Source organism: Nicotiana tomentosiformis, chromosome 1 (genome assembly GCF_000390325.3).
Source record: "Nicotiana tomentosiformis chromosome 1, ASM39032v3, whole genome shotgun sequence".
NCBI classification, from domain to species: domain Eukaryota; kingdom Viridiplantae; phylum Streptophyta; class Magnoliopsida; order Solanales; family Solanaceae; genus Nicotiana; species Nicotiana tomentosiformis.
In genome coordinates this window covers 122,555,350-122,616,297 of record NC_090812.1, presented here as the reverse complement: position 1 = coordinate 122,616,297, position 60,948 = coordinate 122,555,350, and the positions used below count along the sequence as shown (strand labels likewise).

Sequence of the window (60,948 nt, the reverse complement as noted above, 5' to 3'; positions counted from 1 at the left end):
ATCTATTTGAATGTGCATGTTATATTTTAGAGTTGAAGATAGAGACATGTTTAATTTATGAATTTGAGTTAGTATTTTGATAATTGGTTGATGATAATTAATGTTGTTTGATTAGTTGGGTGGATTGTTATAAATATTTGTGTTCGATTTGTAGTAAATATTAAATTTAGTTTGTTATACTAAATGGTGTGTTGATATTAGGTGTTTGGTTGGCTGTTTTATTTGGTAGGTGGTGTAATTAAAAATACAGCAGAATTCTGCTAAAATATTTTTAGATTTGGAGCTGATTTACGACTTAAATTAATTTATTCTCAATATGTACGACTGTTTCGGTCGAAAAATTTAATTAAATATTAATTTTATTATTTAATTTTTTTACCGAATCGGTCGGAAAATAAATCGGTGAAAAATCGAGTTTTTCCGACAGATTACCGACCGAAAAAGGTCGGTCAAAAAATATGTGATCGCAAACTCTACCTCTTTCTACGAGAAAGGTTGTTGCATGTCATTGCTAACCCCTTTTCATTCGTTATTTCAGCTACTCGGTGGACACCACCAAGGGTTAAAGGCTTAGATCGATGGGTTTAGAATATTCTGGACATCACTACGCCAGATACCCGTCGGTGGAATGAGTTGATCCCCAAATACGAGTGGAGGGCCAAGAATCACGGTAAACTGACTCTTCCTTCATTCCACCTTTGTACATAAGAAAACCTGCTTACCCTACCTTTTTGTTTAATTCAGGTCTCCTGCAGGGTTCCGTTTCCTGCCCTGAGGAGGATGCTTTGGTCAATCTTGCAGAGACTGCGAGGTTGTTGCAGGAGGCTCTCACCCGGACCGGTGCCCTTAGGTTTGCTTCTGGTGTAGGTGCTTCTTCTCGGAGTCCCCAGCCAAAGAACAAAAAAACAAAAAGGCAGCGTTCTTCCTTAGCCAGGGGTAAAAATAAGAAAGTAAAGAAAACCACACCTGAGCCAGCCGCAGCCACCATGGTTATTGATGATGATAGGGAAGCCAGTGATGAAGAGGCTTACCTTTAAAGGAGGCAACGATCTTCATCAGCTCAACAGAATGCTCAATCTAGAGAGCTTAGAACCCCAACTGAAGGCGAGGTTCGAGCATTCTGGGGAGAATTGGATTTAGTGGAGAATGATTATTCTCCCTTTTCGGTCCCAGTTGTTGCTTCTGGTCCAATGAGGTCGGGTACTGGGCCCTTTTTACTTTCATTGGTGAGCAACCAATAAATAGCACTGCCTCTGTCGCATCTATTTCTCAACCTTCAACACCATCAGCTTCATCTCCCTCCACACTAGATGTGCCTTCATCACCAGCAACTCCTCTGCTAGCCGCAGACGCCAAGAGGAGGATGTCTCTCCTACCTAGTGCCTTGACCACAAGAATTTAGGGCACAACTATTCACGCCCTTCTATTGATCCCCAAGGGAGGAGGAGCGTCTCTTTCTCTGACCCAAAGGAGTGCCACCTGCTGTCCAAGCCGATGGAGCTCTATAATTACCTGAAACCGCTGGCTTTAGAGAAAGATAAGAAGAAAATACACTCTCTTTCAGGGGAGTGCATGTTAAATAACGCCATGCACAATGCAGCAGCGGTATTATACTTGTTCTTTTTACTACTTGTCTCTATTCGTCTATTACAACAGGGTTTCTGACTTCGATATTTGTTTTATAGTCCAACTTCCTCGCTTTCGAGGGCTACAGAGATTGATTCTTGACAAAGAGGGACTTATGTATGAGCGGGATCAACTCTTGGCTGAGAAGAATGAACTCGTTGCGTGCCTCCCAGTGCTAGAGGCGAAGGCTACTGAAGTGGTGAATCTTGAGGCCCGGTTGCAACAAAGTGAACGGCTCACAGCCAAGAAGCCACTCAACTACATGCACAACTTTAGTATGCAAAGTCTAGGTGGGCTGAATCTCAAGATGCTTCTCTTGCTGCTACCGAGCGCGAGTCTGCCTCCACCGAACGAGCAAATAATTTAGAAGTAGCTTTGAACTCCAAAGCTGAAGAGGTTGTTGTTGCCGAGGAGAAGTGGTCCCGGATGGAAGATAGGTATAAGAATATCATGGATCAAAATAAGGTTCGCATAACTATAATCCGTGATCTCGATCTTAGCCTTAGTGTCATGAGATCCGAGCGAGATGGCCTTTTAACTGAGGTTGATAGGCTTAAAGCAAAACTTCAACACCAAGTGGATTCCCTTATTATTGAAAAAACATACTCTATGTATCATATGAGGAGAAAAACCTTGGAAGAGGCCAGACGATGAGATTGCCAAGGCTAGAACGCTGGAGTTAACTGCTCGAGAACGTCTCCCGGCTCAACCTCATGCAACTGACTCTTCTAGTCCCGATTTAAAATTTTCGGGAACCGACCGAGGAGGAGCTTGAAGAGAATGATGATGAAGGCCAAGATCATGCGTCGATGGCAGATCCGCCTACTTCTCCTAGGGGCGTAGGTGTCTCTCTTCCCCGGAGTTCTGGTGGCGACGAAGTTTAGCCGTTTTGCTTTATTTTCTTTTGTTGTTTTCTTTTGTAACTTTGTATTTATGCTGCTTGGCATGTTTGATAAATAAAAAGGACCTTTTGTTTAAGTATTGCACAAAGTTCATTCTTTTTGCATCGAATTAAGTAAGGCTTCGGGTTTGTTTTCTTCCGATAGCTTTTGGGTTCCGGGCACAAATTCTTATGAAACCAACCCTTTACTATGAGGGTTTCATAAGAGAGGGCCTTCTTATGTTTATAGTGCTCTTGAAGAGAACGTCTCATGTTCATTCCAGCACTAGCATTTGAAGTTTTTAGTTAACTTTCAAATGATAAAATCAATTCATCGTTTGGACAAGAAACAAGATAAAAATAAAAAGACTTCATTTTATTCTTTCTATATTCAAAATGACATAAGAATTTGTTTGTTGAAAGAAAAAAAACTGTCAATACATGTGGTTAATTTGTACAACTTGTTTTTACGGGTCTAGTTGTGTAGTCCCCGGTCCCGATGAGACATTATTGTTCCCGGGTCTCGCAGTCCTGGTTTTTGTTGCAATCAAATTGCCGTATTCTCATACTATTCTTCCCCTCCCAGTATTCAAATGCGAAGAATGCTAATTGGAACACTGGAAGTGTTGCTTCTTTGAGCAAAAACACTTGTGAACAGTTGGATAATCTTTGGTTCGATGGCAAGCTTCATTTCCCGCTAGGAACTTTGCCCTCAAACCAAAGATTATCTAACCATCCCCTAGTGGCTTATTTTTTCAGTGCCTTATCATTTAAAGGTCTTAACTTTGCTGACGATGCTCCTTTCGTAATATGCTTTCTGTTGCTGCCTCGTTAAAATCCTTGCCAGAAAACCCCAATTGGAACAAAACTGGTCGAAGGATTAAAGAGTGCAACATATACTTCAGTATAAGCAGGATCGATCAACCGTAATTCCTTTTGAGGTGAGTCATATTCCAGTTGCTCGGTAATTTGACTCCATCTTGATTTTGTAGTTCTTATGATCCCTTCCCGGTGACAGTTGAAACCTGATAGGGGCCTTACCACGTCGGACCCAGCTTTCCTGCATTGAGCTCCCGAGTATTCTGAGTCACTTTCCTCAAAACCAAGCCTCCTACTTTGAAGTAGCGGAGATTGGCCCTTCGGTTATAGTATCTTTCCATCCTTTGTTTCTGAGCCACCATTCTTATGTGCGCATTCCCTATGTTCATCAGATAGCTCCAGTTTGACCAGCAATGCCACATTATTTGCTTCTTCGTCCGTCCAGAAGTACCGCAAGGTCGGTTCTCCTACTTTTACCGGGATCAGAGCTTCTGCACTGTATACGAGAGAGAAAGGTGTTTTCCCCGTGCTCGATTTTGCCATCTTCCGGCATTCCCATAGCATGCCCGGTAAATCTTCGGGCTACTTGCCCTTGGCTGCTTCCAACCTTTTTTTAAGGTATTGAATGATCACCTTATTGGTTGATTCCGCCTGCCCATTTGCCTCTCGGATGGTATGGCGAAGATGTAATCCTTTTAATTTTCAGGTCTTCAAGAAATTTTGTGACTTTGGAGCCTATGAACTGTGGCCTGTTGTCGCATGTAATCTCCTTCGGTATTCCGAACCAAAAAATTATGTCTTCCCACAGGAAATCAACCACTTTGTGCTCGCCGATCTTTTGGTAAGGATCTGCTTCAACCCATTTAGTGAAGTAATCAATTAAAATTAAAAGGAATCTTACCTTCCCGGGACCCGATAGCAGCGGCCTAACTATATTCATCCCTCAGTTCATGAATGGCCATGAGGATAGTACCGAATGCAAGAGTTCTGCCGGTTGGTGTACCAACTGTGCATGGCGCTGACACTTGTCGCATTTCTGAACCAATGCCTTCGTGTCTTGCTCCATTCTGGGCCAGTAGTATCCTGCCCAAACTAATTTTAGCACCAACGAATCTGCACCGGAATAATTCCCGCAATTTCCTTCATGAACCTCTCTTATAATGTAGTCTACCTTCGAGGCTCCTAAACATCAAGCCAACGGGCCTTGGAACGACCTTCTATATAACTCCCCCCAGAGGCTGTAGCAAGCTGTTTTAGTGCGAAGTGCCCGGGATACCTTCGGGTCTTCGAGCAGCTTGCCATGCTGAAGGTAATCGATGAACTCATTCCTCCAATCCTAGACTAGGTTGGTCATATTTACTTCACAATAACCATCCACATCCAGTACCGAATGCATAAGTTGAACCACAGTACTGGAATTTGATGCCTTCATCTCCGTGGATGACCCCAAATTGACCAACATATCTGCTTTCACATTTTCTTCTCTCAGGATGTGGGCCACTTCCTGAACCGTGTGAGCAACGTTTGAACTTTAAGCATATACCGTTGCATATGTTCCTCCTTTTTTGTCAAAGATTCCATATACTTGATTCACTACTAGTTGGGAATCACAATTAGTTTCAATGACCTCGGAGACAAAGCCCTAGGCCATTTCAAGTCCTCCAACCAAAGCCTCATACTCAGCTTCATTGTTAGTCAACGGAATAGATTTTATGGCCTGCCTCAAGGTTTCTCCCGAGGGCTTGATTAGGACCACTCCGAGCCCGGATCCTTTCACATTGGAAGCTCCGTCTGTGAATAGGGTCCAAACTCCCGATGTCGTTTTTGACACAATCACTGCTTCTTTTGCGGCCAAAAGTAGTAACCCGGACTGAAGTCTGCCACAAAGTCAGCCAAAATTTGTGATTTGATCGCAGTCCTGGGCTTATATTCAATATCAAACTCACTGATTTCAACTGCCCATTTGGCCGACTGAACCAACAACTCGGATTTGTGAAGGACATTCCATAGGGGAAAGGTTGTCATAACGGCTATCGGGTGACACTGAAAATAAGGCCTAAGCTTTCGAGAGGCGACTATGAGATTTAAGTCCAGTTTTTCAAGGTGCGGATAACTAGTTTCTGCTCCTGACAAGATTTTGCTAACATAATAGATAGGAGATTGCGTACTTTTATCCTCCCGGACTAGAACGGCACTTATCGCTACCTCTAAAGAAGAAGAACAACTTTGAATGGACTCCAGAATTCCACGAAACCCAAGAACTTACCGGAGCTAACCCCGAACACACACTTTTTGGGGTTGACTTTCATTTTATGCTTCCTCAGGATATCAAAGGTTTCTTGGAGGTGTTTTAAATAGTCACCTGTATTCAAAGACTTGACCAACATGTCATCTATGTAAAATTCTATTATTTTACCTATTTGTTTTTCGAACATCTTGTTCACGAGCTCTGATAAGTGGCTTCAATGTTTTTAATCCCGAAGGGCATCACATTGTAACAATATGTGACAAAGTTCGTTATGAACAAATTATTTTCCTGATCCTCCGGGTTCATCTTAATTTGATTGTACCCAGAATAGGCATCGAGGAAACTCATCAACTCATTCCCGGCCGTTGCATCAATTATTTGATCAATGTTTGGCAATGAAAATGAGTCTTTCAGGCACTCCTTATTCAAGTCTTTATAATCTACGCACATTCAAAATTCATTATTCTTTTTCGGAACTACAACTACATTAGCTAGCCAGTCGGGATACTTTACCTCCCGGATTGAACCGATGTCAAGTAACCGAGTTACCTCTTCTTTAACAAACATGTTTCTGATCGGCTATTGGGTGCTTCTTCTGCCTTACCGGTGGGATGCTTGGGTCCATGCTTAGCTTGTGCACGGCCACCTCTAGCGGGATATCTGTCATATCCGCGTGCGACCATGCGAAACAATCGATGTTAATTTTAAGAAAATCAATAAATCCTGACCTGAGCTCGAGGTTAAGTCCTGTCCCCAAGTGAAATTTTCTCTCCAGGAATTTTTCGAACAAAGCCACTTGTTCGAGTTCTTCTGGCATGGACTTGGTCACGTCTATTATTTTTGGTACCTGAAAATATCTTGGTACCTGGTGGGATTTCGACGACTCCTCCCCTTTGTCATGTTGGTTCAGGATCAAGCGTCGGTTCATGTAATTACTATGTGTTGAGTTCCCTCCCTTTGCTGCTGGAAACTGATACCGCATTTATTTCCCTTATTGCCTGTTGATCTCCTTTTATTTGTTTGATTCCCTCTGGAGTCGGGAATTTCAGTAATTGATGATATGTTGATGGTATGGCCTTCATCTCATGTAACCATGGTCTGTCGAGAAGTATTTTGTAGCCCATGCTGCCGTCCACCACTTCAAATAAGGTGGTCTTCGTGACCCCTTCGGTATTTGTGGGCAGCAAGTTGTCACACTTGCTAAGTTAAACCCGGTGAGGAGCTTTGTTGCCGGAATAATGCTTCTGATTAGCTTGTCTTGTTCCAGCACTCTTTATTGAATGATGTTGGCTGAACTTCCTGGGTCAACCAAAACACATTTAATCTTGAAATCTAGAATGTTAAGAGAAATTACCAGGGCATCATTGTGCGGCAGAAGAAGTCCATCAGCATCTTCATCCGTGAAGGTGATGCCATCTTCGGCGACTTCCTGGAGTCTCTTGCTATGAGTCAATGATACCTTTGTCTTCTTGGCTGCTGAGAATGTTACACTGTTGATCTCGTTCCCCCCGAAAATCATGTTGATAGTTAGTCGAGGAGGGTCTTCCCCTATCTTTGAGGGTTTTGCGTTGTCTCGGCTGCGACTGTAAATGTTCTTGGCCTGGTCGCTTAAGAATTCCCTGAGATGGTTGTTCTTCAAAAGCATTGGAACCTCATCGCGCAAATGTTGGTAGTCCCCAGTTCGGTGGCCATGAGTCCCATGATATTTGCCCTATAAATTAGGATCCCTCTGGTTGGGATCGGATCTGATTGGCCTCGGTAACCATGCTTCCTTGATATTTCTCATCACCGATACCAGCTCCACTACACTAACATTGAAATTATAATCTGAGATCCTGGGATAAGTGGAATCCCGGGAACCTGATACATCTTTGTCCTCTAATGACCTGTTATTTCAGCCGCAGTCAGTTCTTCTATCGGGACAAACCTATCTGCTGACCGGAACCCTTTGTTTCTGCGTCCTTCATCCCTCTCATAATCGGCTTTAAGAAGATCGTCGATCTGCATCAAAATCATCTTTAGATTTGTTCCTGTTGTTTTCTCGATCCCGACCCTTGGTCGATGTCGGGAACCCGAGCTGGTCATCTTATATCCTTATCTTTGATTCATAACGGTTATGGACATCTGCCCTTGTGGTTACTTGGAACTCGAGCAGGCTTTCTTCAAGCTTTTGGGAGGCGTCGGAGCTCCTCGGGTTCAACCCCTTAGTAAATGCCTCAGCTTCCCATTCGTCTGGCACGACTGGTAACAACATCCTTTCATTCTGGAACCTGATCAAGAACTCACACGGCAATTCAGACTCTCCTTGCAAAATTCTAAATATGTCCGTCTTTCGGGCCTGGACCTTCCTGGCCCCGTCATGGGCATTGATGAAAGAATCTGTGAGCATCTTAAAAGAATCAATTAAATGTTCGGGTAAAAGCAAATACCCTTCGTGAGTGTTTCTCCGAATTTCTTCATTAGGACCGACTCAATCTCATGTTGGTCCAAGTTGTTTCCTTTCACCGTTGTTGTATAAATTGTGATGTGCTCATGAGGGTGTGAAGTCCCATCATACTTTGGTATGTTTGGAATTGTGAACCGTTTCGGAATCCATTCTGGTGTTGCACTCGATTTGAATGGCAATTTGGTGTACTTCTTCTAGTCTGGACCATTCGAGCGTGGACCTCTTTCGCGTTCTGATCCATCCACTCTTTCATTTCCCTCATGAATCTCATGTGTACGGTTTTGAAGGGATCATTACTGTTGTCGTTACCGGAACCGCTGTCGATCCCCCCGCCTCCATCGAAGTCGACCTCACCCATCGGGGTATTGTTATCAACTCTTTGAGCTGTTTGTTTTGCGGGAGCGCCGGGAGGAACATGGACTCTTCCATTCGCATTGTTAGAAGCGCCTGACAATGCCTACTTTAGCTCTGTCATGACTTGGTCTTGCCTTGAGAGGTGGCTCGTGATGGCTTTTTGCTGCTCTCTCAAGATCCTTACTGTTTCCGCAAGGTGATCATCCTCGGCGTCATTAGGAGTTGTCTCTCGCACATGCTGGGGATATTTCCCGCCATGGACCGAAGTTGCTACGTCCCCCTCGTTGGGGGTGTCACTGATTGAAACCTCGTGATGAGGCAGATTTTCTTGTGCCTCAACATTGTGTGTGATGTTGACATCATTATCTGCCATTTATTTTTTCTATGAAATAAAGAATCAAACAACTTAGTAATAGATGCAAGGATCAACTCAATTACGCAACTGTCTAAGCCCCACGGTGGGTGCCAAATTATTTACCCGTAAAACGATATAGTTGAATTTGTTGTGTGGTTTATAAACAGGAAAACTGATTTGATTCCAAAATGATAAATAAATTAAATGAATTATAAGAATTAGCGTTGAAATCGAAATAAATAGCAAGTCTTGTTCTGGGAGCAAGGCTTCTGAAGACAGCGATAAGAACAATACTAGACAAAATATAAAGTTATACTATTCAGCTTGATAGTAAAATGTAGCATAAGTTTTGCGAGAGATTTCTTGTGTTACAATGGTTGTTGAAGCTACTATTTATAGCTATAGCTAGGGAATAAGATCCTAGGATCAAGCCCCTCTTAAATGACAATAAAAGGGGGCCATTGATGAATATGTAATGGCAGGCCATAAATGCCAAAATTCTCTGCAATGGCTGCATATTTAATATTGAGGAATATTCTTCATTAAGTGTCATCTGGTAACAAACATTCGTTTGTTTCTGTTGACTACGTTCCCTTCGGGATCTACCTGATACCAATCAAAGCATTTATCCTCAGTCTTGGGTTTCACACCCTTCATCTTCCGTTAGCCTCTGATTCCACGTGTCATGTAATCATTCGAGCATTTAATATAAACCAATTTCACTCTATACACTCTTCACGAAGATACAATTGGTATTAAAGACTTAAGGATAAAAATGAAAAAAGAGAAGTAGAGTAAGATACGGGTCAAAAATCCAAAATATCATAAATGGGATACTTTCGTGTCACTATTGATTTTTTATTCCAATAACAGAAATTCTGAGAAAAAGCCCTATACCAATATTTAAAAGCACATTGTCCAGGATTTTCCTTAAGCGTCAGAATTTTAAAGCATGCTGGGCAGAATTTTAAAGCATTTCGTTATGATTTTGTGAAAAATCCTGATGGATCACTAAAATTTTCAGCATTGTCGCTAAAGTAAAATTACGATGATGGTCAAAATTTTTTGGCAAAATTCTGACGATAACCACAATTATTATGTACTTTAGAATTCTGCCTTGTATGCTATATAATTCTAGCAATTGAGGAAAATTTTTCCCATTGTACGTAAAAAAGCGACGCAAGGCTATTTTATGAAAATATTTCTTAACACCAAAATATGAAAAAAGTAACTTAAAAAAGGTCCCTCCAACGACATTTTCATAATATCTGTCATGGGCGGCCTTCCTGCCATGCATCATGACCCCTTGGACGGCGATGGTGTCCTGGAAAGCCTCCCAGTGCCTAGCTCCATGGACGGCCATGTGGTCTTGGCCGCGCCAAGTGACAAGCGATCCTGTTCCTATGTCACCCTATCGATAGCCCTCGTCGGCGCCCAGTCACAGGCAAATGCCAACAGCACCGCACGCGCAGACTCTGATGCTAAAGATAAGGTTGCTGCCAACAGACTTGCTTCTACCTTGTAGGAATCTAAGTCCTTTTTTATTGTAAATATATAGTAGTTCTATTTCCTGTATTTCCATATATCTCTCTAGCTTAGTTATGTCAAGTCCTGTAACTTTGTTTTTTTTTAAAGCATTATTAGGAGGGATCAAGTAGTCAAATTTTAAAGCAAGCAAACAATTCTTTGTATTGGTGTCTTTCCCCCTCGACACTATGTTGCCTTTCTATAATAGCTTTCATTAATGCAATCAAGCTTTCTTTCATTCTCATTCTCTTTTATGTTCTCTCAGTTACTCTTGACAGTGGTTTTCTCCTATGGCATTGACAGTCTCGTCTAGCGTACGGAGGGGACGCCAGTTGGCGGATAGTAACTACACGGACATCGGTTGCTTAGCCTTACATCGCCCTTCCAAGACATCTCAGGAAGTTATCGCGTAATAGTTGGTATCAGAGCCTAGGCTCGACATCGGACGAGGGATCATATTGCCATTACCACCATTTGTCACCATGGTGAATCATGGGGACCACATTGCAGCCCTTGAAGAGGCGGTTAACGTATTACAACCCATCATGTATACGGTGCCTGATCTAAGGACTAGCCTAGTGCAAAGTTTGGACGACCTGGACCGCAGGATGCGGCAGGCCGAAGGAGACATTGCAAACATCAATTGTGACTATGAAGGTGACGCATATGCTAGGTGACGGACGTGTGGGCGTGCACCATAGGAATTGTGACTTGGTCAAAATTCCATGGAACTGTATAGTTGAATAATCTGTTGTTATCTGTACATTCTCCATGTAGTAGAGAAATTGAACCACAAATCATGTTTAGATTATGTGTTGGTACTGTAAGGACCCAAAGAGGTCGTGCACATGTTGAACTATCTGCTTAATTATTATTGTGTACTCAGTCACAGTTTACTTATTTATTTTATCTCAGTCTCTATTGTTCCTTATTGATGCATCATATCATTATTGTTTGGGCTGATTTTCATGATTATTGAGAGCCCAAAAGACTGGAGAGATTTATGACTGAGTGAGGCCAAGGGCCTGATTGTGAGATATTATATTATAGCACATGAGTTGTCCGTGCATCACGTGAGTTGTCCGTGTGGATCCATATATTATACTATAGCATGTGAGTTGTCTGTACGGATCCATATATTATACTATAGCATGTGAGTTGTCCATGTGGATCCAGATATCGATACTATAGCACGTGAATTGTCCGTGCAGTACGTGAGTTGTCCGTGCGGATTATAGTGCTTGGCTGTAGGAGCCTCTCCGGAGTCTGTACACACCCCCAGTGAGCGCAGGTACCTACTGAGTGCGAGTGCTGAGTGCTGAGTGAATGAAATGGCTGAGTGACTGTGGTCCTGAGAGGATGCATTTGATTTTATTCTTGTTGCACTACAGTTGTCATATTTCTGTGTTGGAAGTTCTGAAAGATACTACCTTCTTTTTCAGTCGAACTGGATATAAAATTACTGTTGAGTTTTAAATGTTGAACATGAAAGCATGCCTATCTTCTTATGTTGGAAATTACTGTAATTGGACTCAGCTGTGAAGCTCGTCACTATCTTCAGCTCTTTATTTAGTATTGTTACTTGCTGAGTTGGTTATACTCATACTACACCCTGCACCACGTGTGCAGATCCAGGTACTTCCAGACACGGCGGTTGCTAGTTTTTCGGAGCTTTATTTGTGGAGACTATGGAGGTAGCTGCTTGGCGTCTGCAGACCTAGACTCTCTTCTTTTCAGTTGTTGTACTGTTCTACATTTTTCAGATAGTGTTTTTATCAGTCAGACTTTGTTATCATTTAGATGCTCATGTACTCAGTGACATCGGGTTTTGGGAATGTATTTTATGTCAATGATTTGTGAGATCTTCTATGAAATTCAAATATTATGTTTTCAAATTTAAAAGAAATTGTGGTTTATTGAGGTTGTCGGCTTGCGTAGTATTGAGATAGGCGCCATCACGACAAGTTAGGATTTTTGGGGCGTGACAGGGAGACTTGAAGGCAGCCATACGCCTACAATTCATCCACAAAAACGTTAAGTACTATGCATAGAGAGAGCTTCGGGAGATCCGCCAGACCAAGTCAGTTCGGGATTACGTGCCGGAATTCTCCACACTCATGCTCAACATACGGGATATGGGGGACAAAGACAAACTCTTCGCATTCCTGGAAGGTTTGAAACCTTATGCCCGTATGGAGTGTCACGACCCAAATTCACACCTTAGGCGTCATGATGGCATCTAGTCTCTAAGACTAGCTAAGTCGATTACTTACAACAATTAAGCCAATTTAACAAAGATATTTTAAAACAAAGATTTACATAAATACCGAAATAAATGTGAAATAAGCCTACGCATAAATAATCACTATAACCTCCTAAGACTAGGTAATACAGAGTCACGAACTCTAGCTGAATACATGGAAAGATCTCAAAAAATGAAATACAATATTGTTCAACTAGCAAGCTGACAGTACAATGAAAGGAAAGGACTCTAAGGGACTGCGATGACCAAGCAGTTCTACCTTGAATCCTCACGATCAATAAGCTAACTCTACCTTAGTCCGATATCTCCAATACCTGGATCTGCACAAAAATGTGCAGAAGTGTAGTATGAGTACACCACTGTCGGTACCCAGTAAGTATCAAGACTAATTTCGGTGGAGTAGTGACGAGGTACAAGTCAAGACACCTACTAGTCAAAATAACATGTGCAGTATAGAAGTATAAAGCTAATAATGAAAGCAGGAATCAGTAAATGGTAACAAGAATCAACATGTGATATAAACAGTAAAGTAATAAGAACACTGGAAAGTACCATTGAAACCAAATAAGGAAAACAAATAACAACCAATTAATCAAGCCGTTCTAACACAAGTTTCGCAACGAAATTACTTCGAGATACCTCATCTCATAATCACAAGTCATGAGTCTCAACCCACCAATCATATGCTCACGGCACCTTGTGCCCACATTTCTAATCACAATCGCACGGATAACTCATGTGCCAATATCTCAATCCGCCCCGCATGATCACAGGCTCACAATCACAATCCGCTCGATGTGGTCACAGGCTCACTATCACAATCCTCCCGGTGTGGTCACAGGCTCAATATCATAATCCACCCAGCGTGGTCACAGGGTCAATATCACAATCCACCCGGCATGGTCACAGGCTCAATATTACAATCCGCCCAGCGTGGTCACAGGCTCAACATCAACATGAAAGCAAATAATACAAGAATTCATGGGCATGATCAATAAATGTTAAGTTTCGTACTCCTGGACTAGTATAAGTGGCATGCGACGGTGTATGCTTGTGCGAGTGTACTATTACAGCCCAAATCAACAAGTAATATCAAAGACATCGAGCAGCTCATTAAAGCAACACAACAAGTCACGTAAGGTGTATGACATACACAAGGAAAATCGCATCATCACACGAATATCATCAACATAATGCCCACAAGCCATCACACATCATCCCTGACATTGTCACCCTTATCTCTCTGATAGCCACCCGTATCACTCCGCCTTGACAATATCATTAGCCACCCGTATCACTCTGATAGCCACATGTATCACTCCGCCCTGACAATATCATTAGACACTTGTATCACTCCGATAGCCACTCGTATCACTCTGATAGCCACCCGTATCGCTCTGCATAATAGCCACCCTTATCGCTCCACCCGGACAATAACACAATAGCCACATGTATCACTCCGCACAATCAACAACAGTGAGATGCCACCCTTATGCTCCGAATAACGACAACAGTGAGATACCTACCTTATACTCTGCATAACAACAATCAATCCACACAACAATTCACATGCCCTAACATCACAACAACACGACATATCAACTCGTACCACAAGTGCTCATAGGCCACAACCATTCCAAAAGAATCAACAATATCAATATTTCCAAAACAAATAGACCACGGCTCTACACAATGTGTATAGAATCTCAATAACAATAAAATGAACGGGTAAGTAACTCAACAATGAACAACACCGCCTTTAAACACAACTTCAATTAAAATGGATCAATGTCTTTCAATAACTTCAACTTCAATTAATTGTTGAAGGATAAACTCGCCAATGAAGGTATTTCCATGAAATGGCAACTTCGGATCCTAGTGTATGAAATAAGCTAACAATGAAAGAGATGGCATGAACTAACAACTACGTCTAAATGCATGAGAATAACCCGGCAACAAAAGGATATCATGTAATAACAAATTCAATTAAGAATAACTCAACAATAAAGGAAGTCACATAATGATAAAAAGGTAACAACTTTAAATAAATCATATAAGAGTAAAACTTGAAAAGTAAGGGATATGACAGGTACTAACAACTTCTAATAAGGCATGGGAGAGTAAACAAGACAAATAAAAGATATAACATGTGCTAACAATTTCAAACAAATATATAAAAGAAGCATAAGAGTCTAAACCGGTCAATTTTCACATATAAGCCCGAGTACGCACTCGTCACCTTGTGTACACGTCTTTCACATAATTCAAATAACACAATCAATCCAAATCCTAAGGGGTAGTTCCCCCACATAAAGTTAGGCAAGATACTTACCTCAAAGAAGCCAAATCAATACTCTAAAAGGATCTTCTCGTGTGAAACAAACCTCCGAACGGCTCAAATTTAGCCAAAATAACGCAATATCATAAATAAAAATCATAGAAAATAATTCCGGATAATAAACATGCGATCTTTAATGAAAATTAAAAAGTCAACCCAAAAAGTCAAACCTGGGCTCGCACCTTGGAACACGACAAAACTCACAAAATCTGAACACTCATTCCGATACGAGTCCAACCATACCAAAATTATCCAATCCCGACATCAATTCGGCCTTCAAATCTTCATTTTACATTTTAGAAAGTTTTTACAAAAATCCCCAATTTTCTCCAACTCAAATCACTAATTTAATGATAAAAACAAAGATGTAATTATGAAATATAATCCAATCCAGGTAAAGAACACTTACCCCAATCCAAATTGTGAAGAACCCCTCCTAAATCGCCCAAAATTGAGATCGCCTAACTCAAAAGTGATAAAATAACAAATGCCCTCGAAATAGAGTAAATATAGATCTGCCCATATGTTCCCCTTCGCGATCACGGAACATGCTTCGCGATCGCGGAACACGCTTCGCGATCGCGAAGCACAAAAATATAAGATTCCAAATATGTTCTACGCGAAAAGAGCACTGCTGCTAACGTGAACAACAATCTCCAGTACACTTCGCGAACGTGTTATTCCACTCGCGAACGCGAAGACATCAAAACTTTCGACTTCTACAACTCGCGCCGAATTATATCAAATCAATTCGGAATGACCTCATATTTTGCATGCATGTTCCAAATGACACAACGAAGCTATACCAACTCCCAGAATCAAAATTCGAACCTGATATCAGCAAAGTCAACTTCTGGTCTAACCTCTCAACCTTCCAAACCTTCAACTTTCCAACTTTTGCCAAAATGTATTAAATCAACCTACGGACCTCCAAATCCAAATCCGGGCATACACCTAAGTCCATAATCACCATACAAAGCTATTGGAATTATCAAAACACCATTCTGGAGTTGTCTACATAAAAATCAAACTTCGGTCAACTCTTGTCACTTAAGCTTCTAAAACAAGAATCATTCTTCCAAATCAATCCTGAATCATCCAAAACCGAATCCGACCATACACGCAAGTCATAATACACAATAAAAGGCTACTCGAGACTGTAAGCCACCAAACCTCTGTCCTCAAACATGCCAAGAACCATTCTGAAGCCATGAAATCACTGAATGAATTCACCATACATATACCCGTGGGTGATACCACGTCCCCCCAATCCACATAAGCCCGACAACACCATCTCAACTGAAGATTATTCCTTCCACCCACATCGATAAGCCTTAGAACCAAATTTGCCACTATCCGATCATTTCCTAAAGACCCAATTCCCACATTAACACACGGTATCAACCTCATCCAGCTACAACGGCCCATGCATACACTCACAAGGTATAACCACATGACGTAATACATCACACATATGCTCATAGCAACATCTCTGACCATAATAGGTGCCCATAATCAATTTAGGCACCGTTAAATAACCTCATATCAGCTAAAACCTTGCCTCAAACCTTCACAACACCGACAACGATGCAAGAAACATGAAGATCTCATAACCACTCACCAAATCAACAAATCACACCCAATGCCACCTGGGCACATACCTCGCAAGCTAAACCCAATAAGTATAACGCGAATATGACTGAATATGGGAAGAGAACCACATGAGAGAACTATCAAACAAGTCCGACAGGCACAACTCCCTATCAGAGGATCCCATCCTCAGCTATGAAGCATGAATAGAATACACATCACACCAAACGAAACCTTCCACTAACTCAATTTCGTGAAACAAAATCACAACACATAATGAACTTCCCATACCAGTAGATCACCTAAATCACAAATCGTAACCATCCAGAAACTACATCAAAACCTACTGTAATGAGTAACAGAAATTCCTTTCTAGTCTCATAGCTCTCAACAGTGAACAAAACAAAATGATAGACATGGGCTACCGCTATAGAATCTCTCAATAGAGGTAAACACATAAGTAGAGTACAAGAAACACGAATTAAACCCATATATAAGCAAGATAGGAGGACTCACTTCGATAAAATAGGACTAGATCAAAATAAGACCGATTCTCCTCTATAACAAATCGAAACCATACCTGTAATGACACCATCTGGTGCAGCGGCCTCAGCCCTACCATGGAAAGAATATCAACGAGTCGGGCCTCCCCCTCTAGGGTGCCCTCTACCCTCCTGTCCTCTACCCCTAGCTGGCTGTGCAGGTGCAGTAGAAAATGGAATGGATCCCATAGCCTGAGTGCTCTGATGAAATTTGCTTCTCCCAAGTCTGGGACAATCTCTCATGATGTGCCTAGTATCGCCACACTCATAACAACCCCTCTACGGGTGTGGTTGTTAGTACTGAGTCTGTGTTGGATAACTATAATAATCATTGTCGGAACCTTGTGCAGGTAGTGTACTAAAAGATGACTTCCCCATATGAGTACCCTGACTAACTGGAGTACCAAGAGTAGTCTGAAGTGCAGACTGGACTAGCTGACTGCCCGAGCCTCCGATGTGATGGGTCATAGCCAAAGAGTAGAATCTACTGAATCCTCCAGAACCTCGAGACCTCTTGGTCTCCTTATCGGAGAGGAAGCCCCCTTCAGGATATCGTCATCACGGTGGGCCGCATTGGAACAATGAATACCCATAGGCACAAATGAATGCCCATCAAACTTTTGATGATGGGACGGATGAAGACACAGACGATGCTGACCAGACAGAACCAATAGGTGCCTTCAATGCACTTGTTTGTTCTATTTTTGAGGCCGTAGTAGGAACCAGTGCAGCATCCGTAAGAAGAAGGACCCATGCCCAACCACTAAGAAAGGGAAAATGAAGGTGGATGAGGTGCCTCCTCTCAGCCAAGGCACCTGACTGAGAGGAACACCCTGATGTTCGTCGAAATGAAAGTTAATGGCAAGCCCATTCGGGCAATGATATACACAGGCGCTACTCACAATTACTTAGCATCAACTCAGGTATAGCGCCTTGGTCTAGTTGTGGGAAACGGCAGAGGTTATATCAAGGCTATTAACTCACTACCTTAGCCAGTGGGTGAAATAGCCAAAGGAGTGCCTGTGAAGCTTGGTCCTTATGAAGGAAAATTCAACTTGCATGCGATAATCATAGATGACTTCGATCTGATAGTTGGATTGGAATTCATGAGGCAAACCAACACCATTCCCATACCTTATGCAGACATACTACTGATGATGGGAGCCAACGGGCCAAGCCTTGCATTATCCCATACACAACCATAAAGATGGTCGTAGAGAACATCTCGGCCTTGCAGTTGAAGAAGGGATTCAAAAGATATTGAATGCTCTGTATTGAAAATATTGAACGCTCGTCGGGTCCCATTCTAGCACCCGTGAAGGATCTACTAAAGGAGTTTTAAGACGTCATGCCACAAGACATACCAAAGCGACTCTCGCCAAGGTGCACTGTGGACCATGAGATTGAGTTGGTGCCAGGTGTGAAGCCACCCGCCCGGGAGCCTTACAGAATGTCACAACCCGAACTCACCGAGCTTCGAAAATAGTTGACAAAAATGCTGGACACGGGGTTCATTGTAACCCCCCCCCCCCCCCAAGTCCCATTACGGGTCCTCTATGCTGTTCCAAAAGAAATAGGATGGCACCCTACGACACTGTGTGGATTATTAGGCCCTAAACAAAATCACCGTGAAAAATAAGTACCATATCCTGCTAATGGTAGACCTGTTCGATAGACAATGTGGTGCTACAGTGTTCACCAAAATAGACCTGAAGACAGGTTACTAGCAAGTCTGGATTGCTGAGGGAGATGAACATAAGATTACCTGTGTGACAAGATATGGGTCGTACAGCTTCCTGGTCATGCCACTTGGCTTGACTAATGCTCCAGCCACATTTTGCACCCTGATGAACCAAGTATTCTGAGAGTACATTGAAGAATTCTTAGTGGTCTACTTGGACGACATTATGGTATATAGCAAAACATTGGAGGAACACCTGGAGCACCTGCAGAAGGTCCTAGCTCGACTGTGGGAGCACAAATTATATGTGAACCTTTCCAAGTGCTCATTCACCCAAAAATAGATTGACTTCCTCGGATATGTCATCAAGGAAGTGCAGATCAAGATGGACCAACAGAAGATTCATGTTGTCACAGATTGGCCGCTGCCTAAGGATATCCACGCCTTGAGGGCGTTCCTTGGCCTATGCAACTTTTATCGGCGGTTTGTGAAAAATTAATCTCTTATCAGTGCCATTGACATAACTCCTAAAGAAAGTCACACCTTGGGATTGGAGTCCCAGGCAAGCGGAGGCCTTCAACGATTGAAAGCGGCTATGTCTAGTAGCCCCGTCTTGGCCCTTCCTGATTTGGCCAAGTTGTTCGAAGTACAAATGGATTCCTCCGACTATGCTCTAGGCGGAGTCTTGCTACAAGACGGGCATCCTGTTACATACGAGGGCCGGAAGTTAAAGGATGCAGAACGGTGCTACGCCGCCCACGAAAAAGAATTATTGGTTGTCGTCCGCTACATATGCCTTTGGAGGCACTATCTGCTGGGAACCCCGTTTGTGGTCAAGACAGACAACACGGTTGTTAGTCATTTCATGACCCCAGTCAAAGCTGAATGGCCGACAGGCTAGGTGGCAGGAACTCCTAGCAGAATTTTACTTCAACCTGGAATACCGAAGTAGGAAGACCAACCAAGTTGTTGCGCTTAGTCGAAGGGATGACCTAGCATCAATGTTCCTACTCGCCACCCTAAGGGGGAGCGAAGTGTCCACCTCTATAAAAGACCAGATATAAGATCTACTCACCAAGGATCCTGCTGCACAGTATTTGGTCGATTTGGTAGGACAGGGCAAGACTCGCCAGTTCTACATGGAAGATGGGTTCCTGAAGGTGAAAGGGAACCGATTTTATGTTCCTAAAGGAGGGGATCTGCGAAGGACTCTTCTGATGGAATACCATGATACTTTGTAGGCCGGCCACCCAGGTGAAGAACGCAACATGACATTATTGCATCGTGATTATTATTGGCCTCAAATGGCTAATGATATTGCTCAGTATGTGAAGACTTGCCTAGTATGCCAGAGAGACAAGTCGGACCGCTTGACACAAGCGGGACTTTTGGAGCCATTAATTGTTCCAAAGAGACCTTGGGAAAGCGTGTCAGTGGATTTCATCATCGAATTACCCAAGGTCAGAGATCTTACAACTATCTTGATTATGGTAGATCGATTTTCTAAATACACTACATTTATAGCAGCCCTAAAATATATATTAACAGAAGATACAGCTCAACTTTTTTTCTCTCATATTGTCAAATATTGGGGTCTGCCTAAAGACATTGTTAGTGATCGCGACTCTCTCTTCATTAGCAACTTTTGGAATCGGCTCTTTAAGTGCCTCGGGTACAAGTTGAGTCACAGTTCAAGTTTTCATCTGCAATCTGATGGCCAGACGGAGCGGTTCAATGGCATGCTGGAGGAATACCTCCATGATGTTGTTATCGGATCCCAGAAGAATTGGATGAAGCTTCTGGATGCTGCTTAACTATGTTTCCATTCAAAAAAGAGCACTAGTACAAATAGAAGCTCTTTTGAAATTGTTATCGGACAGCAACTGCTACTCCCACACACTGTGAATGCCCCAAACATGGCGAAATCTCCTCAAGCTGCTAGCTTCTCGAAGGAATGGAAGAAAAATTTGGAGATAGTGCAGAGCTATCTTGTTAAAGCCCGAAAAGCATATGAAAAAGCATGTTGATCAAAATTGTCACTTTGTTGAATACCAAGTAGGAGACAAAGTGATGGTAAAAATCCCAAAGCGATACTTGTTTGCAGGGGTACATGACCCTCGCCTATTGCAAAAGTACATTGGACCCTTGTCCATTGAGAAGCGCAGTGGAAAAGTTGCATACCGAGTGGATAATCACGTTTGGTGGAAGATTCATCCAGTCTTTCATGTCAGCCTTCTGAAACCTTTTTGGAAAGACATGGAGGATCCTTCACGGAGCTAACTCACAATACCCAGTATTCTAGGCCCTAATTCAACCGGTAAAAGGCGTGTAGAAGCTATTCTCAATAATCGAGTCGCTCATGCTTCAAGGAAAGATCACCAAGGGTTCTTGGTGAAATGGCAGGGATGTGACACGGAGGAGAATACTTGGGAGAGGGGAACAAACCTCAAAGCCTACAAGAACTTGATCGATGATTATCTTGCAAGTAATGCGTCGAGGACGTCGCCAACTCAAGCGGGGGAGAATGTCATGGGCAGCTTTCCAGCCATGCCCCATGACCCCTTGGACGCGCCACATGGCGTCCTGGCAAGCCTCTCAACGCCTAGCATCATAGACGGCCCCGTGGTCTAGGTCGCGCCAAGTGACAAGCGTGTATGTGCCTATGTCGCCCCATTTATAGCCCTCACCAGCGCCTAGCCGCAGGCGGATCCCAACAGCGCCGCGCGCACAGACTCTGATGCTAAAGACAAGATTGCTGCCAACGGACCTACTTCTACCTTGTACGAATCTAAGTCTTTTTTATTGTAAATATAGAGTAGTTTTACTTCCTGTATTTCCATTATGTCTCTCTAGCTTAGTTATGTCAAGTCCTGTAACTTTAGTTTTTTTTTCTAAGCATTATTAGGGGGGATTAAGTAGTCAAACTTTTAAGGAAGCAAACAATTCTCTGTATTGGTGTCTCTCTCCCTCGACACCGTGTTGTCTTTCTGTAATAACTTTCATTAATGCAATCTAACTTTCTTTCATTCTCATTCTCTTTTCTGTTCTCTGAATTGCTCTTGACATTGGTTTTCTCGTACAGCACTGACAGTTTCGTCTAGCGTACGGAGGGGACCCCAATTAGCGGATAGTAACTGCACGGATATCGGTTGCTTAGCCTTACGTTGCCCTTCCAAGACATATGAGGAAGGACGCCGCGTAACATTTCACATGGGGTGAGCGCTTGAATCCTCACGTCCCCACTTTAATGAAAGATAAAAATTGGAAAAATAGAGGTAGTCCGGTGATAACATTATTAACTTGCGATCTAAAAATAAAGTACGATCAATTCTCACTCTTTTTTATTCTTTACCAAGATACTATTGGTCAAATTTTCTTTTTAAAAAAAAGGAGTAAAATGTGGGTCCAAAATTCAAAAATCAGATGGGGTGGCCGCCTGGCGCTTGAATCTGTTACTCTATTAAAAGGTTGTCTCTCTACTAACTATAGCCTGCTTCCTTTTCGTAAATAATGGAATGTGAGGGAAATGTTCATCCTTACGTTCGGGATCTGAAGTTGGCAGGTTATGTGCCATGTTTCCTCCCTCCAAATTACATTGTCGATGTCTATGGCTCCGCTTCTTTGCTTGTTGTCTTCTTCATGTGGCTCCTCTCCGGTAATTTCTTTACTTATCCCCACACTTATTCTTTGCTTCTTATAATTGCATTTTCATCTAGGAGAATTTTATATAAAATTATCTGTCTCCACTAACTAAGTAGTAACTGATTTTGGGATGAGATGATGGTCCGTGACTTTATATGATCCTCTTCAGCAAAAATAACCTAAATCCTTAAGGGTTGTTACAGATATTAGTTGCATGTTTAAATAGGGGTAGTGGGGTGCGTAGATTTCTATTTAGAAATGTTGGATTCTACCATAAGATTTGTTCTAGAGCCACCGCTTTTTTTTTAGCTTGCGCCCAACTCGTCTAATTTTACTAGATATCTGCTACTTTCCATAAGCATAGGTATTGGATAGTTCTGTCCACTAAAGCGTGGAGAAATAAAAAAAAATTACCTAGTATTTTTGCCTCCAATTATATTTGAATTTGAAATCTCATGATTCTCAACTCACTTCGTTAACCATTACACAAAAAAGGTCAGAGTTATTGAGCAGCTAATTGGGTTTTCGAAACTTTTTACATGTTAGGACATCTTAGGTGGCTTCAAATTAAGTTGTCTCTCCTAAACCCAACCCCCTTCCACCCAAAAAATACTAGTACTAACAATAATAAGTAATAATCTCCCTTTTTTTTTCCAAGAAAAGGTAAATTAAAAAAATGTGCGGGTGTGTGTGTGAGTGAGAGAGTAAAAGAAAAGATCTGTCAGAGACTACGTTGAACCTGGGAAGTACACTAGTTTAATTGGTTGCATGTTCGGTTTTCTTTTCCTAGTGCAGCACAATTTATTTGACTCCATTTCCGTGTCTTGCATTTACTAGGACGGTTTCCTAAAATATCAAAGGTCGATAGAATGCTGATGTGCTGGTGGATTTTCACTGGCCTGACCCATATTATCCTTGAAGGCTATTTTGCTTTTTCTCCAAATTTTTACAAGGAGACTACTCCAGTTTTCATTGCTGAAGTTTGTTGATTTGGTCCACACTGAAAAACAAATATATAGGGAAAGAATACAGTAAAGGTGACTCAAGATACGCAGGCAGGGATTCTGGTATTGTTACTGTCGAAGGAATTACAGCAGCCATGCCTGCTTGCAATGTAAACGAACTTTCCTCACTTTTGTGCCGTACAACTATCTCTATATGTTTTTAACTTCATATTATTGTTCCAACTAATACTTCAATATTATCAAATTTTAGTACTCAAAAATTTAATCAAATATGCTATTATATAATTTTGATATTTTTTATTCACCGACCAAACATGGGAAAGTAAATGAGAAATGTACACGTGCAGTACTGTAATTACTCTCTCTGATCATTGCGAACCTCATTCTACTTTTAATTATTGGCAATTTGACAGATTTGTTATAGCTACGAAGAAATCATATAGGCATCTACTTCGAATCGCCATTTGTATCTGCTGTATACTTCATAACAGCTATCTTGGAAGGAAGGAGATAATTTTTCTGCAAGCCCCTACCATTATTACGCTTACTACATCTTTGCAAACTCTAACTGGGTTTGGATACAAACTCTCATAGTGATCCATTGCTGGAAGAAGATATGTGCTGCAGTTCATGCGCACGAGCACACGACTAAAACCCGCTGAGCAGTTCTCTATATTGGGATGCAAATAGCCACAATTGTGACCTTGTCAGAGGGTAAATGTTCCTCATTTGTCAACTTCTTCTGCATTAATAAGCATCGGTTCTCTTGCCTCAAATGGCTATGCTTTTCAAGGTTCTCTGCCATTTTGAATCTTGCATCAGTCAAGTATATAAATGTATCATTCACGAAATATCAGAGATGCAATCAACACTTTCTTAACAGCCCACTTCATTTTATGTATTTGATTTGATTTAAAGGAACCTACAGAACCATTAGCATTCGCACTAAAATTGCAGAAATATTACAGCACTACAATGTTTTCAAAGCCAATAAAAGGACATTTAAACAAGGGGAAGGAATACAGATCAGAAATTTGATGAGCAAACAAAGGGAAGTTGCTAGTTCACCGAGTCAATAGGAGACCACAAAGAACCTCACTTAAATATCACCAACCATACTTCCCCTGAGTTTGAGCTTTTGTCAGCATCCCCCTGGCACGTCGCTCTTGCAGCTCCATTTCTTTTTGTTTCATGTCAAAGTACAAAGTACTTATTTGATGCTTTCTTTTGAGCAGCTTAGAAGGCTTTCCCTTGCTTGAAACAGGCTGCACGAAAGAAAATGTACATGTGAGTAACTGAGCTCTTATCAAGCTTAACCACATTGACAGGAGGAAAGGGAAAATCAATACTGGTTTAACTAATCAAAATCAGTTTCATAAGTCCTAACCAAACAGACATGAAACCAACACCTGCCTTCAGTCCCTAAATGGAGCTAGGAGAAACCGAATGAGACGAGACTATGACAAATCTCAGGTACTTTGAACATTAAATCAATATATCACAATATCTCAGTGCACTTCATATAAAGTTCTAAAAACAAGCAAATAAGATTCATCTCTTAATACCACATAAAGTTGCATGCTTCTGCTGGATTTTCACTGACGATGCCTAAAGAAAAGAGGAATTGCCATATGACGCAGATGCTGTATGTGCAGTGAGGAAGAGGAAAACAGCAGCCACTTGTTCCTCCATTGCCCATTTGCTAGAAAAATATGGGATATATTCTTTTTTTTAAGAATAAACATATGGGAGTTATTCTTAAGTATTTTTGTTAAGCAGTGGGTAATGCCATGGTCAGTGATAGGACCTCTTTGCTAGCTGGTGGAGCTACAAGGGAGACGAGGAGCTAAGGAAGATTTCGAGAACAATTCTTGCCTGCATAAATAGACCATATGGAAGGAAAGAAATTGTAGATGCTTTAAGGATAGGGCTTTTGCAATACATATTTTTGTAATTGAAATGTTCAGGTCTTTTGGCTTTTTGGTGCAAGTTTGAAAGTGTATATGAGGAAAGCAATATGACAGACTAACCCTTTTCTCAACCCAAAAAAAAAAAAAGTGACACGATAGACTTCATTAGCTTCATACAACAATAATTTTGTATGGTCCGGCACTTGGTGCGCGGATTCTTTTGTACAGATAGAACATTTACCTTGTCAAATAAAAAAAATTAACAGGATTTTGAATTTTCTGGCAGGTATCATCTCATTTGGCTAGCAAAATATGATCATATATGGAAAGGTGAGGAAGGTCAAAAGTCCCAATAATAAATTATGTTCAAATCATGTTAGGACAGATAGATCACCCCTATAACATATGTTAAAAGGACTTCTCTCTCAGAGCAACGTGAAGGCCTAAGTGCTTCAATTAATGAAGCACCGAGCAAGGCACTTTAAGGCGAAAATCGATCACTTCGCATGGCCTATTTATTCATTTTTGATAAACCAGATAAACAAGTGACCAAAGGATGACACTGATTGGTGTTAACTAATCAAAGGCGGTTTAATATAACGTGAAATAGACGTCCCACAATCCATCCATCTCTCTATACAACAAGGACATTACTCCTTACCCCACACATACAAGTAGAGAGATCAATTTTGACTCTTAGTATCGGATTCTTAACTCCTTCAAACTTCAAAGGTCATGTTCTTCCTTTCCTTCCATAGCAACCGAATGATACAAAAGTGCCATCTTCTGTCTCTTTTTTCAGTTCAAGTCCAAATGGCACACTGTCCAACTTGTCACTTTGTCTCGCTCCCATAAAACTATAGTGAACATGCAATACAAGAGAACGTGGTCAACATCTTCCACAATCCTCACAAAAACAACACTAGCTAACTACAATATGTATTCTCCTTCTTAAGTTGTCTGCAGCAAAGATTGCTCCTAAGAAGCACACCACGTAGACTTCCATTATGCTCTCCACAGGAAATCTTGAATACCTCGTCAATTAGGCAATTATAGTTTGACATCACTAAAAAGCAATTCAAAAAGATCATTCCCCTGACCTGACAGCCCCAACTCCAAACACCTTTCCTCAAAATTTTATTTCCTTCCGTGGTAACCAATAACTCCAGTATACCCGGGCTCCTCCCCTGCCCTGATCCTTCCTTTCTTTTTTTTCTTTTTTTTCTTTTATTTTTGGTGTGGGTGGGGGTGGCAATAGTAACCTTTGCACTTTAGTTTGATTTTAGATCTTTTGATCCTAATTATGAAGATTGACAAAATTCTGGGATAGTGGGAGTGAAAAGACAGTTTTTTCTCTTTTCTTCTTTCTTTTTGTTAATCCTTTTTCCTATGCAGTCACTTTCACAAAGAATACAAAGCGTTTGAACATTTTTCTGGACAAGTTTCACATTCTTTTTGGCATGCTTGTGAGTTATGCCAATAGTTCATACTTTCAAAGTTATTACAGTATGTACGTACTTAATAATAAGGAAAGAAGCAAAAACAAAGACAAAACCAAAACAATGCCTAAATTTAGACACCTTTTCAAGAACAGTTTTTTTTTTTCCCCTCCCCTTTGATCCCCCTTTGTTGAAGCTATTGCCCCTTTAGTGACTCTAGAGGATTAATGGTATCCTTGTAGAGGTTTTGAAGTGGATAACCAAGTTATTCGTTGTTATATTAACTGGTGGAAGGATGTCGAACAAGTTGTTCCGGTAAATAAGAACTACCGCGGTGTTGAACTTACGAGTCATACGTTGAAACTTTGTGAAAAAATCGAGTATGGACTTCGGAAATTACAAGGGTAACGGGAAAGCACATTTGAATCAACACTTACAATAGACACTATTTTTTACATTGAGAAAACTTAATAAAAAGAGGAAAAAGAGATCTCCACTTCATATTCACTAACCTAAAGAAAACATATCATAGAGTGTCATAAAAAGAGGCTACGGAGAGTGCTTGAGAAGAAAAGAGTTCATAATAGATATATAAATGCCAAAATGGATATTTACAAAGAGGCAGTTAAAAGTGTGAGAACAGTGGAAGAGATACATATGAGTCGCTCACAATTGTCAGTTTACACCATGGATATGCCCTACGCATGCACTTGTTTTCTCTAGTTATCCATGAGTCAACCAAAAGCATACAGGATGAAGTTCCCTAGTGCACACTATTTTCATAGTAGATCTTGCTAATTGACGACATTGTTAAGAAAGTCAATCAACAGCCCGTTTCTTGGAAGAGCATTCTAAGAGAGTAAGGCTTATAGTACAAGAAGAAGCAAGACATAATATACGTATCACAAGGTTTCCATATAAGAAGAATGAAGGTAAAGTGAGATCAGATGCCTAAAATGCAGATAGTTCACATCTCTAGGCTAAGACTTCCGAGAGAATTGTATGATTGATGAATACTTAACACATTTAATTATAATAGAACAGATGCAATGGAGTAATGCTATGCGATAGGAACAAACTCAAAAAGTGAAAGGCAGGTTCTATAAACAATTCCAAGACCAACAATGTTTATATAAGAGTGAGGCCCACCATATAGAATGTCATAAAAATGTGGATTTCAAAATGAATGTTCGGACTTATAAGATTGAATAAAATTAAAAATGAGCGCTTTTGACAAAGGGATCAAGTAGCACAAATAAAGGATAAAATGGAAAGTCATTTAAGATGGTTTGACCAAGTTTTACCACATGCAACGTTCTGTAGGTGCGATAATAAGATGATAAGGTGATTGAAGGGGACGAGCACCCAAGAGTGTGGCCTAACAATCAATGAACCTAGATCGGCAATGCAAGACTAGGGGTCAAAGTCCATTAGAGACTAACAATGCTAGGTAATTTATTCAAATCTGTTTAAGCCTTGGTCAACATAGTTACCCAATATATGTGTTGGTAGGAGATAGGACGTACCCGATGGATTAGTTAAGGCACGGGCTGCTTAAGACACCACCAGTAAAATGGCGGCTACATGGGATGAGGTACCTCTAGACTTGCATATCAGTGCAGTGATAAATGTGAAATTTGGGGAGCCTCTAATTTTAGAGAATCCCTAGTTTGTTTAAAAGACAAAATGAAATAGATTTGAATGGAGCAAATTGGATATAGATGATTTATATAGCTAACCTAATTAATTCTAGATTGAGGCACAGTTAATTGATTGATAGAGAGATAGTTGTAGTAGAGATTTGTTTTGTTAATTGTAGAACTCAAAGTATCTTGACAGAAATTGACAATACAAGGATACACTATAAGGTATTTTACCTGAAGTTGGTGTTGCCAATGTAACAATGCTCACTTCTAGTTGCCCCACTCCCCGTAGTTCTTTCACGATCTTCCCCTCCAAACTATATTTATCTGTAGCCAATCTCGTTCTCACAACCTCCCTTCCCAAATCTCAAATTACCATTGCTAATAGCTCGAGTTAACTAGCTCACATAATAGTTGTTGAATCTAGGACATCATGTGAATAAAGGTAGTAATTACCGGGATAGAAAGTTGTGTTTGACGGTTTTCTCAATAGTGCATATTTTGATTGATCGTACATATATTATTATGGAAAATCATTTGAAAGACCGACACTGAAATAGCCTCAATTTGGAGTCCATGTTGGCTATTTCTTGCTACACCACCACCCCGTTAGGTCTATGCCGGCAAAAGTTCGGTGTTTGTGGACTAGTCTTGTATCGTAGATTGATGCAAGTATTATTGATTGATAGCTTTGTTTGCGTGGACGATGTTAGAAATGATATTCCACTGCTATAGTGGGCAGTGCTAAAGGAGCCTGCCCGTTTAGAAATTTGTGGCAATAGTTTATTTAGCCCGAGAGTCATTTTATTAAAAAAAATCAAATTGTATAGTTAAGTTAATGTTGTTCAAATGGGAGAATGTTAGAATTATTTACTAAATGTGGATTTCATACCAACTTATTAATTCAGTTTTACAAAAACAGGCTAAATGATAATAATTGGTGGACAAGAGTCGAGACATAAGACAGGTAATTATGTGGACTCCATGATGAGCATGTATCATTTCATGTAATAAGTGTGGGCTGACAGTAGTGTAGGCATGTGAGCCTGCCCATTAGGTCAAGGCTTTTAAGCTTATAAGTATAGGGCTAGGTCCCATCTCCTAGCTTAAGCTAAGACAATTTCTCATAGTTGTCAGCCATCATATGCTAAAGGAGAGGATGTCTCAGCCTACTTCGTCTTCAGTTTTCGTGTTGCTAAGGGCTATAGCGGACAAAGGTACGCCACTGTCTCTTCGCGTCTTTCATTATCGTTTATACGTGTTCTTATCTATGTTCGAATGACATTCTACCACTATGTGTTTGTCGCCACATGTTCCTTTAGTCGACCGTCGCTTTACAAAATAAAATTTCTTTCAAACTTTTGAAAATTCAAGATTAAGTTAATGGTGTCCAAGCAAGCGAATGTTGCTCATAAGTAAAAGATGTGCATATCTCATGCATTATAGGGCCCACAAATGGTTAGAGAGCTTTGCATGAATTTTTGATGATGAGATATTGAGTCAAAGTTGATGAAATCACTGACTGATTTGTCTGTTGTGGCTCCTTTTATGCTTACTATTGAAAAACTCTAAATTATGTTGAATCTGTAGAATTTTGGTAATAACAAGATGCTCAATATATAGTTGATTTTGTTATGTTATAGGTCTTGAAATCTTTTTTGTTTTCTTTATAAGGTGAAAGCAGGCGCATAACATTACGAACTCTTATTTGACTGAAGTTTTCACAATATCTTATTAGTTTGAAAATTCCTCTTTATTTCAAATTCATTTTTCAAATTGTGTTGTACTTTCGAGAATTTTATTATTTTGAACTTTATTCTAGGTGAGAAAGTTTTCAATGAAGGAAATATTTTTTTTGATAAGTAATGATATTTTATAAATGGTATAACACTAAAACAGTGCATTAAAAATTACAACGTGTGCAAAGCCTTGATCATATCTAAAAAATTTATTTTGATAAGGACCTTGATCATATCTAACATGGAATCTACATCATTTGCAAAGGCCATGTTGCACCAAAAAGCTAGCAAAGAAATACATTTGTGTTTAAGGCTATGTATGTTGCTAAGTTTGCCTTCAAAAATTCTATTGTTTCTTTTAGTCTAAATTTCTATGCTGGAAATATTGAAGTATTACTTTTTATTCCAACAATAGAGAGTTACCAAGAGTACTAGTATATTCCTTCTAGATCATATGTGGACTGTCATTGTCCTTTAACACAACTACTCACTTAATTAAGGCTAATACAATGGCCTGCTGAAATAAGAAAATGAGCAAATGTTATACTTTTGAGACTTAGTATGTAGGTGAGAATTGAAAAAACTTTTATATGAGTCAAATGATTACACCGGGTGAGTGTTTGTAAAATAAGACATCGTATGTACTAAATGCTTATCTATGTGATATCGCTATTGAAAATACATTTTAAGTCCTTTTAAAGATTATAATAAATCATACTAATTCCTTATAAAAAAGATTATAATAAGTCATGCTTAAAGTTGTTTATGGTTCTTTTGCTCAGTGGGAGTGAATTCTGTATCTATGACTCCATTTTTTAAGGTCGTAAAAGTATAATTGTTTCATTTATAAAGCATGACAATGTAATAAGATTCTAATGGTTGAAGTCTGAGAAGGTTGTAAGTTGTATTGTCATTGGTGTTTATCCAATGCTTGATTCAGACTGGGCTCTTTAGAGATCTACATAAGTACATATATATTGTAAAAGGTTATGAATATGTGCTTGCTGTTGTGTAGATGATTATATCATTATATCACACTTTTTGACATGTATTTGAGTCATTGAACGAATATTCAAAATGATGTTGTCGACAATATTGACATATATTGGTTGTAACACATTTCTTGTTGTCTACTTGGTTTAATTGGATCATCTCGTTGATGATCATTTCTTAAAAAATTGAATAATTTGCTTGATTTCTAATGAAGACACATTCTTATATGTTTATGTATAAAGAAGTCATAATAATCACCATATCACAAGATGTTTGACTTCTTTAACATTGTTGGTAGGTTTGTGTTTAGTAAAGGGCAAGTTGGCAATAGTTGATAAAGTTTCATTTAAAGGGCATATGACTAATATTTACATCTCTTGATATTGAGTATACAATGACACTTAAATTGAACACATGATGTACATGGTTTAATTCATCTATATGACATGACACAATCAAGTCAGAAATCTAGGAAGCGGCGAAGACTTAGTGATGGGAAAGAGTTTAGATTAAGCCAAGAGAAGGGAACCAGCCTTATACCTATAGGCTTAACAGCCTTAACCTAGTTGGCCTCCCTATTGCATACTCACAGGTATTCAATAGGCCTACACTACTGCCAGCATATACCTATTACATGAAATTATACATGCCCGTCATAGAATCCACATAATTATCTTGCATCTGTCTTGTCCACCAACTATTATCATTTAGCACGTTTTGGTAAAACTGAATTAATAAGTTAATGTTAAGTCCACATATAGGAAACAATTTTAAACTCCCACTTGGAAAACATTAATTTAACTATAAAAATTTATTATATAAAATGACTCTCGGGCTAAATAAGTAGTGAGCACAAACATATATGGTGGAATATCATTTCTAACATGGTCTAGTGAAACAAAGCACCAACGCCGAAATGCAATAGTACTTGCGTCAATGAACGATACAAGACCGGTCCACGATCACAAACACTGAAGTTTTGTTGGCATAGACCCAAAGTTGTGGTAGTGCAGCAAGAAATAGCCAACATGGTCTCTAAATTGAGGTTATTTCATTGTCGGTCCTTCAAACGATTTCCATGACAATATATGTGCGACCAATAAACATGAACACTACTGGAAAAACCGTAAACGTAAGTTCCTGTCCTAATAACCACCACATTTATCCATATGATATCCAAAATTCAACGACCACTATCATCACCTAGGCGTCTATTGATCCAGGACTCAATATTCATTTAGATTCATCAATTTTACGATCCAATAAAATTGAGCATCCCTATATTGGAGAGCATTTAAGGTCTTGAAAAAAGATGAAGCTCTTTGACTGACGAAGTTCAGAACATAACGAGTTGACTAACTATTTAACTCGCCTACGCCTTTACCACATGGCAGTATTTCGTTACTTCTACTCCACCTTGTATTCTTACAACAACAACAACAACAACAAACCCAATATAATCCCACATGTGGGGTCTGGGGACAGTAGTGTGTACGCAGACTTTACCCCTACCTAGTGAAGGTAGAGAGGTGGTTTCTGATAGGCCCTCGGGAAGGGAAAGGGGAAGGAGATACAAGAGTGCTACTAATACTATCTCGATTACCTACTAACTTTCTACCCTAATTCTCGACCTCCACATCCTCCTATCAAGGGTCCTGTTCTCAGTAAGCTGAAGCAGCACCCATGTCCTCCCTAATCACCTCTCCCTCGTACTTCTTTGGCCTACCTCTACCTCTTCTCAAACCCGCGATGTCCAAAACACCTACTAACATGAGCATAGTGCTTCTCCTCTTAACGTGCCCGAACTATTTCAGCCTCGACTCCCGCATCTTGTCCTCCACGGGAGCCACTTCCACTTTGTCCCGAATAACTTCATTCCTAATCTTCTCTCTCCTGCTATGCTCACACATCCATCTCAGCATCCTCATTTCTGCCACTTTTATCTTCGGAACATTTCTTGACTAGCCAACACTCAGCCGCACCACCTTGTATGCTTCCATGAGAAAAAAAGGCACTAGGTCAAATCTACCAAGTTTGATAGGAAGAAACCAAAAGATATCCCAATGTCTTACAATCTAGATTTGTTGTGATTGTCTCATGCTATCATTATATTATCTACCTGTACATTACTGTACTGAAATTTTGGTCCAAATATCCTCAGAATAGGCTCTCTATAATTGAGGTTTCACCATCTAAAATTTTTCATCTCAATTTTGCTCTTCCTCTGGAATTCCAGAAACAAAATCTTGCATGGGGTCAAATCATGGTAATAGCACTAGAAACAACATACACTGAAGCAAATAATGCCAGAGGAAAATATATAAATATTCATGTTCACGTTAACTTGACTTGACTATTAATTTACAAAAACCCCGTTGCTAATGAGCGAACATTCCAAAAAGATAGATGAATAAGAGCATCGAGAAAATACTCAATCCTCAACTGGAATACTATTTGTCAAGCTCTTAATCTGAAGTCCTAGAGGCTAGAATACATGGCTGTCTAAATGATAAATCAACTAGAAACGTGCATAAATAACACTTAATGGATCAAGTGAATACTTCTAATTATGCCATTAGCTATCTAAATCTCTTGAGATTCATTTCTCCTGCTCAAAATCAGTAGAAAGTATCAAGAGACATACAAATCTAAATTAAGCAGACAGATAAGAACAATTAACCCAAATAGCCATCCACCCAACCGCTTAAACTAAAAATAGCCGGTGGAGGTATAATATATGCATAATTTGTGTATTATATATGTATAATTGTGTATAATCATTGTATAATCTATGTATATGGCTATAAAAAGTAAACAATGAATATGACCGTCTATTTGTGTAAAGATCCCGACAGATAATTTAGAACCCAAAGTCCAATAACAACACCACATTCACTATAAGGTTCAGATAAACAAAATTAATATGCAGTATTAAAAATCAACTACAATTTAATTTTAAGCTTATCAAAATTTAGTTGAAAAACAAGTACCAATGGGTCATAGACATAGTAAAGGCATACCTGGTACGATGGCCCAAAAGCAATTCCAGTAAGCCTTGACTGGTCTTCCCTAGGCCGATTCTTCATCAACTCATCCTGGTTCACCTCAACAAATTTCTGTGGAGCATCTTTCCTGCCTCTCTTCCCAGGCAATGTCAATGCAACTTCAGCCGTCTCGGTAATTGCTGCTGCTGCTGCTGTTGTACTAGACCCATCAGTCCATTTATGATCATACTGTTCATAGCCAGTGTAAGTCCCACTATTGCTTTCATAGCCAGGATAATTCTCATAACCACTAGTCCCATCATTAGCACAGCTTTCAGGGTTGACATAACCATGTGCACCCCAATTGGAGGAGTAATCGCCTGCAACACCCAAACTAGCACTGTATTCTGTGGGACCGCCAATACCTCCCATTGAACTCTCTAAAGATCCATCAACTTGTTGGCTCTCATTGTAACCTGTATTTGAACTAACTAGAACTTCGCTCTGAGTATTTGAGGTAGCTGAATTAGGAACAGGGACATCTGCTTCGATGGTGGATCTTCTTCCAGAACCCGAACCTAAAACACCCAACGAGGTCGAGTTTTTTGGAGCAGGAATGCTCGACAAAAATGACTTAACTGAAGGTGTTTGAGTAAAAGATTCAGACCTTTTTCTCTGCTTCTCCTTCTCCCCCTCATCATCATCATCCTCATCTTCATCTACACTATTATTAGACTTGACAGAAAAAGGGTTGGCAGGAGGCTTGAACTGAACAACCCTTTTTTTAGGTTTAGGATCCGACGAAGACAAAGGAGTGGTTTTGGGCGGAGGAAGGACAGAGAAAAGCGAAGAAGAAGAAGGTGTGGATTTATTAGGTTGAGGAAGAGAAGAGAAAAACGATGAGGGTTTATCAGGAATTTCATCTTCTTCTTCAAAATGTTGTTTCTCATTAAGAGGCTTTACAGCTGAGGGAGTGGTTAAGTTGGGTGAAGTTTTTGATTGAGATTTTGGTGGGGGAAGTGAAAAAGAAGATTTTGTGGGAGGAAGAGATGAGGAAAATACGCTAGGGTTTGAAGAATTCGAGCTCTGTACTTGTTTTTGTTGATGCTTATCTTGCTGCGACTCTTGTTCATCATCTTCATCAGAAGAAGCATAGTTTGCAAACAAAGATTCCATCTCAAAAAGGGGGCAGAATACTAGGGTTAGGGTTAATATAGAAGAAGTTTACAATCGGAGATTTGAAGGATCAAACATAAGAGAGATATCTTTACCGGACTCCGGTGGATTTAATTGCTGATTGGTGATTCCTTCACCGGCTTTATAATGTGCATAAATTTTAATTTTAACACTATTGATTGCAGTGTTTCCTTTTCTTTTTTTCTTTTCTCCTTACATTATTGCAGTGGGTTGTCCACTTCCAAATTATCAACTCTCCTGCTGTTATATTTTACTATTAGTATTTTCTTGTTGGTCGTTTAAAAAAAGACATAAACAATTTACATAGAAATATTATAGAAAAAGACTTCCGAAATCTGATGCAGATAAGGGAAAAGGTGTTTGCTGAAATTTTATACTCCTGCCAAACTATTTTCCTTGCCATGTTTACCTTTTACACGCATATTAATAAAATAATAATTTAACTAAACTATTTTTATATATTCTTTAATCTCAATTTATTATTATGCTTCTTTCGCTGTATTATTCTCCCTCTACAATTGGGGAGTATTTTTCCATCTATTAATGTTCAATGTATTGCTGGATACTAGGCACGTGTAAACTACAAAATTAAGGGTTTAGATTCTCTTTATTTTATTGCCCCTTTAATTATGTTTTCTATTGAATTTTTCTATCTGAAAAAAGAAAAGAAAAAGTAGCATACAGAAAAGCATAACAAAAGAAAAATTGTTTTTGACATTGTCTCTGACCATTAGAAGTCAATGTGATTGACGAAATGTCTTCAGACCCAGATGCTGATTTCTTATGAAAGCTGTGATTTTTGGGAGTTGGGTTTCTTTCAGATTGTCATTTGTAGGAACACTTGAATTATTTCCAGATTACCATTTGCAGAAATAGATAGAGTTCTTATTTGAAACTATTGTGAAGTTAGTCCGGAAAAATCGGTAGGAAGTGAGAAAAATTTCAATAATAACACTGCTATAATAATATTATTTGTAAGTAGATACACAAATTGGCTTGAGTCGTGCTGGGCACTGTCCTAAGAAACTATTTCAACAGTGTGAAATGTCTCTCCAGGATTAAAACAAGACTACCTCTATTAGGGAGGATATAGGAATCAGCAAAATATTAAATTACAAACACAATTATTTAAAAGAGGAAACAAACAAAGTAGACTACAAATATTTTAAGGAGGAAAGAAAGGGAAACCAAAGAGGAACGAAAGAGGCAAAGTAAAATGTATTGATGCTTGATAGCTATTTTGAAGGCCTATTTATAGGCTAATTGAGAAGCTTAGAGCATGACAAGTGTATGACACTTGTTTAGACATTGTCACATGGATGGACATTTGTCCACTTTCTGGAAATATCACAACAGTTTCCCACATATTTTCAAAAAATTCATACAAAGAGGAGTAAGATTTGCTGGATTTGTATGGTCCAAATGCAATAGGTTTGGTGTCTTTTGGACTTTGAACCAAACTTAGACCAATAAAACTTAACTCACAGAATTATTGGTGAAATATTTGTAAGTTAGAGATTTTATCAATCACATTTCGACCCTCACAATCTTGTTGTTCAACACGGTTTTGCGCCACTAGGCCATGTGCGTGCCTGGTTATTCATGAGATCTCTAGAGACTAAGCCAAATCTCATAGGAGCGGCCCCACTCTACTCTCATATAGGTGAATTCATCAAGTGTATACTGCTTTTAAATACATCATCCTAAAGGAATATGAATTTCATTAAGAGTTATAATTCATCCTCTCAATTAGTAGCAGTCAAGCACTCTCTTTTAGTACTTCAGTGTCAATATTGACTTGTTATTATCCATATGAACCTATTTCATGGGATCTCCAATCGCATAGGTTGGGTTACCATCTCTATTGACAACATGGCGGCCTTAACCCCATCTCTTTTGAGGCTTGAAGAATTAATTTTTTTTCCACAGGTTTAGTCAGAGGATCGGCCAAATTAACTTCTCACTTCACATAATCAATGAAAATTATTCCATCTCTCAGCAGCTGCTTTATGACATCATGTCTCATTTCATGTGTCTACTTTTATAATTATAAGATTTATTCTTTGCTATAGCTATTGCCGCTTGGCAATCACAATATATAGACACAAGAGGCAATATATCCTTTATTAAAGGGATATTAGTTAAGAAGTTTCTTAGAACCAGCTAACTCCAGTGCTGCAAACTCCAATTCCATAATCGATCTAGCAAAGATCGTCTGTTTAGCTGATTTTCACGATATTGCACTACCACAAAGGATGAATACATAAACACTAGTGAATTTTGTCTCATTTGAATCAGAGATCCAGTCTGCATCACTGTACCATTCTAAAGTAGAAAGAAATCCACTATGTAGGATACCATAATTCATGGTTCCTCTCAAAATTTTCATTAGTCTAGCTAATGCAGACCAATGCTCTCTGTTGGGATTATGAGTATATCTACTCAGTCTACACACAGCATAGGCTATATCAGGTATTGTAAAATTCATTAAATGCATCAGACTCCCAATAATCTGAGCATATTTAGACTGGTAATTGGGTCACCGTTATTCTTTTTCAATTGAGAATTAGCATCAAAAGGAGTGCTCACAGGTGTGACATTAAAATATTCAAACTTCTTAAGAAGTCTATCAACATAATGTTCTTGTGACAACATTATTCCATCTTCACTCCTTATAACTTTAACTCCCAATATTGTATTTACTTCACCCAGATCTTTCATATTAAAATTAGCAAACAGAAATAATTTAGTACTTTGCATAATATTTAAACTTGTACCAAATATAAGCATGTCATCAACATACAGACATATTATTGCATAATCATTATCTACCACTTTAGTATAAACACATTTATCTACCTCCACTGAAGAAAAATCGTCTCTCAGTAAGACTTGTTCAAATTTCTCATACCACTTCTTTGGAGCTTGTTTAAGGTCATAAAGAGATTTAATTAATTTATAAACTTTATTTTCTTGTCCAGGAATGACACAGCCTTCAGGTTGAACCATATAAATTCTTCTTCTAAATCACCATTTAAAAAAGCTGTTTTGACATCCATTTGAAAAGCTTATGGATAGAAGCTAAGGCAACTAAAACTCGAATAGAAGAAATTCTAGTCACTGATGCAAACGTATCAAAATAATCTATATTTTATTTTTGAGAAAATCTTTTTGCTACTAACCGAGCTTTATATTTATCTAAAGATCCATCAGAAATTTCTTTTTGAAAATCCATTTACAACCAATAGACTTTGCATCAGTTCCTCATTAGATGCAATTTTATTATTTATTTCAACAGGTATATGAAAAATTTTATCAGACAGTGGATAAATATATTTAAAGAACTCAGCATTCTTTGTCTCAATTATAGTATTGCAATCAAGCACCTCACTTTTTAAAACAAGAAATCTATATGCAACACTATGTTCAGCATATCCAATAAGTATGCAATCAGCAGTTTTAGAACTTATTTTTCTCTTTTTAGGTTTAGGCAAAAGGACTTTAGTAAGGCACCCCCATACTTTTAAATATTTTAAGTTAGGTTTATAACCCCTCCACAATTCATACGGAGTTTTACCAGTTCTTCTATGTGGCATTCTATTTTGTAAGTGACATGCAGATAATATAGCTTCACCCCACAAATTATCAGGAGCATTAGAACTAACTAACATAGAGTTCATCATCTCTTTCAATGTTCTATTTTTCCTTTCAGCTACTCCATTTGACTCAGGTGAATAAGGCGGAGTTACTTCATGAATAATTCCATTCTTTTCATAAAAATCATTTAAAGAAAAATATTATCCACCTCTATCATATCTAATTCTCTTGATTCTTCTACTAAGTTGATTTTCAACCTCAGTTTTATAAGAAATAAAAGCATTAAAGGCATTATCTTTATTTCTAAGCAAATACAATTTAGTATATCTAGAAAAATTATCAACAAAAGTCACATAATATCTTTTACCACCTCTAGTCATAGTCTGCTTCAAGTCGCCTAAATCAGTGTGAATTAAAGATAACAATTCAGTTTCTCTATTTACGGAAAACAGGTCTTTCTAGTACTTTTAGCTTCAGCACATATTTCACACTTGTCAATATTATTTGAGTCTAAACCAGATATTAATCCTAGTGACTGTATTTTTTTTATATATGCGATATTAATGTGTCCTAATCTAGCATGCCATAAAGAGATAGACTCGACTATATAAGCAGAAGCAGATACATTTCCATTGATAACATCAGAAACATTAAGTACAAAGAGACCTTGGTTACAATAGCCCTTTCTCACAAACACATTATTTTTTATCATTATGATCTTATCAGATTCAAATGACACTTTCACTCCGGCTCTTCCTAATAAGGATACAGAGATCAAGTTTGCTCTCATAGTAGGAACATGCAGTACATCAACAAGGGCTAAAAATTTTTCCGAAGTGAGTTTCAGGAGAACTTTACCCTTACCCAAGACTTTTGTAGTACTTGCGTCTCCAAGGTAAACCTCTTCTCTATCATCCTCTACAGGAGTATAAGAGAAAAATGCTTCTCGATTTGTACAAATGTGCCGAGTAGCCCCAGAGTCTACCATCCATTCTTTTGCATGTGCTACAATATTTACTTGAGAAATGACAGTTGCAATAATATCACCCCCTTCAGCTAAGTTAGCCTTAGGAGTATTAGTTTTTCTTTTGTCATTTCCTGCTCTGTACCTGCACTGCGAGGCATGATGACCTGATTTTCCACAAACAAAATAAGAGCCTTTTTTTCTTTTAAGGTTACGATTTTTAGGCTTGTAACCTTGAGACTTATTCTCGTACCTTTTGCGGTTGTTGTTGTTATTTTGCACTAAGTTTGCTTTAAGAGCTGTCATCCTAGCTTTGGCAGATTCTATTCTGTTGGAATCTTCAATTAGGATGTGGGTCACAATTTTCTCAATAGTGAAATTTTTCTGTTTGTGCTTTAAGTTATTTTTGTAGTCGCTCCATGAGTCAGGCAGCTTCTCAATTAGCACTCCAGTAATAAACTTTTCTGGTAAAGACATCCCCTCGGCCTTTAAGTCTTCTAACAATTTTTGAAATTCATTGATTTGTACGTTCATCTCTTTATCATCTCTCATCCGCCACTAATAAAATTTTCCTACTATAAATTTTTGTTTTGTAGTGAATTTTTTAATTAAGCGGTGAATTTTAATCTAGCATCTTTAGCAGTGAATTCCTACTAATAAATATTTTTAAATCTAGCATCTTCAGCAGTGAATATTTTAATTAAGGCTTCCCAAATAGCTTTTGCTTCTTTATAACTGCAATATACGTCAAACAATTCATTAGATATAGTTAGCAATATAGTATGACGACATACCTTGTTGGCATGTTGTCATGATTCCACTATTTTATTATCATTGTCTGGACTAGGTTGTGGATGCAGCAGTGCATGTGCAACACCATGGATATCAAGCAGTGAGAAAATACGTTCTTGCCAATGCTTGAAATTTTTATTGGCAAAAATTTCGATATTCGACACATCTGGAAATGGCCTAGCATATGATAGTACAACTGGAACTGAGGCAGCGGAGGTAGCGCCAATATTGGTAGTATCAATAGTATTTTCAGCATCAGTGTTGTTTGCCATAGTTTCTTAGATTGTAGGAAGTAAGAGCAAAATTTCAATAATAACACTGTTACAATAATATTATTTGTAAGTAGATACACAAATTGGCTTGAGTCGTGCTGGGCACTGTCCTAAGAAACTATTTCAGCAGTGTGAAATGTCTTTTAAGGATTAAACAAGCCTACCTCTATTAGGGAGGATACAGGAATCAACAAAATATTAAATTACAAACCCAGTTATTTAAAAGAGGGAACAAACAAAGTAGACTACAAATATTTTAAGGAGGAAAGAAAAGAAAACTGAAGAGGAACGAAAGAGGCAAAGTAAAATCTACTGATGCTTGATGGCTATTTTGAAGGCTTATTTATAGGCTAATTGAGAAGCTTAGAGCATGACAAGTGTATGACACTTGTTTTGAACTTTCTATGCAAGTTGCCACATGGATGGACATTTGTCCACTTTTTGGAAATATCACAACAAAATCGTTCTCTTGGGAGGATTTAGATCTCTAGTAGATGAATTGGATGCTAGTGCTAATTGTATAAGTTCTGTGAACCTTTGTAGGTGCAGCAGAAAGAATTGTTGGAGAAGAAAAGAACGAATAAAAGGAAGAACTTTGACGAGAAAAGGCAAACAAATACGAAAAGGAAGAATTGAGTTCTGTTGCATGCCTCTTTGTCTTTTTTCTTTCTGTTTCTCTAAGTTGTAAAATTAAAGAAAATTTAATTAAATAGGTAACAAAACAAAATAAATTCAGATCCTTAATTTTGTATTTTACAAGTGGCTAGTTTTCAGCAATACATTGAACATTACTGGATAGAAAAATACTGGAGGGGATCTGGTCCCCTATAGTTATTAGTGTAACGTTAGAATTAGAACAAATTAATTAATTCTTTTTTTATTTTGTAAAATAACAAATATATTAAACCAATTATTTTTAATAACCATGACAACTATAACGAACTGAAGGGAGTATCATCAAGGAAGTTGAGTGTAACTACAATTGCTATGAAGAATTTGAGGAGAGGCTTCTAGTAAATTAGATAGACTCTGTTAAAGGATTATATGATGATATAGGAATTAAAAAGGTTTTCACGTCTGTAGAGTGAAGATGATAACCATTCTGGCGGTTGAAAAAGTTCTGAACGATAAGAGTAGCAGTGAAAAATTGAAATCAAGGAGCACGAAATAGAAGTGAGATAAGGTATCGAATCTAAAATCAGAAGAAAATTAAGCTTGTATAGATAAGAAATTGAAATCTCGCCACATTTAAAGGCCTTAAAGAGGATTAACTTTAATTAGCTTGTCAAAATATCCTAGCTGCAGCCATGTGAGGAGTTGGAGGAGTATGCTTAAATTAGCTCTAGTGTCATTAAAATAAATTTGCTAATCAAATTATTATACTCGTTATATACAATTCGACAAAAGCGCTAGGTCCAACATCATTTCCAATATATCCTCATGTTCAAATCCAAAGGATTTACAACCTAGCGTAAAAAGTATCATATCTATATCGGAAAAGGGCTAAAAATACCCCTATTGATTGGTAAATTGTTTACTTTTACGTTCCGTCTACCTATTGGTCAAAAAATGCATACAACATTATCTTCAAATTACCCTTGCGACTAACAAAAATTTTTGTGATCCCTTTTTTAATATGTTGGCAGCACGTAATTGGACCACATGGCTCTTTTGTCCAGATCAAATTTAACCCGCTTCGTATTTAAGCCCGTCCCAGTTTAGTGGACCAACTCACTGTAAAAAAACCCATCTTCCTTGCCTCCTCTCCAAAAAAGTAGCCACATCCTCCATAAAATGCAGCAACAACCAAGCTTCTAAAACTAGTCACTAGTCACCCGAAACACCATCAAAAACCACCACAAACTCCAGTTGAGACTAGCACCTATCCATCATAAAATTAGCTATGTAAACTCTCCTAAAAACCTCCATTAATGCAACTCCAAAAATCAGTTGCATCGCACCGTCAAAATTAATGCCAAAATACCTTGTTCTTCCTTCAGAACACCATCATTTCAGCTCCAAAACCCAACTGATGATTCAATTAGAGTTTGAATTTTGTCGAAAAAGGTGAAACTCTCGCCGGAGAGTCAAACTCCGGCAAAGCTTCTCATCCCTCCCTGTGTCTCTCTACATTCTGCATCTAATCCACTTCCATTTAAAATAGAATTGATTTTTTAAAGAAGATGATGATTTCATCTGTGACAATTCCAAGGCCACGATGGAGAAATGGTAGTCCAATGATGCGTCTTTGTGGTTCAATGGAAGAATCTGGCTGGAGATGATTAAGAAGGAATGGGAAAATGAAAAATGGGGAAAAAAAGAAGAGAAAGTTAAAAAGAATTAAAAGAAAAGAGGGTTAAAAAAATCACTTGCCTAAAAATAACCAAGTTTCGGATAATACGGAGGAGGAGGACGACAAGTGGACGACATGGGTGGGTGAGGAGACGAGTTGGGTGAGGATTCTGTTTTCTTTTCTTTCTTTTTTTTGTTTAAAATATTATCAATCTGGTAGGACGGGTTTAAATCAGGATCATGTTGAATTTGATTTCGACAAGGGAGCCACAAGGCTCAATTACGTGCTGCCAACACATTAAAAAAAGGACCGCAGAAATTTAGCTTAGTCGTATGGGTAATTTTACACCAGAAGATAAAGTTGTATTTATTTTTAGACCAATAGGTAGACGGAGCGTAAAAATAAACCATTACCAAACGATAGGGGTATTTTTGACCCTTTTCCGTATCTATATTAAATCTGTTTTGACATCTCCAACATTGAAATCAAAATCAAGAAAATCAATTACCCAGATGGTCCTATGTGGATCAAGAATTATAGACTCAAACAAGAGTATGCATCATACTCCTTTTCTCTTTACAGTCAGACCTCTCTATAACATCATCTCTATATAATATTCATTAACTATAAAATCTAAGTTTTCCTCATAACCAATTTTTTAAATTATATTTTACCTCTTTATAATATCATTTTGCCTATAATAACAATAACCGTATTTATAGCAGAATACTCTTTGTAAAATTACTCTCTATAAAAGCCATGTTACTTATAATAATTCTAAAAATATGCACACAATCTTTTCCATTGAACAGAGTTTTATTTTGCATAAGACATAAGATTTCAAGACTTGCACGTGATATCTTTTCTATTGGACAAATGCCAAAAAATATTTAGATAGAAGATTTAACTGTTAAGCTATTAGATTGTCTTCTAGAGAAAGCTATTGGATACCTTTTTGCTGAAAATTTGGACATAAATCTTCGCCAATTCAAGCGTTATATCGCTAGTAAAATAATAAAATCTACGAAACAGGCTACAATTACAAAGTTTTTCCATTAATCTTGAAAAAATTTATTTTTCTAAGTAGCTTTAAAATGTGTGCTTTAGAGTTTAAATCTTTATGCGTTTAATTATGAATTTATTAATAATGTATTAGCTTTCTTCAATATTTAACAAGTAAAATATGCATATCTCTTGAGATTTTAAATTTGAATAATTCTCTTATCTTTTATATGTAACACATTGAAAAAGAAAAATAGTTAATTTTTGGATAATTTTTATCTATAACAACCAAAAAATATTTAAACCTCAAATGTTGTTATAGATGTATTACAGTCATTCACTATAAAAGCTAAATAATATCGGAACAAACGAGACTCTTATAGAGATGATTGACTGTATTTCCCGTGCCAGAAAAACAAATAGTATTAGATCGAGCAACAAATAAAGAAAAAAGACTAGAGAGGACCAACTGGCTCCTTTGGGTGGTGAATGGTTGAGTAAATGCATACCAAGCAGCAAGAATATATACCTAAAGACCAGATACAACTAAAATCACCAACGTATTGTAGATTTAGCTCTACATGACAACAATCCCAACTAAATCCCAATCACCTTCAACATCGAAACCATTAGAAACAAGCATCCATCGCAGAGGAAATTGTCGTTAACCTCAGGACTCCGCGGTTAACATCAACGCTAAAATCGTCAGCTAATTCGAAACTGTTGAGAAGGTTGAGAGAGGGTTTTAGCACTTGCGCGACGAGGGATAAGAGAAGGAAGAAATTGAAAGACACAACTTCGAAGACTACGAGATGTTTTAAGGTTGAGATTTAGGGCTGACATTGAGAGTTTGTTTGTCCAGGAGAGGCGAAAGATAGGCCCACAAAGATGGCTAAGGTGAAGAGTGAGTTTACGTTTATATCTCCGCTGAGTGCTATCACGGCTACATTGGTTCTTTTGTCTCGGCTTGATGACGAGTCAGATGATGGCCTCGATGATGAAGTTCTTGATTGGGGGTTCCTGCAAATTAATGGTAATATGCTAGATTCATAGATTTGGATTGTTAAAGAAGTGGACTTTGAGCCTAACTCAACCCAAAAGGTAACTCAAGAGGTGAGAATTGCCCAAATTAAGCCATATAAAGAGACCTTTGTTTACCCGTAAAATGGTACAATTGAATTTGTTACGTGATTTATAGACAAGCGAAGTGATTTGATCCATAAAATGGTGAATAAACAAGATTAAAAGTAAGACTTAGCGATTAAGTTTGAAGAAGTGGCAAGCCTGGCTCCGAGAACAGAAATAAGAACAATATAAAAAGAAAATAAAGTTGTTTTAATTGAGAGCGAAAGTGCAATACATCATAAGTTTTTTTCAAGAATTTTCTCTGCTTACAATGGCTACTGAACCTACTATTTATAGCTATACCTAGGGAAACGAGATCCTCTTAAATGACAACAAAGGAGACATTGATGAATATGTAACTGTAGGCCATGAATGGAAATATTCTCTACAATGGCTGCCCATTTAATGTTATGGAATATTCTTTATTGAATGTTATCCGATGGCAAACATTTGAATTGCTCCCGTTAAACAAGCTCCTTTCGGGGTTTATCCGATACCAACTGCAACTATTGTTCCCGATACTGGTTGTCACGTGATTCGCCTTTTACCTGTCTTCAGTTCCACGTGGCATGCTATCATTTGATCATTTATTACAGACCAATTTTACCCTATACAGATAGTCCTCCTGCTTTCCGGCGGCATATCTTTGTGTCACCGGGAAGTTGATGAAGATCTCTTTCTTGCCGGGAAATCTTATGAACGGTCTCTGACGCATGAAAGGACGCACATCTTCTCGCATTTAATACCCCAAACACATGTTGCCCCACGATTCAACAATACTTTTGCCGGTTCTCGAGATAATTATGACCATAATTTTTGCCATCTATATCTTTACTTATACTTATCATTTTACCTCTTTCACTTCCAAAACCTTCATAAGTTTATCATCTTCTCTGCATTCAACCTTTTTCTGCTTAGAAAACTTTGATATTTTCTAAATTTCTCTAAAAAGTTTACTACATTTTTACTACCATGGCTTCTTCTACTGAGTCTTTTAGAAACTCTAGTCTTCTCTTCGGTGGTGGCCCGAAGAGAAACAAGGATGAAAAAACTGACGTCAACTCTGAGCCTCCCACTGTAAGCACCATCATACCCAAACACCTGAGCACCGCCAATGACTTCAAAGAGAAGTTTCCATCAGCATCCCCGTGGACTTGGGCCATTAGCAGCTACCCTTTCTCTATTCGCCCTTCCAGTATTCCTGCTATGAAGGAGGACTGCAACTGCCCAAACCATAACATTCTTGCTCCAGATATGATAGAGCAGGTTACCTTCAGCAAGGAAGGTTTTACGCATGTCTATACATATCATTTCACTTTGGTCTGTTCTCCATGAGTGAAGGGCTTGACCTCATTTTGAAGTTCTGCCACCGGTATCAGGTCTGCTTGGCACAAGTAGGCCCATTTATATGGCGAACAGTGACTTTCCTATGCCAGTTGTGCACGAAGACTGGGAAAACCCTAACCCTGGCACACATGTGATAAATATCTACTCGCCCAAAATCTTCCGTGGGGGAGTAATAAATTTCAGCAAACATGGCCATCACGCCTTTCTCACCAGCATGGATGATGACAGTGAACGTGGATGGATGGAGCGGTTTGTCATCATCACTGCCAGGGATATCATCCTGGCCACAACTCCATCTTTTCTTGAATCATGGAATCTCGTAAGTTTGTAATTTATTCATCCCTTTCCTTCGTAAAAAAACTGTTTCCCATCATTGTTGACCTCTTTGCTTCCGTTGTTGCAGCTACCCAATAGACACCACCATAGGTTCAAGGCCTGGACCAGTGGGGTCCGAAGATTATAGATATTACAAGACTAGAAACCCGTCGGTGGAAGGAAATGGCCCCCAAATATGGGTGGAAAGCCAATAAACATGGTAAACCAAGTCTTTTTTTCCCTTTTGTCTTTGTATGAACATAAGTAATTTCACTAACCCCGTGTTTGCTCGATTCAGGACACCCGCAGGGCTCTATCACCTGCCCTAAAATTGATGTTTTAGCTGACCCCGCGGAGTCCATGAGGGTGCTACAAAGTGCCCTTGCACGAAGCCGTGCCTATGGATCTGCTTCCGGTGGAGATGCTTCCTCTCAGATTCCCCAACCAGAGAACAAGCAACCAGAAAAACGGCATTCTTCTTCGGCTAGGACTCAAAATAAAAAAATAAAGAAGGAACGACTGAGCTGGCCACAGTCACAATGGTCATTGAAGATGAAGGGGAAGCTAGTGATGAAGAGGCTTCCCTTCAAAGGAGAAAACGATCTTCATCAGCTCAATCGGATGCTCAACCGGGAGAGCTTCAAGCCCCCACCGAAGGTGAGATCCAAGCACTTTGGGGGTGAAATAGAGATAGTATAGGATGTCGATTCTCACTTTCCGACATATGTTGCTACTTCTGGTCCCAGGAGCTCGGACCCCGGGCCTCTTCTGCCTTCGTCACTAAGCAACCAATAATTAGCATTGCTACCGTTGCAACTGCTTCTCAACTATCAATGCCAATAACTTCACGCCCCTTTACACCAGTTGTACCTTCACCACCAACACCTACTGTATCTCCTTCACCAACAACAAGCATTCGAGAGAGGAATGCTTCTCCTCCCCGGTCTCCCAACCATAGGAATTTGAGGCACGATTACTCACCCCTTCCCCAAATCCCCGAGGGAGGAGGAGTGCTACTCATTCGGTCTCGAAGGAGTGCCATCTGCTGTCTAGGCCGGTGGAGTTTGCCAACTACCTAAAGTCGTTTGCTTCATAGAAAGATAAGAAGAAAATATGCTCCTTTTCGGGGGAGTGTTTGTTGAACAATGCAATGCATAATACGAAAGCGGTACTGTATTTGCTTTCTTATCATTTATTTTTTGTTTTTCTATAGTAACGAGATTTTTAGCCTTGATATTCTTTGTACAAGCCAATTTGCTTGCTTCCGAGGGCCTACAGAAATTGATTCTCGATAAACAAGGACTCGCATCTGAATGAGATTAACTGTTGGCTAAATGAAATCAACTTGTTGCGTGCATCCCAGTGTTGGAGGCAAAAGCTGCTGAGGCGGGTGAGCTTGAGGCCTGGTTGTAGCAAAGAGAACAGAAAGAGATGGCCTACAACCAAGAAGCCACCCAGTTACATGCACAGTTTCAAGAGGCTAAGGCTAAGTAGGGTGAGCTCCAAGATGTTGTGCTTATTGCTGCCGAGAGCGATTCTGCCTTCGTTTAACAAATGAATAACTTGAAGGCAGCCTTGAGCTCCAAAACCGAGGAGGCTAATACCATTGAGGAGAAGAGGGCTAGGATGGAGGAGATGTTTAAAAAGATCATTGAGCAAAACAAGATTCATCTCTGTACAAATCGTGATCTTAATACTAGCCTCGGTGCTAAGAGATCTGAGAGGGACAACCTTCAGGCCAAGGTTGACAGGCTTAAGGAAAAGCTTCAGTTCCAAGAGTATTCCCTCGTATTTGAGAAGACGTATGCTATGTATCATATGAGGAGAAAAACCTTGGAAGAGGCCAAGGCGGGCATCGACGATATTGATGATTACATCGCCAAGGCCCGAAAATTGGAGCTAACTTCCCAGAACGTCTCCCTACTCAGCCTAATGCAACTGACTCTTCAAGAACCGATTCCAAATACTTGGGAACCAAGGATGAAATTGGAGGAAATGATGATGAAGGTCCAGGCGCCGAACCGGCAGTTGATCCGCCTTCTTCCACCGGGGGTGGGATGTAGATGCCTCTCTCTCCCGGGCTCCAGCGGCGATAATATTTAGATTTCTTTCTCTTGTTGTTTTCTCCCTTTCCCCTTTTTGTACTTCTGTAATTATGCCAAACGTTTCATCGAGTTTGGCTCTTTTTACAAATAAAGGAGAATTTTGCTTAAGTGTTGTGCAAGATACATTTTCTTTGCATTGAATTATTTAAAGTTTCGGGCATATTATTTGCTGATAGCTTTCGATTCTGGGCATAAATTCTTCCAGAATCAACCCTTTACTATGAGGGTTTCATAAGAGAGGGCCCTTTTATGTTTACGATGCTCTTGAAGAGGACGTCTCTTGTTCATTTAGGCACAAGCATTTGAAGTTTTTTCTTTACTTTCAAATGATAAAAACAACTAATTTGGACAAGAAACAAGATAAAAATAAAAGGACTTTATTTTATTCCTTCTATCTTTAAAAGTGCATAAGAATTCATTCGCTGAAGGAAAACAAAACTGCCAATACATGTGGCTAACTTGTACAACTTATTCCTACGGGGCCAGTCATGCAGTCCCCGGTCCCGATGAGACATTATTGTTTCCGATTCTCGTAGTCCCCGATTTTTATGGAAGTCTTGCTGCCGTATCTGATACTATCCCCCCTTAGTGTGTGAAGTATGCGAATTAGAACAATGGAAGTCTTGCTTCGTTGGTGGAAACAACTTGCGAATGGTTAAATAGTCCTTGGTGCGATGTCAAGTTTTGTTTCCCATTAGGACCTTGCCATTGAGCCAAATATTATTTAACCATCCCATAGTGGTTTATCATTTCAATGCCTTGTAATTTAAAGGTCTTAACATTGCCGATGATGCTCCTCTCTTGGTATGCTTTCCATTGTTGCCTCGTTAAAAACCTTGCCAGAAAAATCTGATTGGGACAAAGACCGGTCGAAGGGAAAAAGAGTGCAGCACATACTTTCAGTATTCATAGGATCTATCAGCATTAACACCTTTTAAGGTGAGTCACATTTCAATTGCAGGGCAATTTGACTCCATCTTGATTTTCCAACTCGTACGATCCTTTACCAGTGATAGCTGAAACCCAGTAGGGACCTTCCCATGTTGGACCCAACTTCCCAGCGTTGACTTTCCGAGTGCTCTGAGCCACCTTTTAATACTAGGTCTCCTAGTTTGAAGTAACGGAGATTGTCCCTCCGATTATAGTATCTCTCCATCCTTTGCTTCTGAGCCACCATCCTCACATATGCCAAGTCCCTGCGTTCATCGAGCAGATCCAGCAATGTCTCATTATTTGCTTCTTCGTTTGCTCGCGAAAACCTTTCTCCTACTTCTACCTGGATCATAGCTTCCGCGCCATACATGAGAGAGAAAGGTGTCTCTCTCGTACTTGATTTTGCCGTCATCCGATATGCCCATAGTACACTCGAGCAGCTTCTAATCTCTTTTTGAGGTTCTGTATAATCACCTTATTGGTTGAATTTGCCTATCCATTAGCGCTCGGATGGTATAGTGAGGATGTAATCCTTTTGATTTTCAAAGCTTCGAGAAATTTTGTGACTTTGGAGCCTATGAACTGTGGTCCGTTATCGCAGGCAATCTCCTTCGGTATTCCAAATCGGCAGACTATGTGTTCGCACAGGAAATCGACCACTTCGCGCTCATCGATCTTTTGGTAAGGACCTGATTCAACCCATTTAGTGAAGTAATCGGTTAAAATTAAAAGGAATCTTACTTTTCCGGGGCCTGATGGAAGACCAACTATATCAATCCCCTATTTTATGAACGGCCATGGGGACAGTATCTATGCAAGAGTTCCTTCGGTTGGTGTACCAACTGTGCATAACACTGGCATTTGTCACATTTCTGAACGAACGTCTTTGCGTCTTGTTCCATCCGGGGCCAATAGTATCTTACCCTAACCAGCTTTAGTACTAACGAATCTGCACCGGAATGGTTTCCACAAATTCATTCATGGACCTCTCTCATCACGTAGTCCACCTCTGAGGCTCCTAAACATCGGGCCAACGGGCCTTTGTACGTTCTCCTATATAATTGCCTATCTATGAGAAAGTAACGAGATGCCTTGGTACGTAATGCTCGGACGCCTTCGGGTCTCCGGGCAATTTTCCATGCCGAAGATATTCAATAAACTCATTCCTTCAGTCCTAGACTAGGTTGGTTGTATTCACTTCACAATAGCCATCCACATCCAATACCGAATGTAGAAGTTGAATGACAGTACCAGAGTCAGATCCTTTCATTTTCGTAGATGAACCCAAATTAGCCAATGCATCTGCTTCCACGTTCTTTTCTCTCTGAACGTGTGTGATTGACCACTCCCTAAATCATGCAAGTAATGCCTGAACTTTATTCATATATTGTTGGATGCGCTCCTCCTTTGTGTCAAAAATACCGTACACTTGGTTTAGTACCAGCTGGGAATCACATTTGATCTCTATGACCTCGGAGCCTAGTCCCCGGGCCAGTTCGAGTCCTGCAACCAAAGCCTTATACTCGGCTTTATTGTTAGTTAACGGAACAATCTTAACGGCCTGTCTCAGGGTCTCCCCCGAGGGCGTGATTAAAATCACCCCAAGCCCAGACCCTTTTACACTGGAATCTCCATCCAAAAACAAGGTCCAAACTCCTGACTTCGTTTCCAACACCAACACTGCTTCTTTAGTAGCTAGGGGCCTTTACTCGGGACTGAAATCGGCCACGAAGTTAGCCAAAACCTGTGACTTGATTGCAGTCGTGGGTTTGTACTCAATGTCAAATTCGCTAATTTCAACTGCCAATTTAGCCAACCGGCCTGACAAATCAGACGTGTGAAGAACATTCCACAAGGGGAAGATTGTCACAACAGATTTAGATGGCACCGAAAATAAGGCCTAAACTTTAGAGAGGCGACTATGATAGCTAAGGCCAGCTTTTCAAGGCGCGGATAGTCAGTCTCCACTCCTGACAAAATTCTACTAGCATAATAGATAGGAAATTGTGTACCTTCATCCTCTCGGACTAAAATGGCACTTACCGCTACTTCCAAGACCGCTAGATATATCAGCAATTGTTCACCTTCCCCCAGTTTTGATAGTAGCGAGGGTCTTGATAGGTAGCATTTCAGGTCTTTCAAGGCCTGCTGACATTCCGGAGTCCATTTGAAATTTTTCTTCTTCTTCTTCAGAAGTGAGAAAAAGTGATGACATTTTTTCGAGGATCAAGAGATAAACCTTCTTAAAGCGGCCAATCTTTCGGTTAGCCTTTGTGCTTCTTTTACACTCGTTAGCTGGTCCAGGATGTCTTCGATAGCTTTGATTTTATAGGGATTTACCTCGATCCGTTTCTATGAGACCAAGAACCCCAAGAACGTACCGGATCCAACCCCAAATGCACATTTTTCCGAGTTGAGCTTCATGTTATGCTTCCTCAAGATAGGTTTCTTGGAGGTGCTTCAAATGATTGCCTGCATTCAAAGACTTGAAATCATGTCATTGATATATACTTCCATTGGTTTGCCAATTTACTTCTCGATCATTTTGTTCACGAGCCTCTGATAAGTAGCCCCAATGTTTTTAAGCCCGAGTGGCATCACATTATAACAATATGTGCCAAAGTTTGTTATGAACGAAGTTTTTTCCTGATCCTCCGGGTTCATCTCGATTTGATTATACCCGGAGTAGGCATAGAGGAAACTTATTAACTCATGCTCGGCCGTTGCATCAATCATTTGATCAATGTTTGGTAATGGGAACGAGTCTTTAGGGCATGCCTTATTTAAGTCCTTGTAACCTATGCATATTGTAAACTTGTTATTCTTCTTGGGAACTACAACTACATTAGCTAACCATTCAGGATACTTTACCTCACGGATTGGACCGATGTCGAGTAGTCGAGTTATCTCTTCTTTAACAAATATATTTTTGACCTCAGATATTGGACGTTTCTTTTTTGCTTATCAGTGGGAAGTTTGGGTCCAAGCTTAGCTTGTGCACAACCACCTCTAATGGGCTACCTGTCATATCTGAGTGCGACTATGCAAAATAATCAACGTTCGCTTTAAGGAAATCAATAAATCCTGACCTGAGTTTGGGATTGAGCCGTGTTCCCAAGTGAAACTTCCTTTATAAGAATTCTTCGAACAAAGACACTTGCTCGAGTTCTTCTACAGTGGACTTGGTTGCATCTATCTCCTCTAGTACCTGAAAGTATCTCGGCACCTGGTAGGATTCCGACGACTCTTCGCCTTTATCTTCATTAGTTAGGGAAGAAGGCGTCGGTTCCGGTAATGGCTATTTGCTGGGCTCCTTTCTTTGCTGCTGGAAATCGACACTACGTTCATTTCTCTTGCCGCCGATTGATCTCCTCTTATCTGATTGATTCCTTCCAAGGTCGGGAATTTCATCAGGTGATGATATGTTGAGGACACAACCTTCATCTCATGTAAAGATGGTCTTTCGAGGATTATGTTGTAACCCATGTCGCCGTCAACCACTTCGAATAAGGTGGTCTTGGTTACCCCTTCAGCGTTCGTGGGCAGCAGGATCTCTCCTCGTGATGTTACACTTGCCAAGTTGAACCCAGTGAGGAGTTTTGTTTCCGGAATAATGCTTCCGGTTAACTTTGCATGTTCCAGCACTCTCCATTGAATAATATTAGTCGAGCTTCCTGGATTAACCAAAACACGCTTAATCTTGAAATCTAAGACATTGAGCCGAGCTTGTTCCTCTGAAAATCATGTTGATAGTCAACCGAGGAGGGTATTCTATTATCTTAGTAGGCTCCGTATTGTCCTGACTATGACCGTAATTGTTCTTGGCCCGGTCGCTCATGAACTCCCTGAGATAGTCATTCTTCAACAACATCGCCACCTCTTCACGCAGATGCTGGCAGTCCCCAGTTCTGTGGCCGTGAGTCCCATGATATTCACACCATAAGTTAGGATCCCTCTAGATGGGATCGGATCTGTTTGCTTAGGGAATTATGAATCTTTGATATTCCTCACTGTTGATACCAACTCCACTATGTTGATGTTGAAGTTATAATTCGATAACCTAGATGTGTGGAGTCCCGGATCCCCGGTATCTTTTTTTCTTGTAACGATCTGTTATTCCGGCCACTGTCAGTTCTTCTGTCGGGAGTGAACTTATCCGAGGACCGGAACCCTTTGCTGCCGCATCCTTCGATTCTCTCGTATGGTAGGAGACGACCTTTAAAAGATCGCTGGTGCGCATCAAAATCACTTTTGAACTTATCCTGGTTCTTGTCTCGGTCCCGTCCCTTGGTTGATGTAGGGAACTCGAGCTGATTGTCTTCTATCCTTATTTTTTATTCATAACGATTATGAACATCTGCCCATATAGTCGCTTGGAATTCGAGCACGCTTTCCTTCAGCTTTCGGGAGGTGTCGGAGCTCCTTGGATTCAAACCCTTTGTAAATGCCTCCGCTGCCCACTCGTCTGGTATGGCTGTAGCACCATCCTCTCTTTCTGGAATTTGATTATGAATTCCCGCAACAATTCAGACTCACCTTGGGCGATCCTAAATATGTCCGCCTTCCTGGCTTGTACCTTTCTGGCACAGGCATGGGCCTTTATGAAATCTGCAAGCATTTCAAAAGAGTCAATTGAATGTTTGGGTAAAAGTGAATACCATGTCAGGGCCCCCTTCGTGAGGGTTTCTCCAAACTTTTTTAGTAAAACCGATTCGATCTCATGTTGAGCCAAATCGTTCCCTATCACATCTGTGGTATAAGTTGTGATGTGCTCCTGCGGGTCTGAAGTCCCATCGTATTTTGGTATGTCCGGCATTTTGAACCTCTTCAGAATTAACTCCAGTGCTGCTCTTGGTTTAAACGGCAACTGAGTATATATTTTTTGAATCTAGGCCCTTCAAAACTAGTGTGTCACGACCCAAACTGATGGGCCATGACGAGTGCCCGAGTCCTACCTGTTGAACACCCCTAAGCATGCGTATACGATATAAACATGAATTAAGGGTAGGTTATTGATAACGACAAGGTCGTAAATCCAAACTAGAGTAAGAATTTGAAAAGTTAATGCGGAAGCAATAACAATAAGGAATTGAGCAACTAGAACTAAAGGGCAGAAAATAAAGGTTATGGGAAAATTCAAGGAAATAATTCCAAGAACTTCCAAGAACACAAGTTCTATAGCCTTGACAAGATCAAAGCAACAACATCTTGATTTATTGAAGAAATCAAACGCCTTTACTTAAAAGCAAATCAAAATAATAGATTCGGATCTTGACCGTTTTACGAGTAACTTGAGACAACAATTAATAACTAGTATTAATCGCTTTCTAAGAATACCACAAAGGAATCAAAGATATCACAATAGAGAAGTAATATTACTACCTTGAACTATGAACTAGTAAAGGTTGAAAGATAAATCTCAAAGCACAAGTAACAAAGGTTCAAAAGAACTCTCAAAGTATGATATACTTAATCAATAATGAAGTATCTCAATGAATGAGAAGAAATCCTTATTTATAGGAGTACTAAGGCACAAAAAGTCCTTAAAATTAGGTAGGGTGGTTGCTAAGGCATAAAAAGTCATTACAATTAGGTAGGGTGATTGCTAAGGAGTAAGAAAAGTCATTACAATTAGGTGGGGGCAGCAAAATCCCTTTGGGGCAGATTTGGACCTTAAAACTACTAGTTTGGGCCATTGATTTGGACTCCAATTGGGCTCCCTTTGAAACACCCCCCTTTGGACCTCTTTTAAGCTCATTTTGAGCCCGTTTGGTGGACTTCAAGGGCTGATTTGGTGGCCCAATCTTCCTCCTCTTGGACTTCAATTTGGATCACCAAATAATTGTAAAACTTGGATAATTCATCTACTTCGGGCATGAGCTCTTCCTCTACAATTAAAAGCTTCTTTATTTGCCATTGAAATCCAGCAACCTTAGAGTGCAACTCTTTAGCTTGAGATCTTGTAAATGGCCTTGGAGCTTCCAAAACTCTATCATTGTCCTTGATGCTATCAGTTATGAATATCATCTGTCAATAAACTACTGAATTATGTGAATAACATACGTGAGGAAAACATGTCCAAAAGGCTACTATAGACAACTACATATCAAAGACTGGAAGCCGACAAAGCCACATACTATCCAACTATACATGACTATCTACAGACCTCTAATAGAGTGTACAACTGTATAAAGGACGGGACTGGGCCCCGTCATACCTATATATGTTTAGAAACACATCGTACCAAAACTCAAAGTAGCTCCAGATCAAATGGAGCACACCAACTCTCACTGATCAAGGATCCTAAGAAGGGAGACCGTCAGCCTGTCTACCTATACCTGCGGACATGAAATGCAGGCCCCGGAAAATAGGGGCATCAGTACGAATAATGTACTAAGTATGTAAGGCATGAAAATCAGTACATAAAAGACATAAAGGAAACATGGACACCTGTGAATCCAAATAGCTTTGTGAATCCTGAAATATTTATAATGTCATGCATATGCGTACAAATATCGTATTATGCATATGTATAGGTGTACATAACATCATCAAGCCTCTGAGGGCATCCTATTATATCATCTCGGCCTCTGTGGGCGAAATCATCAACGTATACCAACTGATCAGGTGGTGGTGCATATATAACGCCGTAATATTTTTCCATATCCCATATATATAAAATATGTGCGTATATAACGCCATCTGGTCATGGGTCAATGTACATGTATAAATGAATGAAATGCATAAGAAGTACGTTAATAAGATTTCTCGGAATGTCATAAGAGCAATATGCCTTTCAGATGAACTTTATCAACTACGTATTTTTTTGAGACACATGAACAAAAGATATAATAATAATTCACATGGGGAATCAAAAATATAGGCACCCCTAGTACTTCTATGAATAGAGTCATTTATGAAAGTTGTGCGTTTGCTCGTTTTATTTGTATCATATGAATCATGCCAAAAAGAAAGAAGGGATAGCCTTAACATACCTGAGCCGATTCTCTTGACAATCCCTCTAACACACGTTAATTGCGACAAAACACGTAATGGCGGATCAATGTAGGGAAAAATCCGTATGATATTCTTGAGAAAGATTGTACCGTACTCCCTTAGAATCGAAATTTCACGCTGCTATAGTATTAAGCAGTTTCATATGAATTGTTGAAGCAAATCACGTTGCCATTCAAATCCGTATGAAGTTGCTAAAGAAAATCCCTTACATTGTAGAGATATAGCATCTCCTTTAAGTGATTTAGAGAGATTTTTAATATTAGTGGATGTGGGCCCCACTTAGGTGATGACCTAGCCACAAAACTCTCTTAAATGTGTCACCTTGCTACATGATTTAAGAGTCATTTGTTGGGATTTGATCAATACTTCATTGGCTGCCACGTTGGGAGGCTTATTAAGCCTATCCAAATATTTTAATTAATTAGTTAATCCCCCACTAAAAATTAATAATTACCCAATTATCTACATAATTAAGAACTATTCCAAATTACTTAAAATACTACTCATTTTTAACATACCTTATACCCCTTACTATCATGGTCATGTGGTACCTTGTATGGCACTAGTCCATAAATACCAAGTATTATAGTTCGGACCGTATTTTATCCAAAATTGACAACCTTCAACGATACTTATTTTGTGTGATTCGTCTACTCTCTTCTAACCTTCACGTCACTTACTTATTGCCTGTTATAAATAACATAAATTCTTTTAACCTCACAAAACATAATCTCATTTCCGAGTCTACGTCGATTAACTTACGACGAAATATTTACGTACGAAAATGCAAAATGTAACATGGTGGTGCTCCCGGAATCTGATCCATTCGGGTGTGAAACTCCTTCATGTTTTGATCCATTTGTTCGTTTATTTCCCTCATAAATCTCATGAGCTTGGTAATGGAAGGATCATTGCTGTTATCATTGCCAGATCCGCTACCGGTCTCCCCGGTACCATCGAAACTGAACTTACCCCTCGGGGTATTGATCACCTCTTTGAGCCGTTTGATTTTCAGGAACATGATGGCTTTCTGTTGCTCTCTTGGGATTTTTACTGTTTTTGAAATGTGTTCCTCTTCCGTGTCATTGGGAGTTGGCTCCCGTACATGTCGGGGGTACTGTCCTTCACAGACCGGGGTTGCCTCATCCCCCTAGTTGCGGGTGTTATTGATTGAATCCTCATGTTAAGGCAAATTTTCATGTCCCTCAATGTCTTGTGGGACGTTGATATCGTTAGCTGCCATTTTCTATTTCTTCCTAAGGAACAAAGAATCAAACAAGTTGGTAATAAATGCAAGGATCAACTGAATTACGCAACTGTCTAAGCCTCACGACGGGCGCCAAACTGTTTACCCGTAAAATGATATAGTTGAATTTGTTAGGTGGTTTATAGACAAGAGAACTGATTTGATCCAATAATGGTAAATAAACAAGATTAAAAGTAAGACTTAACGATTAAGATTGAAGAAGTTGGCAAACCTGGCTTCAAGAACAGAAATAAGAACAATATAAAAAGCAAATAAAGTTGTTTTAATTGAGAGCGAAAGTGTAATACAGCATAAGTTCTTTCAAGAACTCTCTTTGCTTACAATGGTTATTGAGCCTACTATTTATAGCTATATCTAGGAAAACAAGATCCTAGGATCAAGCCCCTTTAAAATGACAATAAAGGAGCCATTGATGAATATGTAACGGCAGGCCATGAATGCAAATATTCTCTGCAACGACTGCCCATTTAATGTTAGGGAATATTCTTTATTGAATGTTATCCGATGGCAAACATTCGAACTGCTCCCATTGACCAGGCTCCTTTCAGGGTTTATCCGATACCAGCTGCAGCTATTGTTCCCGGTAGATTGTTACGTGATTCGCCTTTTACCTGTCTTCGATTCCACGTGACATACTATTATTTGATCATTTATTACAGACCAATTTTACCCTATACAACCTTCGTTATCAATGTATGCCTCTTCATCATGGATTTTCTTCTAACAACCAAAGTATAATCATCATTAGTAAAATAAATAAGAGAACATGAAAAGTCTCGTCTTTTTATAAAGTGGTCGTGCGAATACAGTTTCACAATAGGGGAATTAAGTAAAAGTGAAATGAGTAAAGTAGAATTAATTTAAAATAGTTGCTCACCTAATCGTTTAAACTAAAGATAGCCGACAGATGTATAATTATATATAATTCATGTATAATATGTGTATAACCGTATATAATAAGTAGATAATTTATATACACCGATTAAGAAAAGTAAACAATAAATCTAGTTAGCTATTTTATATAAATATGCCTAACGTAAATAAGAAAACGAAACTACATATTATAAGGTGTATGAATACACTTGTGAGGTCTTATGGAAAAGCTACTATGTGATTTTGGTCCATAACAAATAATATCGCACAATATCAAAAGTGACTTTGGGCTGCCCTGCATAACTGTCTTTTTCGCACCAATAAGTTCGAAAGAGTTCAGTACTCGTGCACATTCAGTTTAGCTAAGTGAAGTTGTTGATGCACCATATACTTCTAGGAAAAGTGTATGGTGGATTAATTGCAGCAAAGAGAATCTTTTTTTAAAGTGGATTAATTAGAGACGAGTAATTTTGTGATATAAGACGCAACTATGCTAACCTTCGTATTCAATTTATGATACTAGCTTTTGGGGGGGGGGGAGGGGGGCGAGGAGAGAAAAACACAGAATCATAAACTGCATTAATTGTTAGGGGTCATTTGGTTGATCCTTTGAAATAATTATTTGCAACATAAAATACCGCATAAAAAAATATTTTTTGCATAATTATGTAGTATTTGATTAGCGATATTAAATAATACCCGTATTAAACTATGCGCTCGAAAATCTATATATTATTTTATGTGAGATATAATGTGGAATAAGATAAGTGTATTAGCAATGCGGGAATGAAATTATTTAAATATAAAAATGCTCTATATGTGTATTAATTAGCACAATAATACGGATTAAAGAATAATAAAATTATTTAATAATTAATTTTTTGGTAGATGTTTGATTCATTAGATTAAAAATAGAGTACAGGCAGGACATAATATAATTCATTGCATTATAGTCCGCACATAACTAGTATATCAACCAAACGACGACAACAAGTAGAGAGTAGTGAAGATAGAAAAATGGGGATTAGCGTATAGGGTAAAATCGGTTTATATTAAATATTCGTATGATAGTGTGACACGTGGAACCGGAGGCAAATAGAAGATGAAGCGAGTAGAAACCAAGTTTGAGGACAACAGCTTTAGTTGGCACCGGGAAGATCCCGAAGAGAACACACTCAACGGAAGCAAATGAATGTTTGTCACAAGATGACATTTAATGAAGAATATTCCTTAGTATTAAATACACAGCCGTTGCAGAGAATTTTGGCATTCATGGCCTGCGTTATCCCCGACATGTATGGGAGACAACTCCTGACAACGCTGAGGGCGAGCACGTTGCGAAAACGGTAAGGATCTTGAGGGAGCACCAAAAGGCCATCATGGGCCATCTCTCAAGGCAGGACCAGGCCATGAAAGAACTCAAGCAGGCATTGTCAGGTTCTTCCAACAATGTGAATGGAAGAGGCCATGTTCCTCCCGGCGTTCCCGCAAATCAAATAACCCAAAGGGTTGATAACAACACCCCGAGGGGAGAGGTTGGCTTCTACAAAACCGGGGGGATCGGCAATGGATCCGGTAACGACAACGGCAATGATCCTTTCAAAACCAAACTCATGAGATTCATGAGGGAAATAAACGAGCGTATGGATCAGAATGCGAAAGAGTTCCACACTCGAATGGACCAAATTCTGGGCGCACTGCCAGTGTTGAAGGGCTTAGACTCGAAGAAGTACACCCAGTTGTCGTTCAAGCCGAGCGCAACACTACAATTGATCCCAAAATGGTTCAAAATGCCAGACATACCGAAGTACGATAGGACTTTGGACCCTCAGGAGCCCATTACAACTTACAAAACGATGGTGAAA

At 39.4% G+C, this 60,948-nt stretch overlaps 1 protein-coding gene and 1 long non-coding RNA gene across 2 annotated transcripts; one reads left to right on the top strand and one right to left on the bottom strand.

Annotated features, from left to right (window-relative positions):
• The first annotated feature begins 22,171 nt into the window (after positions 1-22,171).
• On the top strand, positions 22,172-23,519 carry LOC138902887 (uncharacterized). Its single transcript, XR_011412512.1, has 2 exons — positions 22,172-22,324; positions 23,149-23,519. It is a non-coding gene; the product is annotated as an uncharacterized lncRNA (long non-coding RNA).
• A 629-nt stretch (positions 23,520-24,148) lies between these two features.
• On the bottom strand, positions 24,149-35,434 carry LOC104117124 (uncharacterized). The gene is made up of 2 exons (XM_009628123.4): positions 34,021-35,434; positions 24,149-24,541 (listed from the first exon to the last, which is right to left on the bottom strand). Exons 1-2 carry the CDS (start codon positions 35,158-35,160, stop codon positions 24,383-24,385), a joined length of 1,299 nt encoding a protein of 432 aa, XP_009626418.1. The 5' UTR covers positions 35,161-35,434; the 3' UTR covers positions 24,149-24,382.
• Between the last annotated feature and the right edge of the window lie 25,514 nt (positions 35,435-60,948).

Excerpts from the sequence above, each read along its gene's own strand:
- LOC104117124 (XM_009628123.4), bottom strand. The coding sequence starts at position 35,160 with ATGGAATCTTTGTTTGCAAACTATGCTTCTTCTGATGAAGATGATGAA. Across the intron at positions 24,542-34,020 it reads CTTTTGGGCCATCGTACCAG|CCTGTTTCAAGCAAGGGAAA; the intron begins GTATGCCTTTAC and ends TCTTTCGTGCAG.